A 71,606-nucleotide genomic window follows, 5' to 3' on the forward strand; every position below is an offset into this window, starting at 1 on the left:
GCGACCACTCGAATTAGTATGCATGGACTTTTTGTCTGTTGAACCAGACAGAAGCAACACAAAGGACATCCTCGTGATCACCGATCACTTCACCAAGTATGCTGTAGCTGGACCGACACAAAATCAAAAGGCTCGAACAGTTGCAAAGTGGTTGTGGGACAATTTCATCATCCATTATGGATTCCCAGAGAAGCTGCACAGTGACCAAGGTCCTGATTTTGAGTTGTGGTTGATCAAGGAACTCTGTCAGATTGCGGGCATCCGCAAAATGCGAACAACACAATACCACCCGAGGGGCAACCCGGTGGAACGCTTCAACCGCACTCTATTAGACATGCTTGGCACTCTGGGAAGTCAAGAAAAATCTCACTGGAAGGACTTTGTAAAGCCGTTGGTCCACGCGTACAACTGTACCAGAAGTGAGGTGACTGGGTTCACACCATATGAACTAATGTTTGGACGCCAGCCAAGGTTGCCTGTCGACCTCGCATTTGGGTTACCAGTGAAAGAACAGCGACACAAGTCACATTCCCAATACGTACAGGACCTTAAATCTCGCCTTGAGCAGAGCTACAAAGTTGCCACAAGAACTGCTGCCAAGGTAGCTGAGAGGAATAAGATTCGGTTTGATAAGCGAGTGAGTCCTTCTGCTTTAGGCGTTGGCGACAGAGTACTCGTCAGAAATGTGCGTATTCGAGGAAAGCACAAGCTCGCTGATAAGTGGGAGTCCACAGTCCATGTGGTAGTAAAGAAAGCTGGAGACCTCCCAGTTTATACAGTTAGACCAGAGAATGGCGAGGGTCCCAAGCGCACGCTGCATCGTGACCGCTTACTCCCATGCGGATTTCTTGCCGCACCAACGGAGCAGCGTGCTCAGCCCAAACGAGCTAGAAAGCCTAGGACACGTCAGAATACTCCCAACAGCACAACGGAGCTTGACCAGTCTTCAGACGAGGAGGACATTGTTCCCATTGCCTGGTTCGAAACACAGCCAGTCTCTGAGACGACTGGGGTGCTGCAAGGCAAAATGCCCCAAGAGACCTAGGTTCCAGTCACGCCAAGAATAACCTGACATCAATCTCCGCTGAGTCAACGGATGTTCCGGAAGGTGCCAATGTTATGCCTGATGCCACATCAATTTACCATGAAACAGATCAATGTGGCGATGAGCAGACTCCAGATGATGGTCAGACCTCACCTCCTGCTGCGGACGTATCATATCTCATGTTGTTTAATTGTAATACTTGTTACACCAACTCCAGGCCTCAAGGCCTGGTGTCCTGCATGTTTAAGATATCAGTTCATTACCAGAACTTCAAGACATGTCGAGGAGGTAATTTAGCCATTTAAATCAATCACTGTTCTATTGGAATTATGGGTGGTTTTGAATCAATTTATAAATAGCATAAACTGAGACTGGTAACTTACGACATGAACCTCCAGTGTCTAGACCCTGCTGATGATGGAGGTCTGAGTAACTCAGTTGAGGTAGAGATGGGGAGAAGGTGGGTTGCACAAGTGACACCAGGGCCGTGCATAGATGTTTGAAGGGGCAGGTTCTCAAAGTTAAAAGGGCTCATCGAACCAGGCTGAATAACAACAACACACATTCATCAAAAATCTAATATGGAATCACATCATACTATATCACTGTCAACAGATGGGGAAAATGCAACCCAAACACAGTCTGTGTTTTACCTGATGGGTACAATGTTGCTGTTGAGGGGTTTCTGCTGCTCCTGCTGCTGATAGTGCTGGAGGGCAGGGCTGTGTTGATCTGAGACTGTAGAATGTAAAAAGTCCACAGGAGCGATTGTAGCTAATTACACAAGTGTTATGAGATAATAATAAAATGCAAAGATTGGTGATGGCACTTGGAACCATACAGCAACAGATTAAAAAAACTGTGGGAAATGAACTGAAACTGGAATATTATGGTAAATGGTAAATGGCCTGCATTTGTATAGCGCTTTACTCAGTCCCTAAGGACCCCAAAGCGCTTTACACTACATTCAGTCATTCACCCATTCACACACACATTCACACACTGAGGGCAAAATAAATGGGTGGTCTTGGTAGGGTAACAATGTAACAAAAAAAATCTATACACAGTCTCAGATTCTTGATGAATGGGGGTTGCTGTTCAATGTGCCCCTTTTTAACTTTTAGTACCTGCCCCTTTAAGCATCTCTGCACGGCCCTGCAGTTTCTTTATATAAGCAAACTTGACTATCAGTACTATATTTTAGTTTCAATTGCAAAACTGTGCCAATTTAATGTTTATGGTGTTGACTAAAATAAACAAGCATTAGTAATATGGATATTTAAATTGTTTGTAATAATTTAGTGGAGAAAAACCATAATAACTAAATTCTGAATAGATGGAGTCATTTATCTGGAACCAGTGGGTGGTCAAAATAGCACACCTTCAACCATGAATCAATATCCATCCATTCGCTTCCACTTATCCTTTTCAGGGTCGCGGGGGGCGGCGCTGGAGCCTATCCCAGCTGTCATAGGGCGAGAGGCAGGGTACACCCTGGACAGGTCGCCAGTCTGTCGCAGGGCCAACACACAGGGACAGACAACCATTCACACTCACATTCATTCGCACATTCACACCTAGTGGCAATTTGGATTATCCAATTATCCTATCCCCACAAGCTGCATGTCTTTGGACGGTGGGAGGAAGCCGGAGTACCCGGAGGGAACCCACGCAAACATGGGGAGAACATGCAAACTCCACACAGAAAGACCCCGGCCTGATGGTGGAATTGAACTCAGGACCTTCTTGCTGTGCGGCAACAGTGCTAACCACCGTGCCACCGTGCTGCCTATGAATCAATAATAAGGTAAAATTTTAACACTACAAAGTTTTAAATTTAATATTTCAATAACAAAAGGAATTAAATCCACAATGATGATGAGTGAGTTCAGGAAGTGATATTACAGCATTTACGTGGACAAACACAATCAAACATCACCATCTAGTGACCACACAGGACAAAGTAAACATGTAGTTGCAATTTTCACTGTCATGACCATCTAATTTCAAACTCTACATCAGTGATTCCTAAAGTGTAAGCCCATAAAGTGGGTCACACAAGTTATGCAATTTTGTTTTCTACAGTAACTACAAATTTAATTTAAAAAAATGTCATTTGTATTTTGTAAAACTGTATAACATACAAATTTTATAAAATTGAAATAACCACCTAAAATCCATCCATCCATCCATCCATCTTCATCCGCTTTATCCGATGCCGGGTCGCGGGGGCAGCAGCCTAAGCAAAGAGGCCCAGACCCCCCTCTCCCCAGCCACCTCCTCCAGCTTATCTGGGGGAATACCAAGGCGTTCCCAGGCCAGCCGAGAGATATAATCTCTCCAGCGTGTCCTGGGTCTGCCCCGGGGCCTCCTCCCGGTGGGACATGCCTGGAACACCTCACCCAGGAGGCGCCCAGGGGGCATCCTTGTCAGATGCCCGAACCACCTCAGCTGGCTCCTTTCGAGCCTTTCCACCTAAAATTAATTAATAAAAAAAATGCTGATGCAGATGTTGGTTAAGAGTAGATCCACAATGTTAACAACCCTGCATCTATTTTAGTAATAAAAGGCACTATAATATTGACACAGTTAGGCATAAATTACACAATCAGTAGTTTTATTTATTATGTGAAGCTTCAGTTTAAAAAAATATATATATAAAATTCTGATCACACATAAGTTTAAATCTTCATGTGTACAAACCTAAATAAAATTTATCATGTACAGTCTGAGCCTCCATGGCTAAAGAAATCAAGAGTGGAGCACCACCCAACAAAGTCAATCAAATAACTAGACAACACAGATGAGAAAAAACAGCACAACAGTGAGCCCACAGCAACAGTCACGAGACCAAAGAAACTGGAAACTAAGACACAATTTAACCAACTCTCCTTCAAATAGTTGTTTCTATTTCAGTTTAGTGAACAGTGTTTTCAGAATCCAAAAGACAAAGTCCAGCATAGAGCGCTGGACCCATGATTTGTCATTGTATCCAAATTCATTCCCTAATATACCTTGTAACACCAACTCCTCCCCCTCTCCACTCCACCTCACAGTAACAACGTCCAGTCAGACTCTCTACTCTCTACTTTTCTGTTCCCCTCAGATAATGTGTTTGGATCCAGTATGATTTCATGTGAATATTTTAAGAATCCATTGTGTTCGTCTACATTTTTGTCTTTCAATGCCACGTTTTAATCTTAGCATTTGTTGCTGTTTTCTTATTTCCTGTCCTACTTTGAATGTCTTGTGTTACATGTGCTTTGTATGTAGTTCTTTTCTTGTCTTCTGAGATTAGTTAGCTGTCCTCCCTTTTACCTTTGCCCTCTTTATCTGCCTGCATATATATATTGTCTGAGCTAAAACAGTACTCATCTCTCAAAAAAATTTAAACTTTAAATTTACCTGAGAATCGAGGATCGTAGACTGACGGCTTAGAGACTTGTTTTTGTTCTGTTGGCTGGAGGAAGAAAATTTGTTTCCATTTTGTGCATATTAAAGATGATAATGATGTTCAAAAATATTTGGGCAAACTGTCTTTTATATTACAGGAGACCATTTTCGTAACTGTGGCACCAACTCTAACATTTTTACCATCTTCAAACTGAGCTGTCATTTGTTTTTCAGGTTAAACACACATGGTCCACTTCCAATCATTCTTTGTATGTGAAAGGCTGATAACTCCTCCCTCTTATTCCTAAACCACAGCAGCTCCAGACTAAATGTATTTCCTGGTTCCCTCCCCTTTAGATCTACAGTTTGAAGATGGGTGTAACCAACATGTGGTGACGTGTAAGAGCTGACAGGCTCCATTCACTGCAGAAACATGTTGTTGAGATCAGAGCTCAGACTAGTTTCAGTTATAAGGAAGAGAAACTCACACAGTCACTGACACTGAGAGGAGAAATGGCGCAGAAAGGAGTTCAGCTGGAGAGTGAAACAATTTCTTGTTCCATCTGTTTGGATTTCCTGAAAGATCCGGTGACTATTCCGTGTGGACACAGCTACTGTATGAACTGTATTAAAAGTTTCTGGGATGAAGAGGACAGGAAGGGAATCCACAGCTGCCCTCAGTGCAGGAAGACTTTCACACCGAGGCCTGTCCTGGAGAAAAACACCATGTTTGCAGCTTTAGTGGAGCAGCTGAAGAAGACTGGACTCCAAGCTGCTCCAGCTGATCACTGCTATGCTGGACCTGAAGATGTGGCCTGTGATGTCTGCACTGGGAGGAAGCTGAAAGCCATCAAGTCCTGTGTGGTGTGTGTGATCTCCTACTGTGAGAAACACATTCAGCTTCATTTTGAGTCTCCTGCATTTGAAAAACACAAGCTGGTGGCCCCCTCCAAGAAGCTCCAGGAGAACATCTGCTCTCGTCATGATGAGGTGATGAAGATTTTCTGTCGTACTGATCAGCAGAGTATCTGTTATCTCTGCACAATGGATGAACATAAAGGCCATGAAACAGTCCCAGCTGCAGCAGAAAGGACTGAGAAGCAGAAGGAGCTCGAGGTGAGACGACTAAACATCCAGCAGAGAATCCAGGAGCGAGAGAAAGATGTGAAGCTGCTTCAACAGGAGGTGGAGGCCATCAATGGCTCTGCTGATAAAGCAGTGGAGGACAGTGAGAAGATGTTCACTGAGCTGATCCGTCTCCTCCAGAAAAGAAGCTCTGATGTGAAGCAGCAGGTCAGATCCCAGCAGGAAACTGAAGTGAGTCGAGTCAAAGAGCTTCAGGAGAAGCTGGAGCAGGAGATCGCTGAGCTGAAGAGGAAAGACGGCGAGCTGGAGCAGCTCTCACACACAGAGGATCACAACCAGTTTCTACACAACTACCCCTCACTGTCAGCACTCAGTGAGTCTACACACTCATCCAGCATCAATATTCGTCCTCTGAGCTACTTTGAGGATGTGACAGCAGCTGTGTCAGAGACCAGAGATAAACTACAGGACATTCTGAGAGAGGAATGGACAAACATCTCACTGACAGTCACTGAAGTGGATGTTTTACTGTCACCACCAGAGCCAAAGACCAGAGCTGGATTCTTAAAATATTCACATGAAATCACACTGGATCCAAACACAACTCACACACATCTGTTATTATCTGAGGGGAACAGAAAAGTAACATTTATGAAACAGCAACAGTCTTATTCTCATCATCCAGACAGATTCACTGTATGGTATCAGGTCCTGAGTAGAGAAAGTCTGACTGGACGTTGTTACTGGGAGGTGGAGTGGAGAGGGGGAGGAGTTGGTGTTGCAGTCGCATACAAGAATATCAGCAGAGCAGGGGGGGGGCAGTGAATGTGGATTTGGAAACAATGACATATCTTGGGCATTAGATTGTGACACAAACAGTTATATATTTCTGCACAACAATGTCCAAACTGACCTCTCAGGTCCTCGGTCCTCCAGAGTAGGAGTGTACCTGGATCACAGAGCAGGTATTCTGTCTTTCTACAGCGTCTCTGAAACCATGACTCTCCTCCACAGAGTCCAGACCACATTCACTCAGCCGCTCTATGCTGGACTTTATCTTTATGGAGTTGGAGCCACTACAGAGCTGGTGTAGTCTTTACATTTTAGAAGCTGAGAAGTTCAGTGGTCCATTGATGTGTGAAAATAATATTGCAGTGATTCAAACTGTACTTACATTTATATACCTTACATCAATATAAATCTGAATTTGTTCTTATGGCTGATAATCATGTGAGTTTAAATGATACTACTCTTCATATGCAGCATGTTTGAAATCTGTCATCAGTCTGGTTAGTGGTTTTATTCTGTAGTTGCTGTAGTGGGTTGTCAAATGCAACAATATATTGGAGCTGCAGTGATTCATCAGTTAGTCAATGATTAGAGAATTGATTGTTTTATCATTATTTTAGTCACATTTAAAGCTGGTTGCAGTTTCTGAAATGTGAAGATTGTTGATTTTCTTGATCATATATGACTGTAAACGTAATGTCTTTGAGGTTTGAACTTTTAAAATGAAACAAAGCAATGAATCCTCAAGGTTTTTGATATTAGATTATCATTATTATATGTAAAGTGATGACATTTAATGTCCTTTTTCATATGAAAATCTATTCACATTTGATCATTTATACATGTAAATATCAAAACTAAATAACACAGGCCTGTATATTGTGGGGGATAGACATGTTTCTTGCCCTGAGCTGTGTCTGGCAGGCAGAGCGTCTCCACAAATCTGAAGCTTCTGATTTGGAGAAAATGAGCTGAGGGAGACACCTGGTGGACAAACACAGACATGACAGGAACAAAGACTAATGTGCATAGCGGAGTAAAACAGCTAGAAATATTTGTCATGCTTCAGAAAAAAGGGTTGGAATTTTTTTTTTTATATGATTGTTGAATATGTTGCATTGGAATTGATTTTTACTGATGGATGATTCGTTGTAAAAAGTTTATTTCTGTGTTATTATGATTAAAAGTTAAAACAAATATATTGTACACTTTTTGATTGACAGAGGCAGAAATGTCTCTGTCCTGCATGTAAATTTGTCCCGTAAAGTTGTTGAAATAATAAAAAATATAAAATACAACTCAGTGTTGCCTGTTAAGCTAGAGAGGTCTTTGTTGGGAAGATACTTACACAATTCATAAACCAGCAAGAAGACATTTTCCCAGAAACAGAGTTTTGATTAGTGGACTCGACAAACAGTTTGAGGCTGATTTGGCTGATATGGGTGAATATTGTGCAGATAATGATAATGTAAGACATTACTGCCATGTATAGGATGGATTTTCTAAGTATACATGGGTCAGGTATCTTCAAACCAAGGCAGGAGCATCTGTTGTATCTGCTTTTAAGGATGTTCTGAGTGAGAAACTTCAAACAGATGAAGGCGAGGAGTTTGGTATAATATCACACATTTCTCAGCATAAAGCTTTTACTGTTTAACCTCAAAGCGGTTTGATTTGAGGCCTGTAGTGACAAAATAATAACTCACCCTTAAAGGTGTTAAACCTAAATTGACGAGTCTGTTTTGAAAATGTAAGGAGTAGAAAGTAAAACGTCAGAAAAATAAGTACTCAAGTAAAATGCTACTACAAATTCTACTTAAGTACAGTAAAGAAATATTTGTACGCTACTTCCTTCCTTCTTCTCAAGGCCCTGATGCTGATTGCCACACTGTGTTTATGTGCTAAAAGAGAAACCGTTTCCTGCCTTGTTACTAAAACTGATTCTGAAGCACAACTTCACTAACTCAGAGGGTAGAGCAACCATTGCAGTTTGTCTCGAAACAACTGTAATCTCCAGATTTTGACTTTTTTTTCTAAAGTGAATTATGATTTGAATCTCAAAACTGCAACTTTATTTTCAATGTGACCCATAATATTTTTTTTAATGTGGCCCTAATACTCCTTTGTGCAACAACAATTAACTCGAGAAGCTTTATAAGGTAAAGACCCTACAATAATGCAAAGAATACAGAGAAAACCTAAGAGTCACATGACCCATTATGAGCAAGCACTTAGGCGACAGTGGCGAGGAAAAACTCCCTTTTAACAGAAAGAAACCTCTAGCAGAACCAGGTTTACCAAGGGGTGGGAAGTTTTAAGCCTGATCTTAAAGCTAGAGAGGGGCTCTAACTCCTGAATCCAAGCTGGAAGCTGGTTCCACAGAAGAGGGGCCTGAAAACTGAAGGCTCTCCCTCCCATTTTACTTTTAAACACTCTGGGAACAAGAAGTAGGCCTGTAGTGCGAGAGTGAAGGGCACAAATGGGGTGATATGGTACTACAAGGTCATTAAGATAACACCGGGCCTGATTATTTAAGACCTTGTATGTGAGAAGCAGGAGTTTGGATTCAATTCTGGATTTAACAGGAAGCCAATGAAGGGAAGTCAATATAGAAGCTATATATATACTGAGCTCTAAGACACTTTATCGCTTAAGGATTTGCACATTTCACGAGGGGTGGGAGCAGCTTGAGCACCTGAGACTTCCTCCTCAGGCTCATCAGATGTGTCTGTGTCTTCTGATTGATGCTCTATACCGTTGTCCTTCTCAGAAACTGGATCATGCATATCGCTATTCTGACCTATGTCCTCTGCCTCATTAGGAAAGTTATGGCCGAGAACCTGGCTTATTGTGTCTTTATTTTCTCTTGCTGAAATCTGGAGTGTGTACTCTGTAAGTCACCATCTAATCCTAGCTGGCCTGTACATGCCTTACATGTCTGCATATTTTCTTTTCAGTCTTTGGAAGCAGAATATTAGTGACTACCTATATATAAACAGGCAAAGAGAGAAGGTCCTGAATAAATTCTCTCTCTGTGTGTCAGAGAGCTTTCAGTGTGTTTATGATATCAATTTTGGTAGTACGTGTTGTTTTATAGTAACAACAAAGATCATTATTTTTGTCAGACTATTTTAAAATGTTGTAAAATTTATTTGCTTTGTTTTCTTTAAATAAAAGTTCCACACAAAGTCATAAGGCCTGGATGGAGTGGACACAGTTAAACTGTACCTTTATACAAACCAGGTGAGAAATTTGGGTGTAGTGATGGACGCAGACCTAAACTAAAGTCCTGATGCTGGTCTATAAAGCTCTGAATGGTTTAGGACCAAAATACATCAGTGACCTCCTGACCCAGTATGAACCTTCCAGATCCCTCAGGTCATCTGGATCCGGTCTTTTATCAGTTCCCAGAGTCAGAACCAGACACGGAGAAGTTGCATTCAGCTTTTATGCTCCTTATATCTGGAACAAACTCCCAGAAAGCCTCAGATCAGCTGAAACACTCAGTTTATTTAAATCCAGGTTGAAGACTCACCTGTTCTCAGCTGCATTTGAATAAAGCACCAAATCCACACTTTTAAGCTTAAATTTCAAAACTAACATTTTAACTACTGATTTTATCTACTGTTCTGATTTTATCTACTGTTTTTTTAATCAATTTTAAATCATACTTTTTGTTTTTCAATCTCTCTGTAAAGCACTTTGAATCACCTTGTTGTTGAATTGTGCTATGTAAATAAACTAGCCTTCCCCTGCCTTGCCTTATACCATACAGTCAAGAAATGTGAATATAATTTTAAATATGGCTTTATCGAAGATTATATAAAGATGAACATGAAAAGTTATTTGGTGAAGAATGCAAAAGATAAAAAGACAAAAATATAATGTACAGTTTATTATTTTTTCGGAAGAGGGCTAATTAATAGCAAATTAAGGCATTATAACTGTGACTCAGTTTTGTAACTATAATCAGAGTGTAGATTTCGCCTCGTGTCGCTTTGCGGCGCTGTTTAGAATTGATTTCTTTAAATCCAACAGAGCGCTTTAAATCCTTCAGGTAAACAACGTGTGGTGACCTTCAAAATAAAATACCTTAGAATTTCTTTGGTAAAGGTTGACTGTCAGAACAGCTGCTGGACATTATTTATTAATGAATTAAAGCGAATTATTGGTGAATTAAAGTTTTAATCGAGCATCACAGACTTATAATTAAAAAAGTAAAATGCTTTTATTTTGCAGAGTAATAACCGGAACTAACAGTCCACATTTCCGTAACTTTACCAGTGGACCGTGGCCCAGTCAAAACAATGCAGCCGCGCTGGCCTGCTGCTGCACTTAGCTTTAAATCTCCAACAAATTATTAACGTGTGCGCGCACTCAGCCAACCGCCTGTAGCTTCGCTTCGGTCAGCTCACGTCGCGTCACTCCTGTGGTGATTTCTCCTTTCAGTTGTGCGCATTTAGGAGGTTTTTCGTGGGTGTTTCTCATCGAGTTAACGGTGGAGGCTGGAAATGGAGACTGCTAACAGGCGTCTGCTGCTAGGTAGCCTGAGAGTAGAGGAGGGGAGCGGCTAAAAACAGATTTTTTTTCTTTCTTGTGGAAAAAGGGGAGTATAAGCGAGTTAAACACGCTCCTGGTGGTTTTGCCTTGTAGCATGGTGGAGTAGGAGGCTCCAGCGTTGAAGCTACCGGGCTCCTCCGACCTACCGACACACATCTCTCTCTCACCCCGGGGAGGCTCGTCATGGCCCCGGGCTCGCTGGTGGCGGCCTGCCGCAGCCTGGCCCTCTCTACGTGGCTGCTCTCCTTCTGCTTCGTCCACCTGCTGTGCCTGGACTTCACCGTGGCCGAGCGGGAGGAGTGGTACACCGCCTTCGTCAACATCACCTACGTGGACCCGGCCACCTCGGAGCTGCGCACCGAGAAGACGGAGTGCGGGCGATATGGCGAGCACTCTCCGAAGCGGGACGCCAAGGGGGTGTTGGTCCTGCCCGCAGCACCGCTCGACCGCCAGGCCTGCGACCCCAACACCCGCTTCGCGGTGCCCGCTCAGGCCGGGGCCTGGGTGGCGCTCATAGCCCGGGGCAACTGCACCTACAAGGACAAGATCCGCCACGCTGCAGCCCACAACGCCTCTGCGGTGGTCATCTTTAATGTGGGCTCCACCAACACGAACGACACCATCACCATGCCTCACCCAGGTAGATGATGCTCTGCTTTATTCACCCCAATAAATGCGCATTTAACTCGATTTCCTCCCTCTGAAGGAGGCTTTGTAGAGCTTTTCTAAGTTGGGTAGTTTGCTGCTGGGGTGAACTATGGGGATTAAAGGTGACGTGTTCAGTGTTTCTCTTAATTTCTTAATAAAAATGTCATGGAAAGAGTCCAACTCACGAGGTCTTTCTGTTATACGGATGTGTTGCATCTTTCAGAGTCATTTAGTTTCATGTCAAGTCCAAGGAGGAGTGCACTCACACTGGGGACTGCTTTACTGTGGACTCTGAGAAATAGTTGAGGGTAAAATGTAGAAGTGTGTACAGGTTAACTTGGTGTCAAGTATAAATGTAGAACATAGCCATACTGACACCACCCATTGGTTTGACTCATTTTTATATGTTGTGGTTGGTGTTTTGGTCTCACCTGTTGGGGCAAGAAATTTCCCCATTTAGATTAGAGCAGGGATGGCCAACTCCAGGCCACAAGGGCTGGAGTCCTGCATGTTTAAGATATCAGTTCATTACCAGAACTTCAAGACATGTTGAGGAGGTAATTTAGCCATTCAAGGACACATCTAAAACCTGCAGGACACCAGCTCTTGAGGCCTGGAGTTGGCCATCCCTGGATTATAGGGTGAAGTGAATGGCTAGAACACTTAACAAGTTAAGTCTGAAGTAAACACACTCATGAAATCTCACGGTTGCACCCACCAAACCACCCGTCCGTCCATTTCCTGCTGCTTTTCTAGGCAGTGGCAGCCTGAGTAGAGGAGCCCTTCCTCTCCTTGTCCACCACCTCTGGCTCTCTCAGCTTTCTCAGGCCAGTTGAGAGACATAATCTCTCTGTCATGTCAGGACATGACATGAGCCTACCCAGGGCCTCCTCTTGTGAGGGCATACCGAAAACACCTCACCCAGGAGGCATCTTAATCAAATGGCTGAACCACCTCAGCTGGCTCCTTTTATTGTGGAGGGATAGCCAACCCTGAAGCAGGAAACTTGTCAGTTCACCCATAAAAGCTGTTCTTAAAAAGAAAGTACTCTCTCAGTCTCTTGAATACTTCGAGTCATGCTATCCTTTCCTTGTGACAAGGAATAGCATAGACTCTGAGTTTCTCACACTCAAGACTCCACAGCATTGAGCTGAAGCTTGCCGTTCTTGTTCTGCTCCTCGGCCTTTGTGAGCTCACCCTACTGACACATGAACCAGTTCTCCACCTGCCGCACGTTCTGGTTAGAGTGTGTCTCTTGCTCACTGAGGTCTTCACATCTGAACAAGGTCCAGCATCTTCAGGGCGGTGGAGTTGGCGAATTGCACAGTCTGATCAGCGTACTGGCAGGAAGCACAGGCGCTAAATGATTATCGGCGTTTGACCTTTCATAATAGTCCCGCAAGGATTTTTTTGGGTCGTAAATTGGGGAAAAAAATAATAAAAATAAATCACAAAATACACACGATGTAAACCAAAGTATGGGACCTTTCCTCTTAATATTTGAGTTCAGTCTTATTGCCACAGACGTATGAAATCAGGCACCTGGCCATGCAGTCTGCTTTACAGAGTGGCTCTTTTTAAAGACCTCGCTGAATTATGAGCGTGGTGCTGTAATCTGAGTCCACCGCTGCAAGAAGTCTGCTCAGTAAAAGTTTGAGTTGGCTACACGGGTAATAACACCCCAGTTCAGGACAGAGTGTACAGTTATTTGAGTTCATTTATATTCATGGTTGTGACTCTATATGTTTATATTGTATGTCTATGAATATTAACATTTTCCTCATGAACTGATGCGGGCGGGCATGCATTTGAATATCTAAAAAGTGAGTTGCACAGCAGATTCAGGCAGGAAATCCAAGATTTTCTAGCAGAAAAGTTTTGGAGTTTGGAACAAGGATGCAGGTTTGTTATAAAGAAGTCCATCATGTCTAAAAACATTAGTGGATTTGTAGATGACCTGTATGTAGAAGGATCATTAATGTTGCAGTCATCTTTGTCTCCAGGTCTTTGATGCTCAGATTTGTACCATAAACACACCAGGATACATCTGCCTTTCATCTCCTTTGACATATGAGGTGCTTATTCTGTTAGTGCTGTACAGACTCCGCCCCCTCATGTCTTTATATTTTGCTAGGAAAATGGGAAATACCTGCCTTACATACTGTATTTCCATGTATTGAAATACAGTATGTAACAGGTGGTACAAATTAAGTGAAACTGAAAGTAGGGCTGGGCCATATTATACCGTTCACGGTAATACCGGTATAATGTTAGGCAATGATAGGAAAATGAAATATCGCGATAGAATGAGTAAAACGCGCAAGCGCAGTGCCTTTGTTTTCATACGCACATGGCCGATTGTTGAGTGAAACAGATGAACCAGAATTGGTTTGTAAAAATGGTGCAACTTCCGTGATGTGGAACTGGTTTGGTGTTTGTCCGTCAGATACACGACAAAGCACATTTTTTTTGCAGAACATGCAAGCGGCCGTCGTTATTGTCGTATTTGTCGGACTAAGATGCTCTTAAATCTGGGAGTAATCTGGGTCCTAAACTCCGTATTCTTCAGGTCAAACGAACACTGCAGCATCACTGAGAGTTAAAAACTGTCTAAATTCTTTCATCTTGAATAAAACGATCAGCATTGCTGCTTTACCAGGTGTAACTATGAAGTTTAACTTCCAGGCATCCATGAAAACAAAATTTATTACATTTAACGGAGTTAGAAGTTAGCAGGAAGCTAGCGGAAGTTAGCTCGCTAGTTTCGCTAGTTACCTAAGCATGATATTGCATGTTCTGACAGAGATTTCTGAAAAAAATCAAACGTACAGCTCTGCTATCACTTCCAACATAAATGAAGACAGGAAACTAAACAGCAGTGACGTTTGTAGGGTTACTGAAGTTGGGCTAGCTGGTATATAATGATGTGCTACGTGCTTGCTAGCGACACAGCTATGTTAGCATAACATAAACAGTGAAGCTGGAGGACGAACACTAACACTTTTCCACTTATAAAAGTTAACGTTAAGGTTCCTGATAGTTAGAGACAAATGCAGTCGCATGGCAGGATGCTGTAAACGGACCAAACTTCAGTCAGGAGAACAACTGAGATAATCCATCCACAATACGAGGTTAGTCATTAATATACTGCAACAACATGGGAATAGAGCAGCTGCCAGAGAATTCAACATTAATGAATCAATGGTACAGAAGTGGAGGAAGCAAGAAGAATGAGTTTAATAAAGTTTGATTTATCTGACTGCTTTGTTTCGCTTAATGTGCCTTATAATCCTGTGCACCTTATGGTCCGAAAAATACGTACTGCACACTGCAGTTTAATGTTGCAAAGCACCTCTTTTTAACTTCAGTGGATATTATACATGGTTATGCTCAGGATATGTCAGCCCATTTCTACTGGAAATGTCTTTTGGTTAAACTTTCAGCAAGGAATTTGCATTTGCACTGTTACATTTTTATAAAGCTTTAATGTACATAAAAACCAGCTTCTTGTTTAAGTGAAAATAAATGGAAGGTTGTCTTTTTGCGCTAGTAATGTTGTGGAGTTGTATTTTGTCTCGCATCAATTATATCGTCAGTTATATCGTTATCGCAAATTTTCAAATATATACCGTGATAAATATTTTTGGCCATATCGCCCTGCTCTAACTGAAAGTCAGTATTTGATATGATGACCTTAATTCGTCAACACAACCTGAACTATCTTGTAATTTCTTTAAGTAGTCTTCAGGAAAGGTTCTCCAGGCTTCATGTTTTGGGTCCTTTTAGTTCTGTTCTTTATCGTGATGATCCAAACGACAATGCTGAGGTCTGGGCTCTGGGACCAGTCCATGACCAATAGTTTTCAACTATGTGTGTGCATTTTTTTTTCCTTCCTATCTGTGTATGCTTTTACTGTATTGGCTGTTTGTTAGGTAAAACTGGCATGCTGAAAAATAAAGCTGTCATCAATCAAACGCTTTCCTGGCCGTACTGCATGGTGGGTTATAATTTGACAGTACTTCTCTGTGCTCATAATTCCATCAGCTTTGAGAAGATGCCCAACACCACTGGTTGAAATGCAGCGCCAAACTGTGGCAAAGCCTCCAACCTGAGATCAACTGAAGGGTCAGATGCATCTCGCAGATCTGGAGTCGGGTTTTTGCTGCTTATTTCTGTTCTGTTCTGAAGCCGGCTACTTCATCTTTTGTCCGCCACTTGTATCGTTTCCAAAGCATCTGTAAGGACTGAGAGATGCTGATTTTTCAGCTAATAACTCTTTAGGAATCACTTTGTTGGTGCAAAAATATTTAACGGCTGTCAGACTGTATTTTTCAAACTAAAGAATTGGGAACAAATTATGTACTTGTGTAACAGGCTGCTAGTAACAAAGTGCATAAATGCAGAATTTAAAATATTTGATAACTCGTGTTATTTATTGACACAACATTGGTCCTGTGAGTTAGGTGGGTTTTTTATGCTTAAATGATTCATAGGTCAGTGTTAACAAACAACAAAACAAAACTGGTCTGTTGCAAGGACTGATCTGAAAATAGGTGCAAAGGCAGCCAAAGTCATAAGAAAAATGTTGAAAGACCTTCAGAGAGCCTGCAGAGCTGTTGCTCAAGACCAGTGTAAACAAATTAAAGGGAAGTCTGACTCAAAATGTAAAGAAATGAGGGCAGGACTTGTGCACAGTGCTGTATGTGTGGCACAGTGGTACTTACAGGCATAGTCGCTTATCGAACAGACCATTTTGAGTCCGAAGATCCCCTCTGTGTAGTAACGATCACAAATGCAGACTCGTTACAGGTTGAATGGGCTCAGCCACCAAGGGCTCTTTCTGTGAAGCTGTATTTTGTAAAGTTTTGTCAAGTCTTCTCTCTCTTGTTTGAGATTTAAGTTTTCAGGATTTAGCTCATAGAAAAAAGAATATTTTGGAGACTTCTTAACAAGAAAGTAGTAATTTTTTGACCTTTTATTTGCATCCACTGGGTTGGAAGAGATAGAAATCAGAGATATTCTCAGAGTTGCTGACTGAAGGTCTGTGATGCTTCTTTATCAGTTTATTTCCATTTGTTAAACGATGCTGTCAGTGGTCATCCACACAGTGCCTCTCTGACAGAAACAGTCGTGTGGATCAAGGATTCCCAGCCCCGCTGCATCCACAGTGACTGATTATGGAAAACAGGCTCCTGTCATTCGATTATGTCCAGAGAAACTCCATGTGACGTTTGATGTTGGTCACGACTTAGCACTGAGTTACATAACAGGGCTGACTGCTCTGTAGCACCGTAAGTGGTGTTCTTTTGAGTCGCTCTGCTGCTGAGTGAAGTAACAGCTGTTTCTCTGACAGCTGGAAACTCCTTCAGGGATCCCTGGCAGGCCTACACACCCACATTTAGATGCCATGAATTCAGGAAGGGGAAAAAAGCCCTGGGTGGTTGGTTTGCTTTAAACAGTTCACGTTTTTCTGTGTCCAGGTTATTTTTTGCAAATCAGTCTTTGCACAGTTGAGTGCCAGTTAAATAATTTTTCCAGAAGTTGAACAGCTGGCCGGTCATCCACAAGTTCAGCGACGCTGTGTTGTTTGGACATGTAATCATTTGGCTTCTTATTAAGAGCTGACTCATGTACTTAGTGAGGGCCATCACATAGCTTTTTCTTTAGTTTTTGCCAGAAAGTCAGATTCAGTTAGAGCAGGGGTCAGCAACCTTTAACACCCAAAGAGCCATTTGGACCCGGTTTCCACGCAAACGAAAACACTGGGAGCCGCAAATACTTTTTGACATCTAAAATGCAGATATCACTGTATATATTGTTTTTTACTTTTATGCTTTGTGTGAACAACTAAGGTGTGTTGCTTATGAAATCCATGAAGTGCTACAGAGAAAATTACATTTTATTTATGTAATGAACACATTTTGAACTCTTAAAGAAATATAACAAAAGGAAAGACACCCAGCTGAACTACAGTGATCATTATTAAAAATAAATTATTATTATTTTTATATTTCAATATCACAATAATCTTCCAACTTAGAACTACAAGTTTAAAAAGAACTAACATAAATAAAATACACTTCAGCTAAATACGTCTAATTTATTTCCCCAATCCACGCGGAGCCGCACTATACGGACTAAAGAGCCGCAGGTTGCCGACTCCTGAGTTAGAGCACTGCTGCTGAGACTTCACCGGGTGCCGGTTTATCTCGCAGGCTGAGCAGGCGACCATATGCCACAAAGGCTAAATGCAGCAGCCTGGGTTGGACTCTGACCTGAGGCCCTGCTTGGTTTCCTCCACTCGTTCTCTCCTCCTGCTCTCCTGCCTCTTCACCACATTATATAACAACACAGTAACATTTTTGACTGGAAACTGACTTCACTGATCAGCAGAAAAGCTGCAGATTAAATACTCGCAGTAGGTGAGGATGAATCACGATTAATCTGCTGATTAGGTTTATCATGAATCATCTGCAGAAGGCAGGCAACTGTGCAAAATGTTTTTGTTTAGAGTGTGGTCTTGAACCTTTGTTCCTTTATCAAACAGTCGGTCCTAAACCAAAAGATGCTGTTTACTGTCCAGTCAGCTCTGACCAACAATTATTTGCAGGGTTTTTGCTGCACAATAAAGAAAAATTAACTTTCTCCAAAGGAAAATCATGAGAATTGCAGTTGAACTGATTTCAACTAAACTTTTCTGAGGGGCATTTCTTAATTGAGCAAAAAACTTTGGTTCTGTTTTGTGTTATTAAATGGTTTGAAACAAGCAGGAAAATTATTTGCTTGCTGTTAATAATTCCAGTGTAGTGCTGACATATTTTAACTGACTCCTGCACACTGTTAGAGCAGCACGGCATCGACGTGCAGCCTGGACAGCACCAGCAGCTCTCTCTGCCTCTCCAGGCTTTTGCTGCTGTTTCAGGAAGTCTAGCAAACGCAAACAAGCCTCAAAAATGTGAAGTTGAAGGTTTGCAAACACGGGCAGCCAATTAAAAATATGAGTGTAAATAAGCTGAAGAGGATCCTGTTCAGCATGCTGAAATGACAAACAGTGAAGTTAATGTTAGAAACATGAGTCCTGAGGCTCTGCAGAGAGGTAATGCAAACATTAGTAAAGTGAAGCAGCGGTCCGAAGACAAGTTTAACTGACTGGCTCATGATGTGTGGATGGCTCTGACTTACAGTGGTCAAGTTTGTTTATAAGCACATTTAAAAATAACAAGTGTTAACCAAATAAGAGTAGCACAATAGGAGCCATAAAGAAGCATAATACAGAAAACAGACTGATCAGGCCACAGACGGGTTTTGGTGAAGTTGTAAGTTGAAGGGCCAGACTGTAAAGGCTGTAATCTGAGTACAACCAGAAGCATCTGGTCAGCTGACCTCAGTGATCTTTTAGAAGATCAGAAAGGTAAGAAGGTGCAAACACAATTTAATGACTTAAAAACAAACAAAGTCTTCAGATCGTTTCTAAAATGTATCGGGAGCCAGTGTTAAGAAGCCAAAACAGGGGACGTGTGGTCTGATTTGCGGGCGCCTGTCAGGCGTCGAGCCAACGCATTTCGAATAAAACGGCTGTAGATGAGGAATGAGTGTGCTGATTTGTAAAATACTCAGTAATGAGGTGCTGATATGACAGAGGCAAGAGAAAAAGGGAAGAATTTGCTCCAGTTTTGAAATGTGATTTTGAAACTCTGCTGTAAATGTTTTAATTTTTAAATAGTTCAACCAGCAGAAGGACGGATGGCTTCATGCCTCTGTCCAGAAGGGTGCACAGTGATCACGTAACAGGTCCTCTCCTACATTTTGCCCAAAGCCGAGCTCACGTTTGTCCTTTTCCAGGCAATTTTTTTAAAGGCATGTTTACTACTGAGCCTGCAGTCATAATACTCCTCAGTACAAACACTTTGTTTTTGGTGATTCGATTAATTCATCCTGGATGTGGTTGCTTGTAGCCATTCTTGGCTTCTCAGTAGGTTTTTGTTTTTTATTAGTTTGTGCAGCACAGCCAACCAGTGACAACAAAACTTCCTATCTGTACATCACCCATTACTATAACCTGTGAACTGTGTCATGAGCCACTGTGTCCCTGCCATTCTGTTTCTCGCCTAAATAATGAAGTTCCACATGAGGAAATCCCAGTCACAAGGCCTTAATGTTTTCTCCTGTTTTCTGTCTCTTCTTTTCTGTCACACCACAACCGGCAGCCGACCTCTTTACAATTTAATGTATTTAGAAATTAAATTGAATTGATTGACGTGGACAAAATAACATTAGTTTTAACTTTTTATCTCTTGAAAGCCTACGAGAACCCTGCTGAGAGGTTTCTGTCACATTTCCGACCTGCTTATAGAAGAAAATGAGGTGTGGGTGGTCTTTGCCTGTGCAGCCACCCTTGGAAAAACCCAGAAACTATTCCAGTAGTCATGATTGGATGGATGGATACTTTATTGGTCCCATAAGGCAAATTGTTGTTGCAGCAGCATGATAAAGAGTAAAAATAACACAGCCTGCAATAAACAACAAATAACGCAGTTGAAATAAAAGTGACTCTGGCACTCTGGAAAACTGAGACTTTATTTAGCTTCTCGGTCAGTTTATGGCAAAATAAGTTGATGTGGCAGGAAAGTGATGCCAAAACATCCACATGCAGGATTTCTGGTTGTAGAGGAGCTTTAAAAATCTCTGATATCGATGGAAATCAGTACTGTCAGAGTGAAAATCAAGTTGGTGAATTCCTCGGTTGGTCAGGAATTCACTCTGCTAATCCACCTGGAAAAAAGGTCTATGTGGAATCAGCTGCTTTATCGTCCCGTTTATCCGGCAGATTAGTTGGGAGCTGCTGATGACTGCGAGCTGAATCAGTCTCGCTGCGTTCTAAAGTTAGAAAAATGACATAACACCTGAAATACAGAAACATTTGCAGAGGAGCTCAAAGCCTTCACAGATCTGAAGCTTGTCTGCTATTGGACAATTGGACATCTCTGCTATTGTAGAGATTTACTTGAGTTTTTAAAACAAAAAAAAGAAACCTTACTAAAGAGACTGACCAAATGGCAGCTATTTATCATTTAGTTTGTAGGTTTAACTGGAAAATAAAAAATCTCATCATAACATAACATAACGATCCCAGGGGATTATTTTTAGGGCAAGACTAATCAATTTTTGTGTTCGTGTGTTGGTTGGGGTCATGTGAGTTCAGTGCAGGCCTCAGGGGACTTTTTCCTAAACTGTGGTCAGCTAGACTGTGCTTACTGAGCAAATATACTGATCTTTGTGCAAACATTAAAGTTCAGCCTCAGCTTCCTTAAGATTATAATCTGAAGTATCTGCCATCTGTGTTTATCCAGGTCAAAGTCGATGGACATTGGGCTTTCGCGTTGGAAGATTCCACATTAACGTAAACTGTTTCTCCATCATTTAGTCTATAATAAAAACCCTAAAACCTTCAAGTTACACAATAAAATAAACAAAAATTAAATTGATCAGATATTCCTGTTTTAATGAACCAGGAGGCAAAATGCTTGAAATGCATTTATAAAATGGCAGCAGTCTGAAGTAATTGATTCCTTTCATCTGTAGTAATTATGCTGCTACTTTACAGTTTTTAACATCCTTTTTTTTTTCTTTTTTTAAGCAATGTATCAACAGATCAGAACAATCAATTCTTGTAATATCTCCAACAACACTGTCTGCAGCATTAGCTCCAACCCATGACAGTTTTTACATACTGAAAATGATTTTTAAAGCAGAAATTTAAATTTGTGTTCATCCCTCCATCAGACCTGTTACTGCTGATTTTTCAGTCCCGTTGTGTAATTTGGCTTCTTGAGAGCCACTTTTTCACTGACAGCAGCTGGATCAGCTGAAGGGTGTGATGCATGTCTCAGCTCCAGTGTCAGATCTTTGTTGGATTCTCCCCCCCCCCCCCATGACTTTCAGGTGCCCCTCTCCCCATATCTGACCAATCTCATATCTGAGAATGGTCAGATATGAGGACTGCCCATAAAATTTGTAAAGAACTTCAGAAAGTCTGGAAAACTAATCCTCAACCTCACTTTAAACAATCTGGCTTCTTGGAAGCAAAATATAAAGAAATAATCTGCAGCTAAGTAATTTTGCACAATATTATCAAAGCACACCAACTATTGTCTTGAGTGGATAATCTTGGCTAATTTATTGAAATTCTGGGGCAGATCTGGTCTTTTTCTTCACTGTTTTCACATTTCTTTGTTACATTAATCAATCATCACTAGATTCTTGTAGCACGGGCTGCTATCTGTTTGTGATGTGCAAATTTTAATGCAAACTCATACTGGAGTTGCTGTTGTGATTTGTGTTGCAAAAGTCAAACAAGCTTTTAGCAGTCGGTACGTCCTGCAATGGCACAGAGCAAAAATGTTCAAGTAAACATGTTTTGTTCTCTACAATAAGAACAGATTGGTCTCTGCACATTAGGAGTTCTGAGGTTCGAGATTCAAATATAAATATATCTGTATAAACCAGCCTTATGTTTCTGATGGTTTTGATCTGTGTGTAAATGAAGAGTGTGGACTAAGCCTTGAGGAACTCCTTAAGCGAACAGTGAAATAGAAAAGAATTTACCTTTATGATGGCCACACAGGAATAACTTGCATATCCATTTGCATGCTCAGGATGGTTTGTTTCCATTATTTTTGAATAAAGTTACTGTACAAACTCTGACACCAGCCTTTGCTCCCGGTTTCTCCTGCAGTTAATCCCCAGCTTGTTGTGAAACGTTTGCCTAAATGTGCCAATGTCTGGCCATAAACTTGTAGCGAGACATTCTTGTACCACCTGTGAAAGAGTTTTTCCTTTGAGTGCATTTTTGTAGTTAAACACTTCAACGTTGCAGATCAACTTGCTTTTACTTGTCGAATCTTTATTTTTTTAAATGGAACTTTTTCTTCAAAGCTGCAGATAAGTCTTAGTCTGGTAACAAACCTTCCTCTGGGATATTTTTCTGTGTGTTCAGGGTGACACGAGGGTGCGTTTGCACTGAGTCAGGCCTCAGTCACAAGGATGGCCTCAACTCTAAATCAAAACAGCCAAAATGACAGGCAAACAAATTAAATTTTCTCCTCAGTTGTGCAGAACTGAACTTGCTGTATTCATGAGTCTTTGTGCATTTGTGTACTTTCAGCTTCAGAATAAGCAGCTGTTGGAGCTTGGTGTTGTGGTTTGGCTCGGAGGTGCAGCTCACAATCCAGCGCCATGAGCATCCTTTAGCAACACACCGAATCGTTACCAGCTGCACACCCTGATCTGACCTCAGAGTTCAAAAATGTTGCTTTTTTTTTTTTTTCCCCCCCCCCCCCCCCCCCCCAAGTCTCCTTCAAGCCCTTTCAGCCCATAAAAGTGCCAAATATTTGTCCTAGATCAACACTTCAGGTTGTAGGTTTAACATAGTTGGACAGTTGTGCAGATCACTGGATATTTGTGATCCACTAACATTATAAAATGTTTTGGCCTGATGTTTGTTTCTGTTGTTTTGCCCTCTGTGTGGTCTGCCTTCTCGAGAAGTCAGCTTGGTAAATTGGAAATGGAAATTATGTAAAGAGGAGACATGGTGCTCCAGTGAAGAAAATTAACAAAGAGTGCATGTGCACAATAGTTTCACAACATTTCAGCTTTGTGGTGGCAAGTATGCCTGCTGGGCGTGGAAGTAAAATGTCGGATATTTGTTTTCTTCCCATTCGTTAAGATGGAGGCTTCAAAAGATTGTTGGAAGCATTTCAAAGGAAGCTGCTAAGGGCATGACTTCTGGAAGAACTTTGGCGTGAACCAATGAAAGCTAGAGTCTGATTGGTTATCCTGCACCATACATTTAGATATTAACACCTTCTAATGTGAGTGGTAAATGGACAGATTTTTGTTTGTCTTCTTGAGCACTCAAATGCAGTTAACGCTTTCTAACATCCACACATGATGAACAGATCAGAGAGCAACTCAGGGCTTAGTGTCTTGAACAAAGTATGCAGTCAGGGATCAAACTGCCAACCTTCTGGTTAGAAGATGACCGTGCTCTGTGTCCTGAGCTATAGCCATCCCATTCCTTTGCTTAATCAACCAAACCTTCCCTTTTCCTTTTAAAGAGGTTTCCCTACTGAAAAAGTCAGTTTAGTTCAGCTCAAGCCAACGAGAATCTTTGATCAACAAGTTTGATCTAGAACTACTTTTAGGAATAATGTTACTGCCCTCAAACCTCTGACAGGATTACTTATGGCTGTCTGCAGCTGCCTACACCCACAGATATCTCCACCACTGTCCTTTAATGAGATGGTGTTTTTGGTGAGAAACGCCCCACCTTCTGGGCTTAACTTCCTATCAACAACCCCGCGTGTCCAACCATTTCCACTTTTTATTTATTTATTTATTCATTCATTTTTAAAAAAAAATCTATTTCAAGAAAAACTTCTGTAACCACACAGTTAAACAAATTATATTAAATGCATGATGATTAAGTTGATGAATAATCATGTAAAATAAATATTGATCAGATAAATCTGACTGTACTGTCAGTATCACAGTAATCTGGTCCTCTGGACACATGTGAGTGCACTGGAAACAGGAGCTTTCTAAACCTGCACCTTTCACAGACCCTTACAGGGTCACAGAGGCCGGTGCGCTTCTGTTCTCTTTACCTTCACTCCCCCGGTCGTTGCTGATTGATGCCCTCCCAGAGCCCGTTAGAAATGGAGCGCTCTTCATCTTAAAAAGGAGCGTGTCCCACCCATAGCTTCCGGGTTCTTATCAGGAATCATCTGTTTGTTGGGGCTCTCTCTCTGTACGGTCTTTACCCTGCAGTATAAACAGCCTCCAGATGACTGTTGTTATGAACTGGTGCTGGAAAAAAAACTGATAACAGGCCCAACCAGCTTTCCTACTTTTCACTGCATTTTATTGGGGACCAAGCACACTCCTGTTACTGTGAACATTTCTGTCAAAAAAAAGAAGAAAGAAAGAAAACAAAATCTCTGATAAGAGAAACTGCCTGTGATTAAGAGGTTCCAGATCTGCCGTAGGATTATAGAAATCCTGCAATAATCCTATAGTAGTCGCAGAGTCATTTATATAATCTTGTGTTCATCCCAATGCTGAATATGCCGTGCATCACAGATCGTGTATTCAGAGTATTTTTAGAGAGGCAGTCCCTTGTGTGTGGGAGAGGAGCTGGTCTCCATAGTGATGGGGGGATTTGTTGAGCAGAAGCTGTTATTGGATCAATAAACAGGCTACTAGTGCGGGTGTGTTTGTGTCGAGTACAAACTCTGTGAGGTTACCTCCACAACAAGGAGGTCGAGTGAACAGTCAGTTTTCCGGACACTGAAAAGGTAAATAAATAAAAAGCGGATCAACATTTCCATGTCCATAAATGGTGTTAAATAAATATTAAAGTCTGGCTGAACTCATTGCATAACATGCAAGTAAGGTCATTTGAACACTGATAGTCGATTAGTTGATTGGAAGTTATTATTTCTGCACAGAAAAACTGAATGGTCTGCAGCTTAGCCTGAAATGTGTTGTAAATGACTGGAAAGAATAGATTTGAGTCTTAGATGCTGTTCTGGTAAAACGATTGCTTTTCAAGGACTTTTCTGACAAACTAAAGTTTTAGCTTTTAGCTCAGGTTTAGCTTTGAGTGGAATTAAGAAACTTATTTTTAATGACGCATAAAATCCAAACTTGAAATCGATGTGAGAAACACTAATGAGCTGAAGTCTGCACATCTGTTCATTATTTCAACGGTCCCCAACCTTTTTTGCACCACGGACCGGTTTATGTCTGACAATATTTTCACAGACCGGCTTTAAGGTGTCGTGAATAAATACAACAAAATAAAACTAGTACCAAAAAAAGACGTTTTATTCATAGCACACAGGAAAAGACCCAGGGAAACAGATTTGAGGGTACAAATGATTTAAAAACAAAAGAAAATAACACTAAAAGCCAATTTAAAAACCATAAATTCCACACCCCGGTACTGGCCCAGGGGTTGGGAACACTGCATTATTTAGTCTGTTCAACATTTAATGTCTATTAAATTAATTTAACCAGTTTTGTTCTGATTAGCTGCCCGTTATAAACTGAGAGTTTGAACAGCAGGTGGGCGGAGCTTCTATTTTTATAGCCATGTCATGCCAGGAGTAGGGAAAAAAACTTTATCAAACTGAGCGTTTAGAGCAGTCTAAAGCTTTGTGCTGATAACTGAGCTCATTATTTGAGCGGGTACTTAGATTCCCAGTTTAAATGTTTGTTAGACCCTGAAAAGGAAACGCTTAATATTTTTTCTCACAGTGAGTGGAAGTAAAGTTGGCCTGAAGCTAATGACAACTCTTCCTTCCTTCATTTATACTAAGCACAGTTAAAACAAACGATAGTACGACATTGTCTGATGCATAAATAGGATAAAACTAATTGGAGGAAGTGGCAACTGTGAGTAACAGATAAAGTAGGACTTGCTGGTCTCAGGTTTATCCTACAGCGAGCTGAAGGTTTAGGAGAAAATGGTCAAACCATGTTAGTGAGGAGTCAAAGGAGCTTTCAAAGAAAAGCGTCTGGACTTCTTTAAGTTGCTTGAAGACTTTTCACCTCTCATCCGAGAAGCTTCTTCAGTTCTAAGGTCAAATGGTGGAGAGTCCCAGATATAAACCCAGTGGGAGTATCCCCCCCCACAGAGGGACCAAAGGACCCCCTGATGATCCTCTAATCGTCTGAGCCAAGGTGTGAAACTGGGCGTGGGTCCCAATCAGCCAGAGTTTCGGGTGTGTTCATTGTGAAACCTGGCCCCACCTTATCATGCGAATTCCTGAGGTCAGATGGCCCAGGATGTGAGTGGGCGTTAAGGAGGAGGAGTGAAACCCTTTTGGTTTGGGATGAGTTAGAAAGAAGTTTTAGAGCAAATGGAAAAAGTGTAGCACATTTGTGTTAGGTTGTGCAACCCTGTTGGGACAAAGTTTCCAAACAATGTTTTATTTGTTTTTTGAGAAGAATGCTTGGAGTTACAAACTCTTGGTTCCTGAGCAGCAGGAGTCAAGAGTTTGTGACTTTTATAAGACTTAAAAATGCACTTGTTCATAAGAAGGATCTGCATAAGAAGTTAGTGAGGGTGATCTCTGCCTTGGAAAAATCAAACATATATTCTAATGGTCATCAAAACCACGTCTTTATTTATTATATGTACTAAGGGGTAGGGCAGGGCAATATGGCCAAAAATATTTCTCACGATATACATTTGAAAATTTGTGATAACGATATAACTGACGATATAATTGACACGAGACAAAATACTTTACAACTCCACAACTTTATTACTGCAAAAAAAACCCATCAATGTATTTTCACTTAAACAAGCAGCTGTTTTTCATGTGCATTAAAGCTATATAACATTTAACAGTGCAAATGCAAATTCCTTGCTGACAGTTTAACCAAAACGCATTTCCAGTGGAAATGGGCTGACATATTATGACCATAACCATGTATAATATCCACAAAACTTATACACAGGTTACACACACACACACACACACACACACACACACACACACACACACACACACACACACACACACACACACACACACAATGCAGCACAGTACGTATCACTCCGCGAGGCTCCTGACTACGATAGCCGTAATGCTCCAACAATCCATCAAGCGGTGCGGCTTCGTAGCTTAGCAAAGTCTTAGTAAAGCATTTTTGACCGATTTTTAAGTGCCATGTATCACATAAACTTGGTTTGGTAATAACAGTAATAACGACCCGCCTGCATGCTCTACCAAATAATGTGCTTTGGTGTGTATCTGACGGACGAAAGCCAAACCAGTTCCACACCACTGAAGTTGCACCATTTTTTACAAACCAGTTCTGGTTCATCCGTTTCATTCAACAGTCCACTTTCGTCCTTCTCATTTTCCTTGCTGTCATACTTTTTCCGCCATGTGCGTATGAAAATAAAGGCACTGCGCATGTGCGTTTTACTCTATCGCGTTATTTCCTTTTATCGTTGCCTAACATTATACCAGCATTACCGTGAGCGGTATGATATGGCCCAGCTCTACTAAGGGGCGTTAAAGTTTCATTGCAGGTTCATCGACCCAAGGAGTAAAATTTAAATACTTGAATGCTTTTATATTTGTCACTGACTTAAAGTGCTTCTCACCTGTCCTCATCTTCAGGTGCGAGCGAGGTCGTCGCCATCATGATCCCGGAGCCAAAAGGCCGCGAGATCGTATCGCTGTTGGAACGAAATGTGACGGTCACCATGACGATCACCATCGGGACGAGGAACCTGCAGAAGTACGTGAGCAGGACGTCGGTGGTGTTCGTATCGATCTCCTTCATCGTGCTGATGATCATCTCCCTTGCCTGGCTCGTCTTCTACTACATCCAGAGGTTCAGATACGCCAACGCGCGGGACCGGAACCAGGTGCGAACACGGGTCTGCGTCTCCTGCTGTTCTGCTTAGTTTATGAAGACAGAAGGAACAGCATCATTTATGTTAATAAGGTGGTTCAGAAGAGGTTTATCTTTTACAGTATAAGAGTAAATACTTACATTTTTAGCACTTTGAAACTTTGAAAATGTGTCGTCAGTAATGTAGTTCATCTCTGCTGAATAACGAGCCCATTATTGGAAAGTGTTCTGTTTTCAGCTTGTAAAACATGAATCACATTTTACAAGCTCAAAGTAAAGACTCACTGTGTCTCTCCAGCGGCGTCTTGGTGACGCAGCGAAGAAGGCCATCAGTAAGCTGCAGCTTCGCACCATCAGGAAGGGCGACCAGGAGACCGAGCCCGACTTTGACAACTGCGCCGTCTGCATCGAGGGCTATAAGGCCAACGACGTGGTCCGCATCCTGCCCTGCAGGTAACCACAGCCTCAGAAACACCTCACGCAAATGTGGAAGTAAGGACTGAAAGATGGGGATCGTATTATGTTTGAGGACTGAGTGCTGAGTTTGAATGAAGACCTTCAGGATAGTATCTTCTATACAGTGCCAATTATTCTTTTTTTCTTTTTGGTGGGGGCTCTTTAGCTAATTTAGTATTTTCATGGTGTTTTTGAGTCAGTTGGTGTTCGTGAGGCCACTGTAACCTGCAGGAGCTTAGCTGCCACAGAACAAACAGTCATCGAGACTGAAAAAGACCTCAGAGAGTCTCCTGACGTCTTCACGCTGTAGCTGTCGCAGGTTAACAGCTCAGTGTTAGTCTGTGCAGGGAAATGACTCAGAGCTGACACGACTGTTAGACAGGGATAGTGTGTTTGGGTTACTGAAAACAGCTGATTTTTAATGGTTTATTTGCTGGTGGGTTGCGCTGTCTATAAGAATATACCATGTTTTAACTAGCAGCGATGTGAATAATTTATATCAGTGAAATAATTGACTATGTGCACGTTAGCATATGCTACTTCCGGTGCGGAAACTCCTGTGGGGAGCTTTGTTTCCGGTGTCCTATTCGCGCCTTGTTTACGGTCCAAAACAAGTTAAGCAAATGAATGAATCAAGCAGCGATTTACATTTCTATAGATGTGTTGGGCATTTACCCAATATGTCTGTAAATGATGTTCATCGACTTGTGGATATTTTTCCCCCGCGCCTCAGAGCAAAAGACAAAAGGGATTCAAATGTTATATTTCTCAGCTGTCCCTCGTTTATCGCGGGTGTTATGTTCTAAAAATAACCAGCGATAGGTGAAATCAAGTAGCCAATTTTATTTTTTGACGGTGCAAAACGTTTGGTGGACATTGTGGGCATACAGTACTGCACTTCAGAGTCACACTGCTAGCGATCGATGCAGCGATTCTGTACTGTGCAGGAGAGACGTCACGGAGGAGATCGTCTGCAGCGATCAGGACACAATGTGACGTAAAAAAAAGCATGCAAACTTGCACTAAAAAATCCGTGAAACAGCGAGGTGAAAGGTGAACGTTATAGCGAGGGACCGCTGTAATTTTGAAGGTAAGTCACAACATACCCTTCGTAAATACTAATGTATAGAAACCGTTACCAGCAATCATTCATTTTTTGTGTGGCTTTTTTTTCACGGTTTGTTAACATGCTGTGTAGGTGTGTACTTGACTAGCTGATATCGACATAACGGGAAACATCTGGTTTGACTATTCTTCACCTGTAGTTTGAATGCTGAACATTTGCCTGTTTAAATCATAAGACCAGTCACTATACAGAGATGTGCTTCTGCATGTGGACGATGTGTCTTCTGCTGCAGTAATGCAGTTCTGCTTGTGTTGAGTGATGTAAACTACTGATCGATCTAAACGCTTTAAACGTCAAAATTGATCATTAGATTTTTTATGACACAACAGTGGCGAGTGTTCCCACCTTCTGCTCTTTGTAACTTAACGCAATCTTTCTGTTTTTGAGTTTTGGACATGATTTTGGAGGATATCTTCGTAGTAGCGACTGACCGCAAAGTAAAGCTACCGGAAATGTACAACCCCACATCCGGTCTCAAACCAGGAAGTTAGCATTGTCTCGTGCACAGGGTCAATTACAAAGTAATTACTTAGTGCTTTGAAATAAATATAGTGCTGCAAGTGTCAGTGCTAGAAAGAGGAGGACAAAGATTAGAAGATGTTTAATAGTAATGGAAACTAAATAAGACAGCTGTGGTTTTAACTTCTTCTCACTTCAGTTGGGCTGCTTCTGCAACACATAGTGGGCTTGGACAGCAGCTGAAACAAAGCCTTTCTTCATGTTTACTGGTTTGTGCTGCTGCTGTCGACTACAGGAAAAACATGTTGGCTCCACCGCGGCTCACTGACTGTTTTTTCTGCTTGTGTGTCAGACTACACAGTCCCACCAGAAACTGTGACCGCATCAGTCTTTGTTGTGATATTAACCTTTTTTCTTGACAACAGCTGAGCCTGCAGGGGCTACACTTTAGCCCTTAGGCTGGTTAGCAACCAGCTGGCAACCTACGGTGACAAGAGGAAAGGGGGATTTCTGGTGATATTCAGATGAATTCAGTTGCACCAAAACTCTGTTTTTGAATGCTTTAATCACAAGCAGGTTGTCACAGTCGTCTGTAGTGTCCTTGTCTACAAACACTCTGCATTTCACTATTTAAGCTGTAATGAAACTGGAAAAACTTGGACTTCAAGGTAAAAGTTGTGCCTTACTGTTAAAACCAACACTTTTAAAAGGGTCAGCTTTTACTTTGAAGGCCAATGGCATCTTATCCCTTTTTGTATTGCACTTCTGACTTTTTCACTATCACTCGATGAGTAGTTGCTGGATGTTTGCAGCCAAATCAGCAATCTGCAACAGTCGGCGACATGTACTGCTAAATGCATTTTACAGTCCTTGTACAAAGAAGAATACCTGTTTTATGTTATGAGGGTCACTAAACAGCCTGTTAACCTACAGTATCCTCATGTGATTGATTCTAATGTGAAAATACTTTAAAAATATAAATAAAATTAATTATTGCGGGTTCAGCCTCTTTTAGTTGCTTCACAAGTAAAGTTGTTGTGGACTCTGATGGAAACCCCGTCACTGACCAAGGTGGGCTTTAACTTGAGCATCAGGCTGTTGTCTGTGCTGAACCCTGGCATGTAGAATTTTATCTTTCTTTGTGAAAATGAGGGAAAACTTAGAGAAGAACGACAAGCATCCAAATATTTAAAGACAATGATGACCATCACTGCTAAACTGTTCAAATACCAGCGAGAAAACGCCCCGTCGAGTGTTTGTTGTTCAGCCCTACCGAACTTGTTGAATGGAAGCCGTGATCGTTGCAGGCAGAGTTGACCTTTTTATTAAATTGTTGCCAGTCTTGTTTTCATGTGATCACAAAACCACTTTGTGCCGATGGAAGCTGCTGAGTTGAGCTCAGGGCAGATTGTTTTCTTGTGATCAGAGGAAATGTATTTTTGGTTGTGACTACAATGACTATTTGTTTTGACCTCACAACACTCTGGCTGTGTGGCGCACTGTATGAGATTACCAACCAAGTTTCATAAAGCATGTTTGCGCAGATTCTTGTGTGTCGGCGCTAAGTGAAAGCAGGTGTGATGTTTGTCTTTCCTCACAGCATTTTTCTAATGTTTTCAGATCCACAGTAGAACGACTGATTTCACCATATTTTATTGTTTTTCTTCTTTGCAGGCATTTGTTTCATAAGAGCTGCGTAGATCCGTGGCTGCTGGACCACCGCACATGTCCCATGTGCAAGATGAACATCCTGAAAGCTCTGGGCATCGCTGTGAGTGTGAAACTGGGTTTTATATTTCCTAGAGTGAGCACAGAGCAGGATATGCAGCCCTGAAAGGAAGTGATTTTATAGATTAGGACTGTACAAGAACGTTATGACGTGTTTACGGCTGCTTAAATAACAGGTGATGATAATATCCTTCCTGGATCTTTTCATATATTTTCGCTGATCTATCATAGCAGCCCCAAGTCATGCATCCTCTGATCCGTAATGGTAGCTGGAGATAAGACACGGGTGTCAAACATTGGGCTCGGGGGGCAGAATGAAGGCCGCAGTCCTACCCACTTTTCAGAGTGTGAAAATTGCAAAGAAGGAAATGAACTTTTTAGTGAGTTTTGTCCTTAAGAAGGGATCACGTCACAAAACTCCAAACTGTTAATTTAATCTAAGCCAGATGTCTGAATCATGCTCAGTTTTTACAGCTGTCTTACCGACAGAGACGTAACCCACTGTCTGTCTGCGCAAGTGATACATAAACACACCAGAATGTGAGGTGTTTTCCATGAAAGTGTTCATCATCAGTTTTGGAAATGCATAATTCATTAAATGAATGTTTTCTGAGTCTGTTTAAACGTTCTCACTTCTAAAGAAAGACAGCGACTTGCAATTCTTTGAGACACTCGTCAGATAATATCCACTGTAGACCAGAAGTTGGGAAATTCCTCAAGCTGCAAGAAACCGTTGCAAAACAGAAAGTGTTCCTTTGTTCAAAAACTGAAGGGAGAAAACATACAATCCTGTATTCGATGACTGCGATTGAAATGATCCTTTACTAGCTTTACTAGAATTATTTCTTTTAAGGTTGTGTAAATGTTTTGAAGCTCTTCTCTGAACCGAGGGGTTTCTGCCATGTTTCAGGTCTGCTTAGAAACAAAATGACTAGGTTTGCATCAAGGGTTAGTGAGGGTGGTCTCTGCCTATGGAGCTACCCCTGGAGAAACCCAGAGCCTTTTCTAATGGTCATCAAACCATTAGACCATGTCTTTATTGAGATATTGTCAGTTGTCAAAAGTCGACTTTAAGGGTAAAAGCAAGGTCATCATCAAAGAGAGGAAAATACTTCATGCAAATGACAGGCTCTTTCTTTCTTCTCCTTCTTTAAAAAAAAATACTGGAGTAGCTTTGAATGATTCACTCCAAATAATCCTCGTTTATCTTACACTGGGCTCTGGGCAGCTCCTCGGTCTCAAAGATCCACTTAGCTCAGCACCCTTCATGGACACGTCCCCGTCTCAGTTTTAATGACTGATTGCTGATTCCATTACCCAACCTGTTGATGCCATTTATCATATTTCCCTTCAGACTGGTGTTTTTAACTATTATTTGTGTAGTGTTTTTTTTGTATTTTCTAACTATTATTGAGGCGTATTTCTCAAAATGAAGAAGCTTTAGTCCACCACCGCAACAACAGAAAAACACACAGTAAAAGTACAAACGGACATCTCAACCAAAGGTCACCCCACTGACTTACATCTGCCAAGAAAATCACGTTAACTTGTATCAGTGGAGAGTATTTGTCTGACAGTTTGTTGTTAAAAACACACCATGGCCCGATGTTGGACCGGCCATTAAAGCAACAAAAATGAGTAGAAGCCTAGTAGAAAATGTTAAATACTGACAGTTATGTAATTGGTACTGGAACTGTTTACTTTACTACATTAGACATCTGTTTTGTATTGCGTTTAACATTTAGGTTGAATTTGTTCAGTAAAAATTGCTTTTATCATTTTCCAGTAAAAAAGTATTTTTTTCTGTGTTTGTAACAAAACTCAGTCATTCAGACTGTGACCCTCAGTGTTCAGAGCTAAAACGTTTTTAAGCTTAGAAGTACAGGTTAGCTTGTGTCTCAGAACAAAGGTGTGAAGTCTGACATAGGTCAAAGAAACTTTTAAAAATGGCTGTCACACATGTTGATTAGTTAGACCCTCACTGTATCGTAGGTAGAATGACATGATGTCAGTCGGCTCCTGGAGCGGGACAATCACACTGGTGTTCTTTCATGTCGCTCTGCTACAGCTGAACGCAGACTGTCTGGACGACCTGCCTCTGGACTACGACCTGGACCTGGGCCGTGTAAGTGGGGTGGGCGGCGTTGGGGTTCTGGCCCTAGAAGCTGTGGTGTCCGGGGCGTCCAGCGACGGCACGCTGAGCGAGGGCGGCTCCTCTGTGGTGCTGGACCCCGGCGTGCGGCGGGTCGGGCTCCCACAGGACTACCAGGACCCTGACACCCTGAGGGACAGCCCTGTGACCACCACCACGGACACCCACACAGGTGACTCTCACACTCCATCTGATAAGTGCTCGTACACTGACACCCAGTGGTGTCTGTGCCCCATAACTCGCTTCAGTCATGGCTACTGCAGTCACACTGACTATGTGATGCATCTTTACCCTGATCACATTAAACTTCCTCTTTATTTCATAATGAGGAAGTTTAAGTGACTGCAAAAGAGGAAGCAGAAATACAATTTTAGCTTAATTTTATTGAATGAGAGGGTCCCATACCAACCATGCTACAAACTATTATAGAAACATAAAGCTAATGTGACACTTTTGGCAGAAGTTTGGGGATGTTTTCATTTCTCTGTAGAAAAACGTTCTCTTGTCTTGTCCTGGAAGTATTACTGCCATGTCTGTGTCATGCTTTAATGTCATCCTTTCTAACATTCTTTCGACTGGTTCTTATATAGCACTATTCTGCTCTACTTGAGCACTCAAAGCAGTCTATACACAGCATTCACCTACTCACACTTACAGTTATGTAAGCAGTTTTTTCTACTTCTAAGTGCTTTCTAACATTCATACTCCAATGAACACATCAGGGGCAACTTGGTTTTCAGTGTCTTGCCCAAGGATACTTTAGCATCCAGACTGGAGCAGGGCTCAAACCACCAACCTGCCAATTAGATGACCTGCCTGAAGTCCTGAGCCACAGACATTAACACAGTCTTAATTCTAGGTTCTGTTTAGCAAAACCGAGATTAGATTGCTCTCAAATGTCTTTGCATTGTTATTGTAGACTAGAACAGCTGGCTTTACCTGGCCAAGTTTGAATTGAACTTATTTATCGTTATTATTGGAAGGAGTTTCACCCAAGACTTTCAGACAACCGTGAAACTGAAAAGAGCGAACCCTCTCTGTAATCTGAATTAAAAACAAAAGTTAAGTCTCCAGAAACTCAGGAATAGCCCTCTTTTTCTCTCTTTCAGGTGAGCTTCAGCCAATGGCGAGCAGCGCCTCAGTGGCATCATTTGTCATCGCTGTGGAAACTGGTCTGTCAGACGAGGAAGTGTCCTTGGAGCAACCTCAGTTGGTGGACAAGTCCTGAGAGCAGCACAGCAGAACCTAACCAGAATCGGCCCAAACCAGGCTCTAATCAGGTTCAGATTAGATAAATAACAGACCTGACTGTTATATTTAAAAAAAAACAAAACAAAAAACAAAATGATGAAAAAGAAAAAAATATCTGAACCAAACCTGACCGCATTCGACTGAGCAAAACCTGAGCTAGGCCTAGGATCTGGTTCTGGTTTTCTCTGGTTCCAAGTGGATGCTAAAACCCAGATCCAGCACCAGGGTTCTTCTTGGCTCTTCTACATGGATATGTGATACAAGATTTCGCCAAACCAACTTGTCTGGACCAGACATATTGAAACTAAGTGGGTCTTTTCCAGTGTGTTCACCTCAGTCCTTTCCTTGGTTCTCGAGTTAACCAGGATTTTTCTCCAGTGCAACTCAGTCTACAGATGTCTTGGTTAAATCCAGTTCTGCCTCAGTCAGACTCGCATCTTGATATCCTTACAAACCTTTCATTGACCCTGACAAGCTTCCGCAGTATAGATCGAGTCCTTCATTTCAAGACTTTTTTTTTTGTCTCCTGACTTTGAGGACTTTCAAGAAGCAGTAGGCTGTATTTCTGTATGCAGTCCGTGAATATAGATTAAGCTTTTGTTCTGTAACTTTTCTCTGGATCTCCTGGAATATTCTCTTTTACCTGGTTTTCCCAAATAGGGAAGCACAACAGCAAAAACCAATCATGATGGACTGCTCGCTTCCTCTCCAGGTTCGCATTATTGGAAAACTCTGTTAAATAAGCTTATTTTAATTTGCCTGCCAAAAGGCCAGGCAGAGCCTGTTTCCTGATGTGTGTGTGAGTATCTGCGGTGGATGATTTACATTTTGCAAAGGTGGACATTTACTTTGAAAGGACACAAGCTACTCTGAGCAGTGGTTTTCTTTAGTCTGTAGTTTATGTAAAGAGGTAGCTTTGTCCTGAAATAATTACTACCACAGTTTGACTGCAGTTTGAACAGCAATTACACACAGTATTGTTTTCTTTTAATCCCCCCCCCCCCCCCTTTTTCCCTGTCTGTGTTATTCTAGGCTTTGTTATCTTAACAATACTCTGACAGTATTTAGTTTGGTTGCTTTCTGTCCACAGTTGGGTTTCCAAACAGGGTTCCTATGTTTGTCTGCAAGAGCGATGACATTTAAACCACTTTTTCCCATTTTTTAAAATTTGTTTGTAGATTACAGGGCTCCACAGAAAATTAGAGGATTGATATGGTCTGGCGTTTCTGTACAAGAAGTGCATATGGAGGCAATAAATCCTGCACCTTGGGTAATCGGGTCGATAGACATCCCGTTATAATGTATCAATCATCTTTCGAAATATTTAAAACGCTTCCAATGCTGAGCAGAAACATTTCTGTCGATCCTTTGTTGTGTTAACCCGAGATAACTGTTTAAACCATCTGCATGGCCTACACATGCAACTTTTATTCTCAGCAAAACAATCAATGTGTGCACATGTCAGCTCTGGTCTGTTCTGATAAAGTGGACAGAAAGAATGAAGAGGAGTCAGAGTTTAGTTCAGACTGTATTTTTGTCCACATGTCAAATTCCATTTTCTTGATACGAGTTATGCAGAAAATTGCAATAAATTAATTAAGAGGGATCCAGTCAGACCTTAGAAGCTGAAAACAATTTCAGAAAATGGGATGAAAATGTGACAGTTTTGAGATTTCTTCTTCAAACCCATAATCACAAAATAAAAGTGCAATAAAGATGGCTGTCGAGTCCATAGTCAGTGCCGGGTCAGATAATGGTTTTTTTTTCCACATAAGCCATTTGGAAAATTTCTATCACCAAAGTGCACGAGAGGGAATAAGTTTAAAAACTCCAACGCTTGCAATTGCTGTGCTATGTTACTTAAACATCAGATGTTCGAGTTGGGATCCAAGCTTAGAGTTGACCGCGCTGTAGTCGTCTGAATGACAGGCTTATTTTGTTCCCTAGCAAGGTAGAGTTATTTGGCCACAAACAGTGAATTTGCAATCTCTGACTTCCCTGAGGTGGTCTAACTGAGGTGTGGACTTGAGATTTTCAGCTTCAGGTGGAACACAGCACGGGGCCGGTCTGTTGTGGTTTGTGGCCTCTGACGAACTCGGATGTTGGAGATTCCTACTTTTTGGGTCAACTCGAGCTAAGAGAAGTATTTTGTTGCAATTTTTGCACTGATCATTTGTGCAATTAGTGTAGAACTGATTTTAATTAGGAACAAGATATCAAAGTCTGCCCACCCTTTAAGGTACACAGTGGAAACACTTCCCTTGTCCTTCTTCCGTCACCTTAACCTTAGCTAAGCAAACTCTCTGTGGCAGTCATACATCCAAATGCCACGTAGGAACCCTGTCTATAGCGTTGCCTTGTTTTGTTTGACTGTCCAGCCGTCTGTCCGTCTGCCTGACCACATGTGTCTGTCACCATGGCCTCATGCTGCCTTTTTTTTTTTTTTTTTTAAAGACACATTTACCTTTAACCCTGACAATCAAGGATTGGGTCCTTTACTTGCTAGTCAGGGATCCTCTCTCTGAACCTTAGGAAACCTAAGAAGCGCTTTCAAATCTGCAGTCAACACACCACACAGTAGAGGTTAGATGCTATTACTACTTCCACAGATCAAGAAATTATCACCACCTCCTGTGAATTAAAGTACCTGGGATAGAGAAATCCTTTTAGAGCTTTAGAGACAGATTTGTGGAAACGCGTTTCATCAGGATGTGTTCGTCAGCTCGAAGCCGAACATGTAAATAAAGTATATAACACAAGTCCACTTTGCCACGTGGCATCACTGTCAGTTTGTCAAATTGGTACGCAGACTGTGTAGGGCTGCGGTCGCATTGTGGTGTCGGTGGCACCACAAGGTTCCCGAAAATGAGAAAGATGAAAGATTGTCGTCTATTTTGATACCAGAGGAGACATTTATTTTTGTAAAAAAGACTGATTTCCTTCCCACTCTCCCGAGTCTACCTGTTGCCTGGATGATTCTCAATGTGATTGAGCATTGACCAATTATTAATGATTATTTGTATAATTGTACATACACACAGTTTGCAAAGGACCTTGATGCTATGAGCCTAAACTGTTGTTATTATGCTTCTCTGTAAAAGGTTTTTGGGTTTTGTTTTTTTCTTTCCTCTCTCCTCTTTGCTGTAACCTGATGAAAAATGAGAGAAATGAGACCAAAGGGCAGACTGGAAAACCAGCGCTATACTGGTCCACCAGGCAAACTGGATCTTATGAGAACTTCCAATGCTCAAATAAGAAGACATAATAAATATAAATGTTGTTCAATGAAAAAATAAAATATTCTCCTAACAAGGCTAAATTTAAGTGGTGTGTTTACTGTTTACTTGTACTTTAAAACTAATTAAAAGGAAATGTAATTTGGAGTTTTCTGATGAGCAGGCTGATATTTGGACATTCAAGCTGGTACAAATTTGCAGGAATCAAAGACACAGTGGTTGTGTGTTGCGGTCTTCAGTCCTCCCAGTGGCTTCTTTTTCTCTCAGATTCTCAATGAAACCGAATTTATGTTGTGAAATTCTCCGACTTTGCTTCCAAGACTTCACCTTTCCTGTGTCTTCATGGTTCAGCTTCAAACCTGAGAATTAGTCCACACTAAGATCCACCAGTCACCAAGTATCCTGTTAACACTGGCTGACTGAATCTAGAACGGTCGAGGGCTGATAACACATGAAGACGATTGATTTGTATGCCTTGTCCTCCTGGCCTGTTTTCAGTGAGTAATGTTTTAATTAAAGTTGCTTTGTGTTATAAGCTTGAACTGCGTATCGACATTTGCACTTTCGTCCTCTTCCTGTGTGACTGCTGCCATACAGTGGAAGTGAACTGAACTCGAGCCTACTTTGAATCAGCTTCTCTTTTCTTTTTCTAGTAGAGACTGATGCTGCTGTGGCGTAATGTTCGCCCACAGAACATATAATGGAGGATAGACCTCAGGTTTCATAAGGGGCTGTGGGGAAAGACTCAAGATGGTCCAGAATGAACGTGGTCCACTGGAGCTTTTCATTTTCAATAGATACAGTATAGGTTGTTTTTTTTGTTTTTTTTTTAATATCTTTTATGGGTGTTAGTTGTAATGAAATAACTTTGAAGCACCATGAGCTGTTTTAAAACATCCAAAATTTAGATTTTTAAGGATGGAAGAGCAGCAGCAGAATTTCTGGCAGCACCATATTAATAGCCTCTTAAAGGCCCTGCCGTCATGTACCCAAATGTTTAGAGAAATATCTATTCATTTTATGTAAATGGCATTTTAGGTCACAGAAAACTGAACTTTTATTAAATAAATAAATAAAAGCAGGATTTCTGCTTTTAGGTGTTGAGAAGAAAAACAGACTTTGTCTTTTGGCATCATCATGTACTTCTGATCCCCTGTTTCGACGTCAGATCGGCCAACTTTCTTTATAAAATTCGGGTAATATCACCACAGGTTACTTTGGCATGCTCTCGACAGCGGCTCGGCCTTTTCATAGGAAGGAAAATATTTTTTTTTAGATTAATAGATAAAAAATAAAAATAATAACTGTGCATGCAGTGCTTTACATTTTTTTTATTTTGCATTATCACTAGAGTCAAAGAGTATTTTAAATGATACCCACCTTTCATTTCCCATTAATACATTATTTCAAATTAAGAAATATTTGGGAAAATTAAGTTTTCTTGCTCACATTAAATTTAATATGAATGCTTTAATAAAGATTATTTCCTAATTAAAAATGATGACTTGATTCATCATCAGACAGGGAACAAAACCTGAAAACTTCTGGAGCTTTGACATTTCCTGCTGTTGAAGACATGGACAGAAAATTGCAACTCTCGTTTTGGACCTACGTTTTAATTAATAATACATTTTTGTAATCAGCTTCATGTAATTATTTGAGAATACAAAAGAAACAAAGTAATCTCAATAAACTTGCTTTTTGTAATCACAAAGGTTTAATTTAGAGGTAATCATCTAAATATGAGAATGTTGCACATTGATGTGAAATGGTGAAGACTACCAATCATAAATGAGATTAGGAGGCTGTGATTCCACGATACAAACCTTGTGATTGGCAGTAATTATACGTATAACACGGGGAAGTTGAGATCCTTTAGAAGACTGACGGGGGGAAAAGGAGTTTTTCAAAAAGTCAAAGGGGGGACTGTTGTGTCACTGCCAGTAATGACGTCCGATTGGCTCTTTTGTTTAGGTATTTTTCTTGTACGCTGTGGTTTGATTGGTTGCCCAGTTTTTTGTTTTTGTTTTTTGTTTCCCCCCCCTTCTCGCGTTGCATTTGTTTGGCTTCTTTACAAAAGTCTACTCCTTCTTCTTCAACTTTACCTCACTTCTGTTTTGTGTCTTTCCATGTTTCCTGCTTCTGTTTTTGCCTTTTTTGTTATCTGCTCCTTTAGATTTTGTGACTTTTTGTTCCAAGTCCCTAACCTTCTTTTTATTTTTTCAGGACAGAATTGCCCCAGGTTTTTGTTTCAGTTATATACTAAACAAAACCCAAACCAAACCATGCATTCGCCAAGCAGACTAAACCCCTCACCTTCTAATGTTGATCTGTGCATCCAGATGTTATAGTTGGTTTAATGCATGCAATAAGGTGTTATTATTTAGATGGCCCGTTGGTGGTTTTCAAGTCTGAACAAGGACAATAGCCAACATTAGTATCTCTAATACAAAGAGTTAGTACCATATAATTTTTATTTTCCTTCATTTTACTGGTTTGGTTTGTTTCCTGCTTTTCAAGTGAATAGTATTGTTTACAAAACACATAATCCAGTTAACTATTTTTATTCTTATTTGTAATTATTGTCGTTAGATTTTTTTTTTTTACATTAAGCATTACTTTTTTGCTATAATTTTGTTTTGTTTCAGATGAAAATAAATGGAAGCTCATTTTTATGCTTTTCAAACAAAGTTAATGAACAAGAACCACAGACTTTATTTGGTTTCTGTTGTACATGAAACTACAAGGTGGTGGTTTGACTTGTTTTTGGTAGTTCAATTTTAAGACTGGAAGTAGAACAGAAACTGTTAAGTCTAATTGCTGAATGTTGCCATTGTGTTTCTTAAATTTGTACAGTCTTAGTTCAAGCAGTAGGATCAAAGCCATCCCTTTGATCCTGACCACCTCTCCAACCACTCTGTGCTGGGGGAGGTTTTATTGTAGATACATCCTATCTGAAAGATCTGTTTCTTTTGACATAAGCTTCCTGGGTTTACGACCCTTTGGTCAGCAGGAGGTCTGACACACACACACACACACACACACACACACACACACATTCTTACAGAACTTCACACATATACATAAAATGCTTTGTCTTAGAACCAAGGGGGCGTGGCTTTGTTCTGACGTGTTTTGTGTGAACTGTCTCTAAATAAAAGGTAGCAGGAGGAGGTCAGATCTGGGGGTCATTTTCCTGGTGGACACAGACGAGGCCTCCCTTGCGCAAATAATCGATCGATCGACTGTCTTGTTTTCTTCATGATCAGAATCAGAATCAGAATCAGAAAGGGGTTTATTGCCAAATGTTGAGCAGGTTTACAACATTAGGAAATTGCTGCGGTGCTTCAGTGCAAACATAGTGTCATAAATAGCACTTAAATAGACATGAAAAAATAAAAGTAGTAATAAGAATTAAAAGTGCTACGTAGAAAGATATGTGCATGAGATATACATGAGAATAAGAATTAAAAGTGCTAAGTAGATAGATATATACATGAGTGCAGGTGGTGATCAGTGCCAAAACATGGAATCATGCAGTGAACACAGCGTAGGGTCATGTGTTAGGGGTGGGAACAGTCATACGGTTATTGTTCATGTGTCCAACAGCAGAGGGGAAGAAACTGTTCTTATGGCGAGAGGTTCTGGTGCGAATGGACCGGAGCCTCCTGCCTGAGGGGAGCAGGTCAAACAGACTGTATCCAGGGTGAGAAGGGTCAGCTGAGATCCGAGCTGCACGCCGCAATGTCCTGGAGGTGTACAGGTCCTGCAGAGATGGGAGTCTGCAGCCAATCACCTTCTCAGCAGAGCGCACAACACGCTGCAGTCTCTGTTTGTCCCTGATAGTGGCTCCAGCGTACCACACGGTGATGGAGGAGGTGAGGATGGACTCGATGATTGCAGTGTAGAACTGCATCATCGTCCGTGTTGGCAGGTTGAATTTCTTCAGCTGCCTCAGGAAGTACATCCTCTGCTGGGCTTTCTTGATGACGGAGGTGATGGTGGGCTTATGATGAATAAGTCTCTAGAATTAGCGGGGTTTGTGGAAACACAGACCCAACAGAAACCGTACAGAACTACAAAGAAACTCTAGTCACAGCTTTCCTCAAGACTCAGCATGGCAGCTGGTTGGTTTCCACTGGTCTTCAGGTAATACAGAATCAGGCATTCCTTATTGCTGCTCTGCAAGGAAACCTCTGCAAGAAGAAAATAATTTAAATCTATTCAAGGTAAACATTAAGAATTTTGGATGTCATTGGATAGCATTTTACTATAACTTGTGTTCACCTTTACTAATTCACTACTTGATGTTAAGTGTCTTACTCAGTATGAAAGGATGCAAAGGAAACAAAACTTTTTTTTCTCATTTTAAATAAGTTAAAATGGCAAAAAAGCACCAATGATTGAATGACATCAAGGCAGCACAACTGTCCTGAAATTAAGCCTTTACATAGATAAAAAGCCAGCACTCCTTTTATTATTTGCTTCATGTTAGCCAGTAGATGGTGTTATACTTTCAGTTTTTACCTCCTCATTTCTCTTCTGGCTTCAGCAAATTCATCTCCGCACGAATGTGGCCATGGTTTCTGCCACCTACACACACAAGTGCCCCATTAAGCATCACATTGTGCGAGTAAAAAAAGGTACTGATGACATTTTACCTGCTAATAAAGAAGGCGACAAATGACATACATATATTGCCTGGTAAATGACTTAAAGCTCAGTGAACCTTTCAGAACTTTAGAAGTTTGAAGATTTGGGGTATTTTTTTACAATTACATTTACAATCGATTAATTTACCACTAGTTTATACACCATCAGAGTAGAGGTGGGAAAATAATTTTCCCATGAGAGACTGGGATTGTTTGGGAGTGCTGGACTAATAAGTTTATAACGAGAAAAAAAATGAAAGAGGATGGAAGCATCAACTTCCATTTTCTTGCAATAGGTCTGGCCTAAAATGTGAACTTCCTAAAAGGACAAACTCTTTTGCTACAGCTGCTGGCACTTCTTCATTCTCCACAACACATGTTTTAAAATCCATGGTTATTACTGAGCGGTAATGATACAAAAGGCAGTGACATGAACGGTTCTCCTCACGTTTTCTTGCTCGTCTTCGTGCACTGTGTGATTTCATGGGACCAGCACCTACATCTTGAATTTACCTGCAAACAAACGTCAAGGCACACCTAACATCTGTGTCTCTCACTCACTGACACACACAAACACATACATACACACTTGTGTGTCGTCACTTCCAGCATGGCTGTTGACTGACACAACCAGCTGTCTCTGGAGAGGAACTGGTGCCTTGAGGTGTGTCTGTGTCTGAGTGAAGCTTTGACCCTGGAGATGTGTCTGCAGTAGAGACACAGTGTGGTGACAGCTTTTCTGAGAAGTCCGTATTTCTCCATTTTCTTTGTAGAGAACTACCATGCTGGTAGTTACGTTTTTATCAAATATGATGTCACTGCTGCCAAATCTTTTGTGCAGTTGCCCTCTTGAGTATGAGGTAGTGCACACGCCCTCCAGGAAAAAGTCATCTGCTCCAATTTCTAAAGTCCGTCACTGCCAAAGGCTCTTGTAGGCTCAAGACTGTAAGCTGTCGTCTGTGAGGCATGAGCGGTGTTTTGTTTTTAACATAGTTCATGGTGGAGAATAGCTGCTCATATAGTATGATAGTATGTGGATCCAAAGATCGAATGCATATTTCTTCGTGTTTATGTGTCGGGGATGGCATTCAATGTTTCAAACACGAGTTCGTCTGGTCTTGGAAGGTTCTCGATACCACTCCATTTGTGATTCTGAATGAGCGCAGCCTTCTGGTGTGAAGTGTGACGCTTACTTTGACTGACAAAAAATAAAATGTTATTTTATTTTAATATTTCAAGATCACAATCTTCCAATTTAGATCTACAATTTTAAAAAAGCACCTACACAAATAAAATATACTTCAATTAAATACTTATAATTTATTTTCCCAAGCCACATGGAGCTGCAGTATAAGGATGAAAAAGCCGCGGGTTGCCAACCCCTGTCCCAGTGGTAATCGGACCACTAGGTGCAGTGACTCCGAAGCTAGGCAAGTGACTCCAGTAGATCCCAGGAACAGCATCCGAGATCTCTGTCTAGAAGAGCGAAGTCTTAGGAACAGCTAAGATACTGCACCGGACCCTCAAGCTCCCAGGCGTCTGGTAGTGGACCCGAGCTTGAAGGATTGACCTTCAATAGATCCGCAGGGGAGAGACTAAAATACCTGGTAATAACTAAAGTGGAACAATTACAACTTTGAAATTGTAACATCTCATAGCTTTAAGAAGTGAAGGTGGTTTTTTAATTCAGAACTTGTACTTAGACAATACATGCCTTTGTACAAGCTCACTACCTTGAACACATCCAGAACATGATCAGAGCAGCTGGGATACGATGTATTGGACTGGCTCTGTAGCGTATTTTAAAGAGATGAACATATTAACTGGAGGGCTGCACCAGTAACTTACAAAGAGATTAATGCTTCCATCCTCTAGAGCAGTTTTTTTTTTAAATTTCCATTTTCTTGCAATATTTAACACAATAGCAAGCGAAACCATTAAAAATAGACATTTCCAGCCAGTTTCCTCTTTCTTTTGTATCATAGAATGAACGTACTTCCAAATCCTTCCTGTTTCTGTGAGCTAATTTTTCTCCAGTCATGTCAGAGCCAAGGTTGCATCTTTACAACTACAGCTTAAGAAAACAGATTTCCAGAATCAGTGAAGCCCAATATGAGTAGAGAGTCACAGGTGAGGGGAGCAAGAAATCTCTGGCTTTGTTTCCAAGTTGCAGTGCACAAACAACGACCATGTCCATTGCTTTTAATTCCATAGTTGAAAGTGTCTATTAATGGATGTATTGGACCAACAATTCACCCTTCTTCTGGACAATGGTCTAATCTCTATCCAACCGGTCAATTCATGGAAACAGAAATGACAAGTCAGGATGAGTTAGTCTGAAAGTTAGTAATCAGGATTCGGACTTCTCTGAGCTATTACGATGTGTTCCAATATTGTATGTGCAGTGTTTTTGGAAGAATATGAGCAGAGTTAGTGACTGAAAACACAATTTTATCACAGATTAAAGAATATGCATCACGAGCCTAGCCTTGTTTTTCTGTGCGACTATGGCTTCAGTCTGAAGTAAAGTTGGCCGTTCCTTTCCTTTTATATGAGTATATGAATTACACTGTTGCACTTAAAAGTATCTGTTTGAAATAATAAACATACTTTTTTTTTATTCACACAATCAGACCCTTTGTGATTGTTTTCAGACTTACAAACCAAAAACTCACAGACTTTTTTTTCATTTTCTTTTGTTAAATTCAGTGTTGGCAAAGGAGTGTCTGGAAAGTATGAATATATACTTGATTATAAATGTTGTGTTAAATATTAAAAAAAAAAAAAATCCAAGGCCTCAGCACATCATCTGAGAACCGCTGATGTAGCTGGAGACTGCTGTCAGCAGGCCCCACACAAAAACCTGTTTTGTTAGTATTTAATTTTTAGGTGACAAACTCTAACACACACACGAATACGCAGGATCTGTACGCAAAGACAATCCTTTCGGTAGCTTTTTTGTTTGTTTGAGTTGTACTGGCCTATCAAGTTTGAGAACACAGGTAAGACTTCTTTGTGGAGAATTAAAGAGGGAACAGATTTTCTCAAGAGTTGTTTCAAAACCGTTGGCTACTGTCTGATAAAACGTTAGCTTTTTTATTATCTTTTTAAAATATTTATCTGTAAACAGTGACAGAAGGGACATACTTTCACCTGAAACCGTGGCTATCATCCCCAACACCTACTAATTGTCAAAGGTGGGTGTCTATCAAGTTACTTTCAAATCTGGGACATAGAGTCCCAGATTTGAAAGTAACTTGAATTAGAATAAAATTTACCTAAAATATGGTCGCTACTGGGCAGTTAGGCTAGAACATTTGGATCTCGTACTGTGCTTAAACCTATCACAATAAATTATAGGGGGGAAAAGAACAACACCATTATGAATTTATGGTTATGATTTTTTTTAAAAAACATTTTTGGTGCTGTTAATGGAAACACTGAAAATGATGTAATAAATAAAACATGTAACTACTGTCATGTAAAAACATTGTTTTGCCTTTATTACAGCTTTACCATGTTGCTATGTTATAACACATATTATCATAGCATTTCTTTCAAGCATATCAATGATGAAAAAAAGTTTTATTTATACTTTAATGGCAAAAAAAGAAAAAGAAATAGTAAATAGCAGATGGCACTCCAGGAAAGTCCACCAGACCAGAAAGTGTTCACTGAGGTCACAGGTCAAAGCAGCACAGGGCTGTTTTCCCTTCTAGAACCATTGAAATTGAAGTGAAACTGGAATGCAGTTTGTTTGCAATAAGCTGGCGATGGCTTCCCCCCATTGCATGTCGCATCCTTCTTACATGGTATAAGATGTGAAGATTCATGTGCTTTTCTGCGCTGAGGTGTTTTTTTACTGTCCTCAAACTGCTCTACCAGTTAGTAGCTCAGTTTGAGTAGAGTTTGTTTTTCCTCCTTTTGTCCCTGATGTTATTTTTCATTGTTGTTCTTACCATTCTACCTCTCTCCAACCTGTCTTCCAATGTGATGTTTGTGCTATGTATCTATGGTCGGAAGGGGTCCAATTTCACTGCATTTTGACTTGATTGATTGATTGATATATACAATCTATGATTTTTCCACCTGGGTAAATCTCACTGGATGACTCTCTGGTAGCCAGTGAGGAGACACCTGTGCTCAGCAGGGTTTTCTTCTCTCTTGAGAGCTTGTTGTATTTTCTGCCAGAAGACTCCAGTGTGCTGAACAGCCTGTGGCCAAATCAGGTAGCTACGCTTATTCACCAGACTCCTAATTTGGTAGTATGGAGACAGCTGCTTGGCTGGTATGTCCTCCAGAAACACCATGATCAGCACATCCCTATGTTCATCAAACAGACGGTAGCTAAAGACACCACACACAGAACAGAACAGACAGTTGAATAAGCATAGGAGCATAGTGACATCATCGGGTGCAAGGACAGAGATGTTGACAATACCTGGCCATCTGGATTTCTCTGGAGCACCACTCACTCTGCAGGTAATGCTGGCTGATCACACAGATAGTCTTCCTGCTGTTATAGATGGCATCTGTGATGTTTTCTACAATGGGCTTACCTGTTTAAAAATGCACAATAGAAATGGCAGGTGAATTCTTTGTGAAATTAAAAGAATAATTCTTGGTCCTGATTAATTTGTGTCTGCTGGTTTTGAAAATTCTGCACTGGCTGTCGTGCTGATTTCACATTATTTGGTATAAAAACGTAACACTTAACAAATATAGAAATGAAAAACAGAAATGGGCTCCAAACCAAGTCTGAAAAAAAGAAGTTTAAATTGCTGACAAAGATATTAAGAGGAAGTGAGCGATGCAGAAGAACGAGCAGGACTTTGACTCAAACAGTCAGAATCAACATTTCGGCTTCTCATTTCCAGCATTTCATAGTCATCAGAAAAGCATCTATACCTGGTTCAAAGTCTCTGTGATGCAGACAGAGTTTCCAGCCCTGTTGACCCTCCAGCTCTGGAAGCAACTCTCCACAGACCCAAGCTTCATCATGAACATTGTAGGAGACAAAGGCATCGTAGCTGTGAGGAATACCTTTCTTCCTCCTCTTATTATCATAGAGGAAGGCCAGGAAGAGGTAGTAGGTATATGTGAGGTGTGACCTCAGGAAGTGGTGAATGAAGGATATAAGAAGAGTAAGCACAACTAGAAAAAAGCTAGAAATGAAGCAGAGAAAATTAGCATCCATCCGACAGGAGTCGATTTCAAAGTCCAGGAATTTTTTCCCCTGTTGGCTCACAGGAAATGCACAAGTGTACTGGTGAGCATTAACGATCTGTGTCTGGTTGCTGTTTTGAATCCACTCGTTAAATTCAATGCTAGAGCATTCACATGTTAGGCGGTTGGAAGCTAGATCCAGATAGGTCAAAGCAGGGAGGGAGTTGATCACATTCTGACTGACTAGTGTCAATGTATTGTCGCTGAGTATCAGCCAGGTGAGTGCCGACAGTTTAGCCTCAGCCAGGAAATCCAAAGATCTGAGTTTGTTGTTAGAGAAGTCGAGCATTGTCAGGTTTGGGACCGGCCAGAACACTTCAGATGTTAAATTTGAAATCTCACTATTAGATATCTTCAGAGACTTCAGCTGGGGGGTGTATTTAAATGTGTCGGGGTGCAATGACCCCATAAAAAATTTCTCCATCCATAAGTACTCTAAAGATGTCAGACCACTAAGTACGTCTGACGGAATATCCTCGTGAGTTTCCCTTTTATCAAAGATAATAAGTTTCTTCAATTTGGTTAAATATGAGAAAGGATGTGCATGATGTTGTATTTTCTGATTTTTGGTAATATGGAAGACCAGAGTATTTAAGTTTGTTAGTCCCCTAAAATACTCTTTTACGTAACCCCTACATGACACTTTAAGAGTTTGGAGACTTTTAAGTTCTTCAAATATTCCCGAATGATCAATGCAACTGTCGTCTGATTGTAATTCCAAGTGATCGAGGGAATGGAGTTTTTTGAAGTCTCCTTCCTGTAAATCTGTCAAAGTGTTGTTGTTCAAATACAAATATTTTAGTTTTTCTAAATTTCCTTTGAAGCTATGCTCAAAAGAAAAAATTCCATTCGTTTCTATTTTCAGGACTTTCAAATTAGGCAGATTTTGAAAAATATGCGGTGTGATTCGGGAAATGCGATTGTGGTTTAGATTGAGGTGTCTGAGTGCCCTCAGATTATTAAAGTCAGAGCTGTTGAGTTCGCTAATGACATTGAAGCTCAGGTCCAGAAATTCCAATTTGGAGAGTCCCCGGAGAGCAAGCGGCACTTTGGATAAAACGTTCTTCTGCAGGTCCAGGTGCTTGAGCTGTGTCATTGATTGGAGTGCATGATCAGACATTGTTTCCATCTTATTAAAAGGTAAACTAAGCTCAGTAAGTTGGGAGCAAGACCGCAGCAGGTTATCATTTGCGTGGGTAATTTTGCTATTCCCTATATCGAGAATGTGTAGAGAAGGAATCTGGCAGGCAATATCTATAAGACCACGTTTTATCGGAATTTTCATGAAGTCCAGTTTAAGATGTTTAAGTGAGGCAGCAGTCTTTAGCATCTTGCTGTATGCCTCAAAAGTAACATTATTCCCATCCAAGTAGAGTGAAGTTAGGCTCCTCAAGAATGTTTTGTTTGTTACATTCCATTCAATCTTACTATTACATCTCCTGAAGTCCAGTAACTGCAGATGAGGAAACATGTCTTTTGTAATACTGAATTTTCTGAGTTTACACCAAATTATATCCAGTTCCCTAATGTTTGAGCTATTTAAAGGCAGGTCGGAGGACTGGAAAGAAGTAAAATCATTTCCCCCAATGCACAAATTTTGTAAGTGTGGAAGTGTTAATACTGGAGCAATAACTGCAATTTCAGACAGAGAATTGTAGCTCAGATCTACTGAGATTATGTTGACCAGGGACTGAAAGGTCGCCTGCGAGATGGATGAGATCAGGTTTTTATTCAGAGATAATTCTTTTAATTGTGAAAGACCCCGAAACATATTTTCTGTCACCTTTGAGAGGTTATTTCTAGCCAAGACTAGAACCGTTAACTCTGCCAAGTCTGCAAAAGCTCCATCATCAATGTGTACAATCACATTACTTTCAGCGTTTAAAATTTTGAGCTTAGCTAAACCTCTTAAATCTTTGCAGGTGATGTTTGAAATCTTATTTGAGGAGAGATTCAGTGATGTTACATTTCTGGGAATGTCATCTGGAATAGCAGTGAGGTCATGGTCTGTGCATAAAATGGATGTATTATTTTCCTCTTGAGGATAGGGAATTGTGCAGTTTTTCAGTGAAAAAGCATGTGAGGGGTTATAGAAACAGAAGCAGAACAGAAATGAGCTGAGTAGCAGAGACACACTCCCTGTAGCTAGCATGTTGAAATGTTGTTTACTTCAGTTTCAGTTTTCTGACAAACTTGGAAGGGGCAAAAAAATAGTTGTTCATAACATCTGAAAATGACAGGAGAAGAAATTACTCTTAACCATTCAGCGTTCACACCACAGATAGCAACAACATGACGTCTGGTATTCAAAGACACTTTGTATATAGTTTTTATATTGTTTATTTTATGTAATATTCAATAATGATCTGTACATTTAGTCTTTTTCATGGAAGCAATTTTTTATTCAGTGTTTTCATAAAAGCCTTTATATACATTTACTACTACTAGGGGGAACAAATAAGATTTAAGGCCTGGACAAGTTTGAAACCTTTTGTTCTTCACATTGGAAAATGACTGAAAATAAAAATAGCCAGCTCCTAATTTGATAAATTCTGCACCCAGCTTTGAAGTCTGCAATGTCACTGAATTGCAGCCAGATGATGCTCACTTTACGTTTTTACATTTCTTCACTTTTTCCCAACACATATGCATTCCCCTTCTCCCTGTCTACCTGGCCTGTACCACTACACTCGGTATCTTCAGAATGTCTACCCCCCCTTCCTTCTTCCACATATTGGCATGACCCCAGTCTGTCTTTGCATGTGATTGGCTGCATGGTGTGCCCATAAAAAAAAATTCCCTCCCCTGTCTGCATGGATTTTTAGCAAGGCTGAAGTTTCAAATCTCACATACCAACGAGCCATTAACAACACATGACACATGAATTTATCTCAAAGGCCAGATATAATTGTGTCAGGAGCTGGGTGTGGCCCAGGGGCCATATATGAGACGTCCACAGTCATCCATTTGAAGCTTCACTGTTCACATTTTAAAATGATGCTTAGCCAGTGTATTTACATGTCATGGCAAAGGGTTAGATTTACAGATATCCATAGGTGATGGCATGGACTTAATAAAAAATGTACATACCTACGTTAGTGTCACTTTAATATACAGTCAGTTTCTTTTTTTTACCCCCCCCCCCCCAAACCATTTTGATTAAAAGAACCCCCCAAAACTCTTTTCTTGACATTAGTGAACTAGCAGAGCTAGGCCAAGCAGATGGCCCCATTTTAGGGAACAAATATGAAGCAGCAGAGATGAGGTGCTACATGAAGGTTTCCTTGTATGTAACACTTTTTGCTTGCTTGCTTGGTAACCTAGAGCAGTTGCTGATTAAGTTCAAAATGAAATAACTGGCCTGCTTTAATACTGCTTAACCTCTACTTTCTAGTCACTCATCAGCCTAAAGTTATTTCATGCTATGGATTCTCAGAAAACATGTAGTGTAAAGTACATGGAAGTAGATACCCAAACTCTGAAAAATACAGAATTGCAACTACCATACCCACAAACCATAGATAACACAATACAAACCTGCATACTGCTTAACCTATAGTTATTTACTGTTGTTTGTGTCATGTGACGTGTAAATGTACCAACACAGTCCAACAGTTTACACTTAAATTAACTCCACCTGAGGATAATTTTGAATTTTCTTACATATTTTCATTAGAATTGCAGTAATTCAGTAATAAAATATAAATAAAATCAGACTATGGCTAATTTGTTTTTAATATACCATTTTTAGAGTTAAGTTGTTCCATGTCTAATAAAAAAAAGTCCAGTTTAAATTGTTTTTGCAAAGTAAATGTTATTTGCATTAAAACTGACCATATATATATATATATATGGTAGGTCAGTGGTTTTTCATTAAACAAGATAAAAGAAACTTACCTATTCCAAAAAAAAGTTGTTTCTGTCACCAGCTTGATAACAGAACAAAAGAAAAAACCAAGCTGTCACCATTGAGGTCAAACCGACAAAATATAATGGAGTAAATTCAGAGTGAATCACTTGTACAAGGAAGAGGAAGTTGGATGGTTCACTCCCACAGATGCTGCTACTTCTGCAGTCTGTCTACTGAAACCCAAGTATGACCGGTCCATGAAGTAAAACACCACAATGAAAAAAAAATTACTTTCTGCAGCTTGCATGCATGTCTTCGTTTTTCCTTTTGTTTTTTCATAGTTTTTTCCCCAGTATTTTAGATGAGCCTCGACCGTTGTCCAATTTTATTTATTGAAAGGGATTTTTCAAAGAGATCTTTTAATTGATTTAATCATTTTAGCATTTTTGAAGTCCAGACAAGTTGTGCTCTGCAGCCATCCTCCCTGCCCTCACATCTTAAGTGAATATCTTAAGGCTTGTGTGCACAAGTGGGTTGCTTGCTTCCTGTTTCTACTTTGTGGTCTTTAAGAACACTCACTAATAATACTTCATGTTTCTGTATATCCTGTGTGAAATGTCATGTACATTACTGCACAAAAGTTTCCTCACCCAGGGGTGTCCAAGACAATGGTATGTATCTATCCCCATTTGACAAGGATGATGCCATTATTAAGCTTGTATAGCCACAGAAAATGGCAGCATGTGAGTCACAAAGGTGAAAAAAAAATGCCTGAACCCTTTTAAAAGCTTTGTTTTTTGCAGGTTTTATAAATTTAAGGTTTTACCAACAAATAAAATTAGATTTTGTTTTCAAAACTGTCAAATTGTTCAGATTTTGAAAGTGTAATTGATTTTCAGTATGTTAGTTCGCTGAAAATGTTGAAGCTCAGGTCTAAGAGTTGAGGTCGAAGAGAGCAACTGGGACCAAGTAACTGAGCTCAGTGAGATTAGACCAAGACTTTAGCAGGATGTCATTTAGAGCGCCAGTTTTCGCAAATATTACATCAAAAACTACTAGAGGAGGAATTTGGGAGATGATGTCTGTGAAATCAGGCATTCAGGGTTCTGTCTTCCCTCCATTACTTGAATTTAGTATAAGACAAATGATACAATGTTCATAATGGGGTGTTCAAACCCCCAGCTGTTCACAGAAGATGACTGTTCCTTCTTCAGCCTGGTTCTGCTGGAGGCTTATTTCTATTAAAATTGGGTTTTTCCTTTCCACAATCACCAAGTACTCGCTCAAAGGGCCGGTCACCAGTCAAAATGCCCAGGCCAATTTTTTGTCCCAGTCCAGCCCTGCTCTGAACTAGCGGGCCTGCTGAAAGCACAGACCCAACAGCTTGCTCTTCTGCTGCCTGGGTTGGTACACAGGGGCCACGAGGAGAACAGGAAGGCCACACAAAGTGTAATTAACATTGCCCAAAAAAATCCGCAGATCCTCCTATCTCAGGAAAAACAGTGCTGTCACAGGTGACCCCTTACACCCCTTACACCCCCCCCCCCCCCCATGCTACCCCTGCCCACTCACCTCACCAATCTGTGCCACAGTCTGACTAACCCCCATAACTCAATAACTTGTACTACTTCCAAACACTTTGTTCTCCAATGTGTCTTTCTCTTGATTATATATACATTTCTCCTGTTTGTTATTTATTCCTGCTGTCTATTTATATTTTATTCCTACACAGTTGTCGTGGAGCACCCATAATTCCATAATTTAGTTGTACATGTACAATAAAAGCGCTATTCTATTCTATTCTATTCTATCCTTTATTAGAGAAACTGCATTTGCAGACGACAGGGGAATTAAAATCAAACAATCAAGATGTAATTACAGTGCAGTCTTTCACCTTTGATTCAAAGTTTGATTAAAGTATTGCATTAAGTGTTTAGAAATTAGAGACATTTTAATATACGGTTTTCCATTTTCAGGGGTTCACACTTGATAAGAATCGACTGACAAGCTGTTCGATGGCAAAAGTGAGGCCTGTGACCTTATTACCATTATTAAGTTTCACTTTGTCAAATTCATTTGAGTCACTTCAGATCAATGTTTAATGAAGCACTTCATGAGGAAGCTGTACAGTTTGCACCCAAGACTTCTGCATTCACACAGTGCACTGCGGTCAGTATCATAAACTGATACCCTCCCACCACACAGGCAGGAGGCTCTAAGACTGATCAACTCCATTGCTCACTGATAACTCAGTTGTTCTGATGCGCTGCACTGTTTTTGTTCGGTTTTATTTTATTTACTATGCTTCTACTATGCTACTATGCTTTGTATTTAAGCACACTAATCTGTTTTTTGTGTGTTTTTTTAAATGCTGTCACTGTGCTGCTATAATTTTAAAATGCTGCTCCAGTTTAAATGTTTCAATATGCTGCACTATAGTTGTTTTATGTTGGTGACAAGCAGTTTATTTTATTGTTTATTATTTATCTTAATTTTCATGAGGATAATGGAACCTTGAACCTATTTCAAAACTCTGAAACTTCTGTAAAGAGACAAACCACTGAATTACCTTTATTTTAAACACACTTTCCACATGCCAGTAAAATGATATAGTACAAAAACTCATACTATTCCACATCATCAGAGCATCAATAAAAAACAACAAAAAAGCATGAGCTACCGAAACACTGCTGCTGCTGACTGTCACTCCAGCCCTCAGGTAGTGTGATAGTCAGGTGACGTATCAAGGAAACCAGCAGTGTGCTGCCTAAGCATTAGGACAGCAAGGATACATCCGTGTGACCGTGTGACAGTTTAGTACAAGTAACAAGAAACCATACATGTTATATTTTTTGTAACACACAATTAATCATATCTGTAAATACAAATAATATGAGATGATAAACTAGAAAATACATTTAGTCTTCTAGGCAGAAGGCTGTTCACCAGTGTGTTGAACAGCCTGTAGCCAGTTCAAGTAAGTGCTCCTCTTCATCAGTCTCATTATTATTTTGTTATATCATATTATAATAGCATTTCATTTCTAAGCACATCAACTATGAAAAAAGTTTATTCACACTTTTATGGCAAGAAATGTCATTTAGTATATTTACTCCTGACAGGATGAGCACAACAAACACGTTAATATGTTACAATTGTGTACATGTGTTAATAAAAATGCACATATAGTTCTCGTTACATTGAGTTCTACATTTATAAAACAGACAACATGAAATAAGACTTGACACTTTTGACTGAGTCCATAAACTCCAGGAAAGTCCACCAGACAACAAAGTGTTGCTGAGGTCACAGGTCAAGGCACCATAGGGCTGTTTGCAACTAGACACCTACAAGCAACCTTATTGAAACCACAGGAGCCCTGCTGGGCATTAGAAGTACTGCAAGTTTATCCACTTCTGCAGAAGCTTCACCTCTCTGATCCAGAAGCTACCATGTTTACCCATAGACTTCGACAAGCAACCTTATTGAAGCCAGAGGAGTTTCCCCCTGCTGGGCATTAGAAGTAATGCATTTTAGCCACTCCTACATTAGCGTGACCGCTCTGTTTATATATACAATATATACATATACAATCTGTGATTTTTCCACCTGGGTTAAATCTCACTGGATGACTCTCTGGTAGCCAGTGAGGAGGCACCTGTGCTCAGCAGGGTTTTCTTCTCTCTTGAGAGCTTGTTGTATTTTCTGCCAGAAGACTCCAGTGTGCTGAACAGCCTGTGGCCAACTCAGGTAGCTACGCTTCTTCACCAGACTCCTAATTTGGAAGTATGGAGACAGCTGCTTGGCTGGTATGTCCTCCAGAAACACCATGATCAGCACATCCTTGTGCTCATTGAAGAGACGGAAGCTAAAGACACCACACGCAGATTAATCAATGTAGAAACTGGTGACATCATTACATGTAAGAACAAAGAGTTGGTAACCATACCTGGCCATCTGGATTTCTTTGGAGCACCACTCACTTTGCAGGTAATGCTGGCTGATCACACAGATAGTCTTTCTGCTACAATAGATGGCCTCTGTAATGTTTTCGACGATGGGCTTACCTGTAAAAACAAAAATCTGACACATCAAACATGTCAGCATTGTGTTCTAAAATGACACAAGTTACATAAAATTTAGCTTTGTACAAGTTAAAAGATTTCAAAGGTATTCTCACTTCTGAGAATAGTGGGTCTTAAATTCCATTCACTCCAACCTTGGTTGTACTTTTTTTTTTTTAGCAATGGTGAGTAAGCAAAAAACTATTTTTTAAGTCACTGAGGCGTACTGTCAGGGGTTGCTGAGTGGATGTGGAGAAAAGGACTCAAATGCAGGACTCATGGTGAAGATTCAGGGTGTTTATTGTGAGGGACGAATGACGAAAACAGGAGATGGCTGGATGGCTGACTGACTGAATAACTGAATGAACGGCTGACTGATCTGAACTTGGAAGGCAAACATGGGGCATAGACAGCAGTGACAACATCAATGACGCGACGCCGACCAGGAGAGAACTGAGGACTTAAAAACACTGGCTGAACAATGACTAATAGGTGACAGGTGAGTGAGCAGCTGAACACAATTGAACTAACGATGCATGGAATAAGAACTAGAACATAATGCACACAGAGTAACGTAACACAAAACAGGAAGTGGAACGTACAGAGGATAAACAGTGAACATGAACTGAAAATACTGGGTCAACGACCCAGAAACCCTGACACGTACACTGATGCTGAATCAAATTCCAGCTAATGAGAATCTATAATTTTCTTTTGTGAAATTCTTAAGTCTATACTTTGTTAATTGGGCAGCTACATATATTTGTGTTGGATTGGAACAGTTGACAAGCTCAATGGAGAACAGTGGAGATGGATGATTGTCTCTGGCTAAACATTTTTAAAGTCTGTCTAAAAGTGCCCAATATACTAATGGCAGCTGCTAAAAGATTCTACAGTATTCAACTTTTACGTTTGCCTAAATCTAATTTAGTGAAGATTTTCTTACAGGCCTGTAAGTGCAAAATACATCTTTGGTGCTTTTCTCTTTTCAATGCAGTAAAAAAATCAATGAAAGTAATTTCATGTTTATAGATTTTAAATATGGAAGATACTTAGATGTTTTCAATTTAGTTAAAGCTTTGGGTACACATGGCCTTCTAGGGGCTTGTTCATGGTTTCAGCAAAAAAAAAAAAGTTCTTCCAGAGTAAACCTTTCATTTTCCCAGATGTAGGATGCTTTGACAGTTGAGTAGCACATCTATATACTACTTTTTGAGGTTTAAAGATCAGTTTGTAGCGTTTCTCTAAATGGTCAGTCTTTTAGATCTAGCATTCAAACTGCAGTTTGTGAGTCACATGTCATTGCTATTTTTGTTTTGACACTATAGACGCTGTTTATATTTTTGCAGTGCTGTCAAAGAGAAAAAAAAGATACTGTGGTGTTAAAACTTGATCTTTTTCGGTACCACTGAAAAGCGGAACAAAAAGAAACAATTGTATTTATAGGAAAGAAGACACAGAGTTTGTGTGCTAGCTTCATTAAATATTGAGCTAAAAGTAGAACAGAGGCTAATGAAAAGCATCTATACCTGGTTCAAAGTCTCTGTGGTGCAGACAGAGTTTCCAGCCCTGTTGACCCTCCAGCTCTGGAAGCAACTCTCCACAGACCCAAGCTTCATCATGAACATTGTAGGAGACAAAGGCATCGTAGCTGTGAGGAATACCTTTCTTCCTCCTCTTATTATCATAGAGAAAGGCCAGGAAGAGGTAGTAGGTATAGGTGAGGTGTGACCTCAGGAAGTGATAGATGAAGGATGCAAGGAGAGTAAGCACAACTAGACTAGAGCTAAAAAGGAAGCAGAGCAAGGCAGCATCTATCCGACAGGAGTCAAAACCAAAGTCAAGGAATTTTTTTCCCCGTTGGCTGACAGGAAATGAGCAAGTGTACTGATGTGCATTAACAACCTGTGTCTGTTTGCTGCCTTGAATCCACTGGATAAGACCGTAATTAGAACATTCACATGTTAAAAGGTTAGCAGATATATCCAGATATTTCATGGTTAAAAGGGATTGGATAACTGTTTCACTGATTACGAACAATTCATTGTTGCTGACATCGAGCCATCTGAGTACTGGCAGTTTGGCCTCTGCTAGAAAATCCAAAGACCTGAGTTTATTGTTAGAGAGGTCGAGCATCATCAGGTTTGGAATTGGCAAGAACACGTCAGATGTTAAAACTGAAAGCTCGCTGTAAGTGATTGTGAGACGTTTCAGTTGCGGTGTGTGTTTAAATGTGTCTGGATGCAAAGATCCCATGAAGTATGCCTCTGTTATTAAGTACTCTAAAGAAGTCAGACCACTGAGAACATCTTTTGAAATATCGTAATATCCTCTATGAACCTTGATATGAAGCTTCTTCAGTTTCGGTAAATTTGAGAAAGGGTTATCGCTTTGTTTGGAGCTGTTATGTGGCAGGCTAGAGACAACATTTAAGATCAGAGTGCTTAAGTTTGGCAGCCCACTGAAATGCTCATAAAAATAAATATCACCTTGCATAAGAAGGAACTGGAGGTTATAGAGTCCCTTTAACCCTCCTTCCTCAACATTGTTACACATGCGTACATCTAAATTCAAATAACGAAGGGAAGACAGATTACTGAAGACTCCTTGAAAGAGATTTATAAGGTCATTGTTTTTCAAATACAAAAACTCCAGTGTCTGTAATTTAAATTCAAAAGAATAATCGAATGATGAAATCTTATTGTTTTCAAGATTTAGGATTTTCAAATTGTTTAAATTTTCAAAAACACACTCAGAGATATAGGATATTTGATTGTGGCTCAGATCGAGTATTGTTAGGCTTGTTAAATTCCAGAAGTAATGACAGTAAAGTTCACTGATGTCATTGATGCTAAGGTCATAGACTTCCAATGTGGTGAGTCCTTGGATGGCAACTGGCAGTTCGGACAGTTCATTATTTTGTAATATCAGGCTCCTGAGCTGTGTCATTGACTGGAGTGCATTATCAGCCATGCTTTTTATATTGTTAAATGATAAATTGAGGTTAGTTAGGTGAGAACAAGACTGCAGCATGTTCTCCTTTAAGGTGTAAATCTCACTACTGCTTACATTCAGAGTTCTAAGAGAAGGAATTTTGCAGGCGACGTCTATGAAATCATCATCTATCCACTTTTTCATGTTATCCATCTGAAGCTCTTGAAGAGAGTAAGCAGTCTGCAGAATCGCTCTGTACACTTCAAAGCTAAGAGAAGTTTCACTCATTTGCAGTCTCGTCAGGCTCTTTAAAAAAGTCTTGTTTGACACTTCCCACTCGATGTCCCCGTTCCAGCCTCGCAAGTCCAGAGACTGCAGATGAGGAAAAATGTCTCTTGTAATGCTGAACTTCTTCACTGAATCCAAACACAGGGTGAGTAGGTTTGAGGTATTTACATGGAGGTCATTTGACTGAAAAGAAGTAAAGTTGTTGTAACATACAAACAAATGTTGTAAAGTTGGGAGTCTAATAATGTGATCAATATCTGAAATTTGATGCAGAAGGTTATAGCTCAAATCTACTGAGTGTACGCTGACCAGGGGCTGAAAGGCCACAGGGGAGATAAATGAGATCTGGTTCCAGTCCAGAGACAGTGTCTCTAACTTGGAAAGACCCTGAAACATGTTTTTTGTCAGTGTTGCGAGCCTATTTATACTCAAGATGAGAACCTTTAACTCTACCAAGTCTGCAAAAGCTTCACCATCAATTTGTGAAATCCAATTTTTTTCCAAATTTAGAACTTCGAGCTTGAATAAACCTTCCAAATTCATCCTGGTAATATTTGAAATGTAGTTTGACTTGAGATTTAGCAATACTGCATTTTTGGGAATGTCATCTGGAATAGCAGTGAGGTAACGCTCTGTGCAAGTGACTAACACATTAGATTTTTCTGTATAGATAATTGTGCAGTTTTTCAGTGAAAAAGCAAGTAAATGTTCACAATGAAAGAAACACAAAAGAAGCGGGAAAAGCAGCAGAGGCCAAACTCCTGTAGCTAGCATGTTGATCTTGGGAAGCAGTACTGTTTCCACTTAGAGATGGGGGTATTCTGTTGTTCAATATACCTGAGTCGGGCAGGATAAAAAATAAAATTGAAGGTATTAGTCTGATTACATTACCATGTCATCATTTTAGCACAGAATAAAACAACGTGAGATTTGCTGCAACTAGTGATGAAAAATTCGTGATTTTGATTTGTTGTTCCAGTAAACCTCTGAGACACACCTCTAATCGGTATGTCTCAGAGGTTTCACTGGAACAACAAATCAGAATAGTGAACTGCTGGAATCCTACTATACATTTAACTTCAGTGAAAGCTTCATCTAATCCAGAAGGTTACATGAAGAGGATACAAATTGAAACCCACCTAGACTAACATCAAAACAACTAGTAGCTCAGTGATACGCAAGTAACTGCTATCACAGCTGGAGAAGGACGAAGTAGAACACAAATGCTATGGCAAGGTGGAGCCAGGATTTAAAATCAGGAGTGAGATATAATTATCTCCACCCTTCAAGATCAGCTGGTAAGCCCCATAAACAACTGGTATGTTGAATGTGAGAGCAGTTGACCTGAAAGAGAAGATCATGGCTAAGTTGGCTAAACCTGGACCCTCTGTGCTTATTACCAAGATTACGTGAATTACCCTGTAAATGTCTACTAGCAGATGTGAATGCAGCATTACCGTTAGTGAAACCAACTAGCTGGTCTATGCCACAGCTACAGTGATCCCTGATATACTTGACTAATAACAATCACAAAGAACAGCAAGACTAGATGACAACATCAAGGCAGCACAGAGGGAAGTTAGACAGATTTCAGAATTGCAGAAAGGTCAATCCATCCATCCTTCCACCCAGTCTCCTCTGGTTGTCTTTATCATCATCACAGGGGGTGCTGGATCTTGTCCTAGCTATCATAGGGTAAAATGCGGGGTATACCCTGAACAGGTTGTCATGGCCTTTTATGCTCCAAACACCAAAAAAGTCCAAGAAAAGGCCATGGGTGGCAACGGAAGGTTTGTTTTAGAATGCAATGAAAATTATAAACAAAAATCAATCAAATAACTTCTTACAACTTAAAATTAAATGAAAGTTAACTTAATTTGCTTTCACAACTTCAAAAAGTGGTCTAATTTTTTTTTAAACCCTCCCGTTGTCCCATCTGACACTTGGCAAACAAAAAACCTCTTTACCACACCCCTCCAGGGTGTTCTTAATCCCTTGATTAATGCAAGGGTCCATATGCTAATAAACCAATCACTTTCCAAAAACTGTTCCAAAAATTAATTACAAATTTACATAACAAAACTAGGTCAGCATATTCCTACAACTTTAAAGAAAAAACAAAAATTAGTATAAATTGAGATTTATAAGCATTCAACAAAAATGGCCACATTTCTTCCTGTTAAAAGGGAGTTTTTTTTTCCCTTCCCACTGTCACCAAAGTGCTTGCTGTTCAGGGCTTGTCTGAAAGTTGGGGTTGTATTATGTGTTATTGTCTTGGTCTTTGTTGTAATTTGACAGCATATAAATAAAACTGAATCGAATCAAATTCAAAGGGTAAATCTCTGAGATGATTCGCTGTGGGAGAATCGGTATGTTTGATTTGGCACAGATTTTGCATCACATGTTCTTCCTGACACAGCATCTATCTGGGCCTAAGAACATCATTATGAGTCAACCGCATTATAACTTGACTTGAAAGGGAAATGAGTTAACCATTACAAAATGGAGCTACTTGCTTTGGTGACAGTATGGGCTGGATTATAGAATAGAATAGAATAGAATTCAACTTTATTGTCATTGCACATGCACAGGTACAGGGCAACGAAATGCAGTTTGCATCCATCCAGAAGTGCTTTAGTGATATAGATATATTACAATATATATTAGCAATAATATAGATATGTGAGTATATTACAGAAATGGGTCTATTATGGTATGTTATAATGTACACGGTATGAAGTATGTTGTGAATATTCTATAACTATAAGTATGTACAGGCTGTAGTGAGTACAAGCTATGTACAGGCTATGAACAGGATATAAATATGAAAAACTATACAGAATATGAAATAAATAACTTTACAGAATCTGAGATATACAGCTATACAGAAATGGGAACTATGCAAGTTGTAAACAGTTGTAGGATTAAAGATTATCGTATGTACAGAATGATTATTTACACAGAGCTATACAGTAGTGCAGTTAAGATAAGTGAGGGTGTAGATAGTTTCTACAGAGGCTATATAAAGTGCTAGTGGTTGTGAGTGGTGGTTCAGTCCATGTTATTATTGTGTGTTTGAGGGTACAGTTGTCCATTGTGGGTGTGTGTATGTTCAGTCCATGAGTTTAACGTGGGTCAGATGTCAGGAGGCAGAGTTCAGGAGTCTGACAGCTGTGGGGAAGAAGCTGTTCCGGTACCTGGTGGTCTTAGTCCGGAGGCTCCTGTGGCGCCTCCCAGAGGGCAGGAGGGTGAAGAGTCCATGTGATGGGTGACTGGGGTCTTTGATGATTTTCCCAGCCCTTTTCAGACACCGCTTCCTGTAGATGTCTTTTATGGCAGGAAGTGGTGCTCCGGCGATGCGCTGGGCAGTTTTCACGACCCTCTGCAACGCCTTCCGGTCCGAGGCAGAGCAGTTCCCGTACCAGACTGTTATACAGTTGGTCAGGATGCTCTCGATGGTGCAGCGATAGAAGTTCACCAGGATGTCTGAGGACAGGTGGTTCTTCCTCAGAGTCCTCAAGAAGAAGAGGCGCTGGTGAGCCTTCTTGACCAGCTTGGAGCAGTTGGTCGTCCAGGTGAGATCATCTGAGATGTGGACTCCCAGGAACTTGAAGCTGCTCACACGCTCCACAGCCGTCCCCTTAATGTGGATGGGTGGATGTGGGTCAGCATTCCTCCTGTAGTCCACGACGAGCTCCTTGGTCTTCTCGGTGTTAAGCAGCAGGTTGTTTCTGTTGCACCACTCAGCCAGACGATCCACCTCCTCCCTGTAGGCGGCCTCATCGTTGTCACTGATGAGGCCAATCACCGTGGTGTCATCTGCAAACTTAATGATGGTGTTGGAACCATCAGCAGGTCTGCAGTCGTGGGTGAAGAGGGAGTAGAGGAAAGGGCTCATCACACAGCCTTGTGGTACACCGGTGTTCATTGTGATTGTAGATGAGCAGTGGTTATCCAGCCGGACATGTTGGGGGCGGTTGGTCAGGAAGTCCAGTAACCATTTGCAGATGAGGGAATTGATGCCCAGGTCTGTCAGTTTCCTGATGAGTTGTGAGGGGTGGATTGTATTGAACGCTGAACTGAAGTCTATAAACAGCATTCTGGCGTAGGTGTTGTTGTTGTCCAGGTGTGAGAGGACAGAGTGCAGTGCGATGGAGACTGCATCCTCTGTGCTCCTGTTCTGGCGGTATGCGAATTGGTGGGGGTCCAGGGTGGGGGGGAGACAGGATTTGAAGTGTGCTAGAAGTGTGCCATTAGAAGTGTGCTTATCTAATGGACACTGGCTCAGCCAGCTCGAGGGTTTCATCTAAGTAGCACAAAAATTTTTTTCCTTGATTTTACAAATTTTGATTTGTATTTTCAAAACCAATCATCTATAGCTTTCTTATAAAAAAAGCATTTTCTTGGCCATTGACATCAATATTACTCTCAAAAAACCAAAGAGCAAACAACATATAAATGCAACATAGATAATAAAAATAAATATAAGACAGTTCAGTGTGCTAGTTTTCCATCATTACAAAAGCTAGTTCTGAGAAAAACCTTGACACTGCTTAACTGATTTTGATTTTAATCCTGAGATTTTTTTAAGTGTGTGTTTTAATGTCAGCTACATCTCAACAGCTTTAAAGCGAAATAACAGATTTTTTTATTTAATGTGACCACATTTGTGTCATATTTTTTCTCTCCAGTAAACGCAAATAATATTGTTAGGGTTTATAAACAGAGTCTTACCTCTTTCATAAGTTTTTCCTTGAGACATGAAAATGGCCTGAACTCAGAGTGGATGCGCTTCAAGTGCCATTAATCTGAGGAAGACAACAGTGGAAATTGTTTGTTTTTTCCCGTCTGACTAATGGGGAAGTTGGACTGCTAAATCAGAAAAGGTTTTAGCTCTCACTGCTGTATCGTATCATTTCCTGTTTCTATTATGATGCTGATGTTTTGTGTAGGCTGTTTAATTAAAAAATTTTTAGATAAAGACTTATTTCATTGTGTAATCTGTTTTTGTCCAAAACACAATCTCTGTTGCATCACCTGACTCTTGCTTGCAACAAAAAGGAGTTTACACAACGAAGATATGAACAATATAAAGATATGATTATTTATTAAAATTTATTTACAAAAGGTGGAAACAGAAATGTCAGCAAGTCAGGGGTCAAATGAGAACAATTGACAGCGCTACCCATGAGTCACATGAAGTTCAAATGTGCTTATCAGTGCACCAGTGAAAACTCAGTTCCTATTTACACCAACTCTGCTACTCACCAAGATCCCTCACCAAGGAATAAAACTTGTGGGAGAAGTAGCTCAATACCTGCTCCATCCTGATGCAACAATACTGCCCCAGGATCCACTTTGCTAGCGTCTACCTTCAGCTTGAAAGAATCTCTGAGATGGGGTCTCTCAAGCCCTGGAGCAGAGGCAAGGATAGCCTTGACATCCTCAAAAGATTGTCTGATAATGATCTGACCACTGGAACATAACCTTGGGACTTAAGGAGTCACTTAGAGGAGCAACCACTGCAGAGAAATTCTCACAAAACCCACAATAATAACCCACCATTCCAAGAAAGTGTGGAAGTTCTTTCTCAGTAGTGGGAGAATTGAAGTGATCAGTAGCTTCCACTTTAGCTCTTACTGGATGTACCTGGCCCTGTCCAGCCACCTTACCCAAGTAAGTCAAAGTGGCCCTAGCAAACTCACACTTGGCAAGGTTCGCTGTAAGATTTTCCAAAGTTATGCAATCAAGGAAAGCACAGATGGACTTAAGATGATCTTGCCAGGTGTTGCGATAAATACCACTATATTATCTAAAAACACAGCCCACCCTTCCACACCAGAAACCACAAAACTCATTAGGCGCTTGATTGAGGGAAGACACATAGCATACAGGCTTAACCCTTAACCAACACAACAGGCCTAGGCTAAGCGTGTACCTTCTTCAATCACAATTTGTTTATACACCACATTGTATTTACCCACATAGCAAAATTGGTATGGCCCGGATCTTGCCGTCTGTTAGATTTGTATTGTTGATTGTCATTTATGCTTAGAAATATTTACTTATATATGCTTAGAGTTTTATAATTAGTTGTAGATTGGTAGAGGTTTTGATCCTTGATAGTCTGCAAACTTTGTGTGTATTAGACAGCACTTTGGGAGCATGAGAGGTCATACCGTGTTTTATTGTTTTATGGTAGGATTAACGTAGTTGCGTCTGTTCTAGTCTAAGCGCTCTTTGTTTAGATGAACTGCAGGACTTCCTCACCGTGTTATCTAGGATGAACCATCTAGGGTGAGGGGGAGGCTACCCTCTTCCTGACCAAGGATGTTTGACCCTTTGATCAGCAGTCTCCACACACACACACACACACACACACACACACAGGCAAGGTACTCTTTGTGTGTATGTAGATGTCATATGTTAATGAACCTATGCATATTCATGTAACCTCAATAAAAGGACAGTGTACGGGAGGACGGACGAGAGCAACTGGGGTCAAGCGAAGGAACGGTGCCTGTCCGGTTCTCTCCCGTGCACGAGAAACATGAAGAAGCTTGCCTACTTGTGTCTTGCTTTGCAGTGTAATTATATTGTCTTCAACGTTCCAGCGGATGGGTTCAAGCTACAAACCTAACATTTACTTGGTCCTTCGTAGCCGGATCAGAATATATCAGAACTGTTATCTGTGACTCTGTTCCAGGATCCAGCACTGATTCCTGACGCCGTGGGGAGCCGGCACCGACGTCTGTGCACAGCCCTCTTAGACGAGGAGAGAGTCCCAGAGCGTGAATTCGAGTCTGGGCCGTGTTAAGGTTCAAAAATATTGAGGAAGGAGAGTACAAACCACCATGGTCCAGAAGATCTTGGTCAAACGATTGATTTTTAATGAATACACACGTGGGAAGACCATTCTGTACACAGACAGCAATTGATCTTCGACTTACTCAAAGCATGCACAGATTTTTATAGCATCAGGGTTTGATTTACTGACGCCCCTTCATGCGTCACAGATACATTTTATACATAGATCAGATCAACACCACAATGACTTTTCACCCAATTTGAAAGAACATCATTTTCTATTTTCATGGCCGATTCCTCCGGTCAACCTTTCAGTTCCTCTTTCTTGCCGAGAAGACAAGGAACGGTTCCTCGTTTACAGAGACACTCTCGCAGTTACAACCAGACATGACTAACCTCTTTCCTATAAATAAATCTAACTAATGTGTGTGTGTGTTGACCTCACTCAGCCTCTATATCACCTCTCACCTACTAACTGTCTGTGTCTTGTCCTTAAATGCTCTTTCTCAATTCACCTGTTGCACTTCTGACCTTTCACCAGAACAGAGGCTCATCCTTATGTGTAATAACCTAACTGAAACTATGTGTATGTCTTCTACTAAATAAATGTTTTAACCAAGAACCTCTACTTAAAAGCTTAATATAAAATGACCTGATACAAATGTATTGTAAGCACGTACGCAGTTTTAACCTTCTATAGCTCCAAGTCACTTGCACAATAGATTGTCCGGACATCGCGCCGAACAAAGCTTCCAACCCCCAATTAATTGACCGAGCTCCAACTCTTTAATAAGCACAGATATGCATTGTGTATAAAATAGTCATAACTGCACCTGAAATACAAAGTTAACATAATCATAAACATCTTAAGGCCATCTTAAAGCTATCTGTTACATTGTTAAAGCCTCGTCTTAGCCTGCTGCTCAAAATAACCTTCTGCTTTTACAAACTCTCTGCAAGCCTGTTTCCTGTCCTGTTACTTTTAGCCTTTCTGAAAGACACACTGTTTAAACCTCTAAACGCAATATAAACTCCAGATTATCTTATTAATGCAATGGTAATGATGACAATTATTTAACAATAGCAGTAAAATAATTTCCCTACTCCACATTCCCTCTCTCGACCTCTGGCACACCAGAGGTCGCAATACATTGTGTCCTGGTTCAGCAAATCAGACAACCTCATGTCATCTACTTGGTCCAGTAATAAACACCAGCTCCCATTCGAGAACACTCCATGTGTAAGCTTAGATTTCCTTGGTCCCTCTCTGGTGGTTCACCAAGCCTCGGACCTCCAGGATCCTCACCCCCCTGTGGTCACCGAGATCTTCTGCAAAGGAAACAAAACACCTTTTCCTGCACCTCCCTAACTTATCCTATTTGGGACTCTGTAATCAAAAGCCTGATTCTAATTATGTTCTTAACTTATTGACTTGTATTTATATATATTCTTCAACGTTACTCATCACTTTAAAACTAAAACTCTTTAAGCCCGGCTTTCAGTCCGGTTGCTCGCTCTATTTTCCCTTATCTGATCATCAACATCCTGTACACAAACTGTCCACCTTTTTAACAAAAAATCATTATAAGCAGCCTATTCTACTAAAAGCTCCAAAAGAGAAACAACCACTTTAATCAATTAAGTTTAAGCATATAAGCAATTACTCCTGTATACATTTCATCATAGCTAAATGCTGCCTTGAAACAACTCCTGTGTGTTAACACTAACTTCATTTTGAAACCTCACATTTTCTATGTTATAACCTGTTTTTGGTATAGCCTTTTTATTTCATTTTGCTCCTTTTAATGTAACAATACCTTCTAATTCTAATTTATCAGACTTAACCAAAATATATGCTTTCCTTCCTCTTTGGTCCTTCTTTAAGTTCAGTTAAAAGCTAAATGAATTTGAGGCCTTTTGCCTGGAATCAATACTGTCATGTGTGTTTCTGGACTCTGTGTCTGTAAGCGTGTGCAATCCTTCAATGACTCATATCATCCTCACAGTAGATTGGCTAATCATAGCGCTAGCCAAAGGCTCATGACCCTCAAGAGACGGATTGAGCCACAACTCCTTTAAAGGCACAAAATGCAATATGTATAAAAATCATTTCCACGTATAAGCTCTCCCCTTTATCCTAAAAATAAAGCTATGTAATATCTGTATGTAAGCCTACATTATAACCACTTCTTCTAGAAATCAAAAAGTAATCAAACCTGTTCTCCTCCTTCAACCCTCACTAATTTTCCCCCAAAGCATATCTTTTTGTCAACGTGTCCCACAATTTCCCTCTAAGATTTGTACACCGCTTTGAAAAACCCGGCATTATATCTTCTAAACAGGATTCAGTTCACTTTAATCCTTTAACCTTAACATAAAAATAACAGTTTCAGTTTTACCATATCCAAATGATCAAAAAACCCAAAAGTCCTAAAATGATCCTAAATTATTAAACAATTAAATTATTACACCCTAAATCCCCCTTTATTTTCGACACATGAAATGTGTCAAAATACTATACAAAACTAAAAATGCTCAGTCTTCCCCACTCATGATCCAATCTATGTCATAAAAATAAACTTAAAACAGAACAGTTATCAGTCATGTGTTTCTTCAATTAATGGTAACATGAGTTATATCAAAAAACGTTTCCCCTTTAGCATTTGGCATTCTCTCAACAATATACTATAATCCCATAATCTAACCCCACTCAATAAAACGGAAAGTTTCTCTGGTAAAAGCAAATTGTTTGTCCACATTTATTCATCCTCACCTTCAGCCAGTCACACACTCACATGCAGTCACACCATATATTTGCTAATAGTGGAGCCTCCCGTTCGATCAGATCCTCCACCCTCAGCAAAACGAGCTCATTTATTTGTTCTATTTTCCATAGGAAAATATTTCTTTATGCTTTTGGACTGGATTGACTCGCTACAATCCTTTTAAACAGGGACTTACGACCTGATCAGTCCCCACAGGTAGCTTTCTCCTCAACCAGTTGTAATCTGGAAAGCCCATCTTATATTCGCTCTCCCGAGAATTTTCAGCGCCGGTTATTCACTGTTGCAGGCCTGCCTAAAACAGAAATCAGAAAAAATAGAGCTGATTATTAGCTCACAAAACACAAAACAAAATCACCTGACAGGTTTTCTTTAAGTGCACTGTTACAAAATAATGGGCCCCTCAAACATGTCCATGTTTCCAAAAACTCCCTCTATTAAAAACAAAAAACAACAACAACCCGAACCTAACTGACAGAATTAACCCATCACCCCAACAACCTCAAAAAACCTTAAACACACAAGTATTGCCACCACATAATTTCACCTCCTCAATACACCGAAAGTCTCATTAAAACCACACAATTTGCACACAAAAATCACCCCCTTATGCTCTTTAACATACTTAAATTCAGCATAAGACCCCCTTACGACAACATATAATCACTAAACTATAAATTTCCTACCCAAATCTCTGCCATACTTCCTCTCCTGTCTGCTATGCTTCCTCTCCTGAAAGTCTCAGTCACACACACACCAGCTAATTTGCATACTGAGTCATATCTCAAGAAGTTGCTGTAACAAGAAACACATGTTTAAACATTACCAACTTATTAAATTATTTTATTTCTTTCTACAGTGATCACTAGCGTTGATTACTCAGTACGAGAGCACTCCTAAGTCACTCTTTTAAAACTACTTTAATCACCGTTTCTTTTTCCATAACTCCCTTTGTCATATAGCTTCTTTTGAGTTATTCCTCAGCTTCAAACTCAAATGTATTCTATTAAACATTCACCCCATTCTATCACTCATACAAATAGCAAGCTGATCTTCATTGTGTATGTTTGTGTTCTAAGCCAGGTTTAATCAGTGTCTATGCATTAATCATCATGAGCTTATCTTGTCTTTGTAAGGTTAATGCATTTTCTGTTTGTGTATGTGTGATTTTGCCTGTGTTGCTTTTCCAGTGTGTCAGACTCCTTCATAATTTTGCCTTTAAACAGTCAATTTTCTCCTTCCCAAATTTGCTAACCCAAATTTTGATTTCCCACCTGAAATAGCAGCATTCCTTGACCTCAGCCAGAAGGTAGGGCTCCACTTGCCACTTTCCACCTCCGCCTTAGCCCCGTCTTCTTCACTTCATCTCACCCGTGAGTCTGAGCTCACAGGGACCGAGGCCCGAGTAATCGTGACTGTGCCTGCCTTAGGTTGTCCCAGGGTTTCGAGGTGGGATCTTACCCGTCATGGGCTATCCAGCCTTCCATACTCGCCTGATACGGGGGCCAAGTGGCCAGGGGTGCCATGAGGCTAGGGAACACACTGGCTCTGGAAATTAAAGGAGTTCAAGCTGCTTCCTGCATTGCATCTTATATTAAACTATCTCACTTCTGATTCTTTCCTCGAATAATTTCACATATGGCACTTTGTGTATGTGTGTTTTCTATTCATTAATGTAATTGTCAGTTATTTTCTCTCTTTATTTTACTTTTTATCTGTTTGTTTGTAACGTTCTACTTTAGTTCTACTAAATCTTCATGTAAACAATACACCCTTATTTCACGCACACTCTGCAGTTTGCCTACGCACACACTTCTCTCTCAGACTTCCTTTTATGGGCATGTAACTTCCTGTCACACACACAGCACGCAGCTTCTCAGAGCAGCTCAAGCTGCTTTTCTGTTTCTCCAGGCTAATCAAACTCATTTTGTATTCACAATCTACAAACCCTCTGCAATTCTGCTAACTTTTGATCTAAAATGTAGCATCATTCACACAATGATTTCATAATCCTCTCACACACACTCCTTTTAAATAAACTCTTTGCATTTGTCAGCATTCACATCACAATCTTCAATGTGCTCACTTTCACTCAGTACCAGACGCAGAGATGGACATCTCCTTCACCTAAACTAAACTAAATTACCATATCAACATACAATTACTGAAATTCAAACTCAAATACACCGTCTGTTTTAATAAAGTCAAAGAGTAAACGGGTGTACCAAGTGTATGTACTTATGTGTTTTTAAACTGAAAGAAAAGAAACTCAAACTCTTATAACATCACTCATGCATCTCTTAAATTAAAAACACTTTCAAACTTTAAAACATCCTACTTTACATCACCAAAGAAATGCCTCTCACACCTTTATTCATCATTCAAAACCTTCTAGTCACCACCTTCACACACCTAAACTGTGACTAGAGTTGAGGAATATAACTCAAAACACACTTTCCTAAGAGTATTTTAGACATGCTTTTCATAATCAGAAAGAGCAAGTAAACAAAAACAAAGAAAAAACGATTGAAACCTCTATTAATTCTCACGGCACACACAAGAAATTGAAAAAATAAAACACACCAGCAACTATTGCCGGAGAGAAGTAGTATGTTAGTTTTAAGTATATACAGTGC

The 71,606-nt window shown here is 40.4% G+C and overlaps 3 protein-coding genes and 1 pseudogene across 6 annotated transcripts; 2 read left to right on the forward strand and 2 right to left on the reverse strand.

The window, feature by feature from the left end:
* Nucleotides 1–4,766: 4,766 nt before the first annotated feature.
* On the forward strand, nucleotides 4,767–7,743 carry LOC120715694 (annotated as a pseudogene).
* Nucleotides 7,744–10,587: 2,844 nt separating this feature from the next.
* Nucleotides 10,588–38,908, forward strand: LOC120715696 (RING finger protein 150-like). The gene is made up of 6 exons (XM_040002776.1): nucleotides 10,588–11,513; nucleotides 27,721–27,971; nucleotides 28,257–28,411; nucleotides 31,674–31,770; nucleotides 33,796–34,051; nucleotides 34,989–38,908. Exons 1-6 carry the CDS (start codon nucleotides 11,057–11,059, stop codon nucleotides 35,105–35,107), a joined length of 1,335 nt encoding a protein of 444 aa, XP_039858710.1. The 5' UTR covers nucleotides 10,588–11,056; the 3' UTR covers nucleotides 35,108–38,908.
* Nucleotides 38,909–46,495: 7,587 nt separating this feature from the next.
* Nucleotides 46,496–52,571, reverse strand: LOC120715708 (toll-like receptor 13). Of its 3 annotated transcripts, XM_040002797.1 has the most exons (5): nucleotides 52,142–52,569; nucleotides 50,381–50,471; nucleotides 47,927–48,010; nucleotides 47,460–47,577; nucleotides 46,496–47,365 (listed from the first exon to the last, which is right to left on the reverse strand). In XM_040002797.1, the coding sequence occupies exons 2-5, from the start codon at nucleotides 50,394–50,396 to the stop codon at nucleotides 47,119–47,121; spliced, it is 465 nt and encodes a 154-aa protein (XP_039858731.1). In that variant the 5' UTR covers nucleotides 50,397–50,471; nucleotides 52,142–52,569; the 3' UTR covers nucleotides 46,496–47,118. The 3 variants fall into 3 exon arrangements, with proteins under 3 accessions (XP_039858731.1, XP_039858729.1, XP_039858730.1); XM_040002795.1 differs by having other exon boundaries at nucleotides 47,927–50,471; nucleotides 52,142–52,571; XM_040002796.1 differs by lacking the exon at nucleotides 52,142–52,569 and having other exon boundaries at nucleotides 47,927–51,933.
* On the reverse strand, nucleotides 46,496–61,990 carry LOC120715709 (toll-like receptor 13). 2 transcript variants are annotated; one of them, XM_040002798.1, is made up of 4 exons: nucleotides 57,688–61,990; nucleotides 56,044–56,161; nucleotides 55,734–55,962; nucleotides 46,496–47,136 (listed from the first exon to the last, which is right to left on the reverse strand). In XM_040002798.1, exons 1-4 carry the CDS (start codon nucleotides 60,152–60,154, stop codon nucleotides 47,119–47,121), a joined length of 2,832 nt encoding a protein of 943 aa, XP_039858732.1. In that variant the 5' UTR covers nucleotides 60,155–61,990; the 3' UTR covers nucleotides 46,496–47,118. The 2 variants fall into 2 exon arrangements, with proteins under 2 accessions (XP_039858732.1, XP_039858733.1); XM_040002799.1 differs by lacking the exons at nucleotides 46,496–47,136; nucleotides 55,734–55,962; nucleotides 56,044–56,161 and adding an exon at nucleotides 47,586–47,926.
* Nucleotides 61,991–71,606: the final 9,616 nt, after the last annotated feature.

This window comes from Simochromis diagramma, unplaced genomic scaffold (genome assembly GCF_900408965.1).
Source record: "Simochromis diagramma unplaced genomic scaffold, fSimDia1.1 OVJJ01000457.1, whole genome shotgun sequence".
NCBI classification, from domain to species: Eukaryota; Metazoa; Chordata; class Actinopteri; order Cichliformes; family Cichlidae; genus Simochromis; species Simochromis diagramma.

What these genes read in the sequence shown, in the direction of transcription:
- LOC120715709 (XM_040002798.1), bottom strand. Translation starts at nt 60,154, where the DNA reads ATGCTAGCTACAGGAGTTTGGCCTCTGCTGCTTTTCCCGCTTCTTTTG. An exon ending in CCACAGAGACTTTGAACCAG is followed by an intron (nt 56,162 to 57,687) that starts GTATAGATGCTT and finishes TTGTTTTTACAG; the next exon opens with GTAAGCCCATCGTCGAAAAC. An exon ending in AAAGAAATCCAGATGGCCAG is followed by an intron (nt 55,963 to 56,043) that starts GTATGGTTACCA and finishes TGGTGTCTTTAG; the next exon opens with CTTCCGTCTCTTCAATGAGC.
- LOC120715696 (XM_040002776.1), top strand. Translation starts at nt 11,057, where the DNA reads ATGGCCCCGGGCTCGCTGGTGGCGGCCTGCCGCAGCCTGGCCCTCTCT. An exon ending in CATCACCATGCCTCACCCAG is followed by an intron (nt 11,514 to 27,720) that starts GTAGATGATGCT and finishes CCTCATCTTCAG; the next exon opens with GTGCGAGCGAGGTCGTCGCC. An exon ending in TGAAAGCTCTGGGCATCGCT is followed by an intron (nt 31,771 to 33,795) that starts GTGAGTGTGAAA and finishes GCTCTGCTACAG; the next exon opens with CTGAACGCAGACTGTCTGGA.
- LOC120715708 (XM_040002795.1), bottom strand. Translation starts at nt 50,396, where the DNA reads ATGCTAGCTACAGGGAGTGTGTCTCTGCTACTCAGCTCATTTCTGTTC. An exon ending in TCACAGAGACTTTGAACCAG is followed by an intron (nt 47,578 to 47,926) that starts GTATAGATGCTT and finishes ATTTTTAAACAG; the next exon opens with GTAAGCCCATTGTAGAAAAC. An exon ending in AGAGAAATCCAGATGGCCAG is followed by an intron (nt 47,366 to 47,459) that starts GTATTGTCAACA and finishes TGGTGTCTTTAG; the next exon opens with CTACCGTCTGTTTGATGAAC.